Source organism: Heteronotia binoei, chromosome 11 (assembly GCF_032191835.1).
Source record: "Heteronotia binoei isolate CCM8104 ecotype False Entrance Well chromosome 11, APGP_CSIRO_Hbin_v1, whole genome shotgun sequence".
NCBI classification, from domain to species: domain Eukaryota; kingdom Metazoa; phylum Chordata; class Lepidosauria; order Squamata; family Gekkonidae; genus Heteronotia; species Heteronotia binoei.
In genome coordinates, this window is record NC_083233.1 from 38,897,275 (window position 1) to 38,969,363 (window position 72,089).

Sequence of the window (72,089 nt, forward strand, 5' to 3'; positions counted from 1 at the left end):
CAAATGAGATTGAATACCCAACACTGAGTCCTTTGGAATTCTAAAATTACAAGATGTCCCCCATGTGTCTTTTAATTTCTCAAGTCAGAGTGCAAACATACTTTGCACCTGTGTAGTTGAAAACATCGTGATGTGATGTCACCCCAGAGTTGGAAACGACTGGTGCTTGCACAGGGGACTACCTTTACCTTTTAGTTGGACACCTCCTTTATATAGAACAGGAAATGGCTTCTTACTCATTCTGTCCTATTGGGGCATAGAAGGGGGGGGGGAGGTCACCCACTATAGTGCTATAGCACATTCTGGGTCTACCACTACTCCAACAGGATTTTATTTCAGAAGCTTCAGTTGTTTAGGGAGTAATTGTTTGCTTCATTTATGGTTAGTGTGTTTTTATGGTTGCTTTTAGTTTGTCATTGTAGATGTTACTTTCTAACTGTTTGGGAAACTTTTAGTCAGAAGGCAGCAAATAAATAAATAAATGGCAGATGTCCCTGAATGCTCTCTTGGGATGTTGTTAATAGTTTCTTCTGATCACATGGTGCTCATTGATCTCTTTTGAGCCATGCATAAAAGAAGACAATTTAATAAATCAAGAGATTAAAAAAGAAGAAAGGAAAGACCAGCTTGGCTTTAGATGGAGCTTGGTTGCAGGGTTCAAGGAGGGATAGAGGGTGAGGCGTTGGAAGGAATAAAAATATGCACAATCGGTTTTTGGTAAAAACATGGCTACAGCTTATTTTATTGAATACAGACAAAGGAGCAATGGCACAGCATAGGGATGGATCCAAGCACTGGGTGATCCACCTGCTACCTGATGAACCCCTACCCAGCCTGTCTGCTGGGGGATAATACATGAAATGACAAGATACTGGGACAAATATGGGCACTGGCCTCTATGTGGTCCCCTTGCCACCTGATCATGGAAGCCAGCCAGGAGCCCCCACCTGGGCATGCGACTGAGTGGCTCCACACCCCAAGGCCCCTTATGGGAGCCCCCAGAATGGGGAAGCAGGCATTAAGGCATGGCCTCCCCCCAAAGAATCTGTTCCAATGCCCAAACTCCTAAGCTGTGACAGAAAAGAGCAGAATAAGTCAAATGTACATCGTAACAAAACCAAAGTATGTGGGAGGGAGGGTTGGTAAGCCAGTAAGCCAAAAAGCATGCTGCTAAGGAATGTCTTTAACTGCCCTACATATGTTTTTTGATAATTATATTTTTGTGCATTTTCCCTCTCTCATTTTTTGTCCTATTCTGTAGCCCCTATAAAACTCAAAAATCTGTTAGACAAAAAGCTAGAATTGCCAAGTTCCTCGCAGCCATCGGCAGGGGACTTTCTTCATGTGCATGGCATGAGGATGTCACTTGGAAGTGATGTCATCATGCCAGTAGTGATGGTACTATAGAGTTTTCCCCTCCCAAATGGCTAGAGTGTCCAGGAAAACCATAGAGTTTTCCTGGAAACGCCTAGAGTGGCCGCCACACAACATCGCCAGTGCAATGATGTCACTTCTGGATGACATCATCACGCCGGCAACATTGGGGGAGGTTCCCCCAGGCTAGAGTGTCCAGGAAAACCATAGAGTTTTCCCGGAAACGCCTAGAGTGGCCACCACACAACATTGCCAGTGCAATGATGTCACTTCTGGATGACATCATCACACCAGCAACATTGGGCCGGCAGGTTGGGAACCTCCTGGGTGGGAGAATCCCCACCTGAACTGGAGGCTTGGCAGTCCTACAAAAAGCAGAGGTCAAAAGCTTGTGGGGGCTTGCTTAAATAGCCCATTGGACTGTGCAGCCTGACATGGCAGGCGGTGGGTGAACTGGCAAGCCCCCACTTCACCTTGTCAGAGGGCACCATGCAGCCAGAACATGCCTCCTTCCAGCCTTTCCTACCTCCTGAACAACAAACAAGTGGGAGGTGAGTCTTGGCCATGCTTCCTCTCCCCAACTGGCATGAACATGTCTAGAGCTGTCAGTTGCCCTGTGACTGCAGAGAGGAGGGAGATGCTGGAGGACTGAGGACCCCTGGGAAACTGTGCCCCTTCCAACCCTACAAGAACAGCTGTGAGGCAAGCTCCAGCTGGCTGCAACTGGTTTTTAGATGTTCACTTTGTTCTGACATTGTCAGACTGATCTTCTTCTGTCTTTTCCATCAGTTTTGCCCTTCTCTTGTGTGTCTTGTCTTTTCTGTTTGTAAGCCTAAGGGCTGGGGTCTGAGTCTTATTTTTATTTGCTTATGAAGCCTGGTTCATTTAGAGCACTGGAAATGATAGTTATAATAATGGGACATGAAAGACAGAAATTAAAAGGAAAGTATATATAGGAATGGGGGAAAGCGAAGATCAACATTTTACTAACCCATTTTTAAAAACTGTATCTCAGAGATCAACATTTTCTAAAGTTTTGACGCTTGCGGGCATAGGGTGTTTTTTTTTTTCTGGATTAAAGTATTTCACTGTCAATATGTATCATTTTGTTTTACGTCTTTGTCCGTTTGTATCCCACTGTTTGTCCAAGGATCTCAAGGGAGGATTTTACCCCTACAGCTACCCTATGAGGTAGATCAAGTTTAGGTGAGTGGCCCAGATCTTCACAGCAAAGTGGGGGGGTTATGTCTGGGTCTCCGAGGTTGTAGTCCAGCATTCTGCTCAGCACACCACACTGGCTCAAGAATGGTGCTCTAGTAACTACCAGAATAATGAGCAGACATTCTTTTTGCAACTGAACAATAGCTCTGTTAATATTATTACCCCTTCAGATGGTGAAATCTCTGGGATAGGATCATGCTTTCTGGGCAACAGTGATGCTTCTTCGACTTCCATGTGTCTGTTTGGTATAGTGAAGACTGCCTTAAGAAAAACTCTCTCTCTCTGTAAAGTCCCAATTTATGGCAACGCCATAGGGCTTTCAAAGCAAAAGACATTCAGCAGTGGTTTGCCATTGCCTTCATTTGCATAGTGGCTCTAGAACTCCTTGGTGGTCTCTCATCCAAATACTCACCGGGGCCAGCCCTGATCAGCTTCTGAGATATGATATGATTGGCTAGCCTGGGCCATCCAGGTCAGATCAAGAAGCAGTATAGCCTTATAGAGGACTCCTTTGTGCTGATGTCATTGTCAATATCTTGGTGAAGAGAAGGGGTGGGGGAATCAGTGCTCACAGGGTCTCCTTAAGAGGTGAAGACTGATGGATGCTGATAGCTACTGAGAATATTAAAATGAACAGGGTCAGGTCTTTGGTTGATCTACTTGACATGCACCAGATGATCACTTGAACTTCATCCCCTCCACGACAGTTGGATGCGTCCTTTACATGATTGGATTTAAATTGGATACATTGCTCATGATTTGCACTCAGGTAGTTGGTCATGAGAGACATGGCCTTGTCCAGGGCTTTTTTGTAGAAAAAGCCCAGCAGGAACTCATTTGCTTATTCGGCCATGCCCCCTGACACCAAATCAGCCGAAACTGCATTCCTGTGCGTTCCTGCTCAAAAAAAGCCCTGGCCTTGTCTATCATGTTATCTAAACACTATAATTCCCCTCCTCCAGTCATTTGGATTTTGCCAAATGCATGTCTTCTATATCATGCTGTTATAACTACCAGCTGACCATATAACTTTGTTACGTGAATGCCTCAGAATGGTTGGCTGATGTTTGTTTAAAACATTTATATACTGCCTTTTCGGAAACCTGCTTGAGCTAACTGACAAAAGTAAATACCATAAAAGACATGTCAAACAGTGTTCCCTCTAAGCTGAGTTAGCATGAGTTAGCTCACAAATTTCTGGCCACCAGTTCACACATTTTTGTCTTAGCTCAGGCAGGATGACCCCAGAGCACACTAATTTATGCAGTATTTCACAACTTTAATGCTAGTTGCTCACAGCTTTAATACCAGTAGCTCACAAAGTAGAATTTTTGCTCACAAGACTCTGCAGCTTAGAGGGAACATTGATGCAAAAGAAGAATGTGCGAAGAAGCCCCTTTTATTTCTCTTGGTTTTCATGTCATTTCATTGTGATGTTATTTCTTTCAGCCCATCTTTGTTACTAGAGTTCCTGATTGGTTTGTTCTTTCACCCCATGTATGTTATATGTCATTTTGAATACAGTTTATATGTCATTGAGGCAAAACTAAGAGTTTGAGAGGTTCAATATTCAACTGAATCAGTTTAACAGGGATGAATTTGATGTCAGGAAACAGAAAATGGTGCAAAAAAATAAGGACTCAGGGGTTCCATTCATACAAGAGAGAAATAAAAACAAACCATGATCTTTTGTTTTGTTTAGTCAGAACAGCAGAACTTTGAAATTGTGGCATTCCTTTTTATGTCTCCGATGTTATCTCTTTCAAAAGGAGCCTGCCCAGTTAATGATGCCCCAGAATCTCTATGCCTGTCAAAGAAATGAGAGTGTGTTGTTGATATTGGCCTGTATCCAGGCATGTGCATACAGAAAACTGATTTTCTCATTTTCCTCTTTATTCTGGCAGCTCCTTTCACCCCCAGGAAAGATCAATACTGAGGTCAAGAGAACTACTCAGAAGAATATGTATTTATTTGAATATTTATAGCCCGCTTTCCTCTTCAACGGACATGCAGAACAGCTGACATTATGCTCCTTCCATTTTATTGTCACAACAACAACTCTGAGAGTGGCTGGCCCAAGGTCACCCATCAATAGCTTTGCAGGTCAGGAGGTTGCAATGAGGAGAGGGAAAGGGAATGAACAGGAGCAGTCTTAGCCAATGGGCAACAGGGGCAGCTGCCCTAGGCACTATGCTGGGAGGGGCCCCAACCACCTATGGTTTTGCCCCCAAAAGGGGAGTGGAGATGAAGAAGAAGGCTCCTGCTAACTCTCACGACCACCCATTCTGAGGCTTGGGCATCAGGCTTGGCTCTCAACCAACTCATATGTGATGAGGAAACCCCTTGCTTGGCCCCTGGCAGAGGGGCAGTGGTGGGGTGGTAATGATTTTAGAGGCTCATCCTGGGCTCATCTTCTTCCCAGGGCCCCAAAATCACTAAGACTGCTCTTAGGAATGAAACCGGTCCTGCTATGTGTTCCGCAAGCATAGCTCTGCTAATAGAAGAGACTGGATTTCCCATTCTTCACCTTCCTCACTACAGTTCTTGTGGCTCCAGGAATGTTCTTTCTAGAGGTCTGAACAGGCTGCCAGAATAAAGAGAATGGGAAAACTAGGCATACTTTCTGGGCATATCTAGTTGTATATAGACCATTATTTTAAATGTGTTTGGAATTGCCTTTGGAACTGAACAGCTGAGCATCCAGGAGAACACTGACAGGCACAAAGAGAGGAAAGATGGGGCTGTTGGTGGAGATAACAATGAAGTGAATATGTCTCCCACAGTCAAGGAGGTGCGACTTCTGATCTCTGCTACACAGGGCTTTTTTTTAGCAGGAACGCAGTTCCAGCTTGCTTGGCATTAGGGGGTGTGGTCTAATAGGTAAATAGGCTTCTGCTGGGCTTTTTCTCCAAAAATGCCCTTTGCTAAACAATGGTGATGTCAGGGGGTGTAGCCTAATATGAAAATGAGTTCCTGCTGGGCTTTTTCCTACAAAAAAGCCCCTGCTGCTACGTATTGGGTTCCAAATGGTTCTAGTATCAACCACTGACCATCCTTAGCACTAGGGCTGCTAACCTACAGGTGGTACCTAGAAATATACCAGAATTACAGTTGATCGCCAATCTACAGAGACCAGTTTCCTCGCAGTAAAAGGCTGCTCAAAGCTGAGGTCCCTCCCTTCAGAAACCCAGGCTCCATTCTTCAAATCTCCAGAAATTTCCCAACATGGAGATGGCAACCCTACTTAGAAAGCTTTAGAATGTTCTTCTTCCATGAATGTGATTTGTGATATTAATTCCAAATGCGAACCACTCTAGCCCTTGCATCCCTGTGATGCGTAAATTAGAGTCTGCCATTCCTGTTCTCTTTTTCTTTCTTTTACTGGAGTTCAGCTATCTGCCAATGAATCACACAAGAGGGAGCTGACACCAATGACCTTACTTGCAGAACGCAGGACAAAAAGGAAAATGTGGAGGGAGAAGGAATTTAAAGAGATACGGTGGGAAAAGGGGGGAGGGAGACAAGCTGACTACTGGAGATCAGACATAAAGGTGACCTGTTAGCTGCTCTAAATATTGTTGAACTAATTAAACACAGCATCTCCCAAAATGAAGAGCTGCCGAGACACTAAGCAGTCAGTTGCTATCACTGCAGATGTCACTTCAGATTAGGACTGTGCTCTCTGCTAAAAGGCAATAGAGGAAGAAAATGTTTTTGCGAGATATAAAGGGTGTGTGTGTGAGTTGAGAGGGGGGAGCAAGCCGTCTACTGGGCTGCATGGCCAAAGGCAGAGGTGTGTGATTTTTGTAAAGAGTTGTGAAATATATATATACAGGACTTTTTTTGTAGCACAAACTCCTTTGCATATTAGGCTACGCCCCCCTGATGTAGCCAATCCTCCAACAGCTTACAGTAAGCCCTGTAAGAAGAGCCCTGTAAACTCTTGAAGGATTTGCTACATGTGTGTGTGTATGTATGTATGTATGTGTGTGTGTGTATGTATGTGTGTATATATGTATATGTATGTGTGTGTATATATGTGTGTGTGTCTATCTCTGTTTCCTCTCTGTATGTATAATTCTATCTCTGTTTCCTCTCTTTTGATCACCCCCTCTGTGTCTTCTAGCCCATTACCTCCGCTGTGTCTTCTAACCAGTTACCTCCATGATCCCCACTGTTTGTTGTTTCCTTTCTCCTATCACTCTTCCTACTCTTCTTTCCCTTTCTTCCTCTGACAAGAGATCCTGTATTTCTGAATGGGCTTCAACTGGCAGGACAGGTGAAAGTAATTAAGGATTTATAGCATGCATGTCAAAGTGGGTCTGTTGCCTTGAACCATTTTGAGCGAGTCGCCTTTTGCAACGTGCATATGGAGATCTCTGATTCCAGTTAAACTTGGAATAAATACGCAGCTTAGTTGCTTTATGCGAATATATTGTGTAAATTGCTATCATTTTTTATGGATGGTCTTTTCGGGTGAATTATTTTTAGTAATCCCTTGCCTAATGAAAGAACATTGAAACAAGATCCAAGTCAACGTTCTTATTGTAACTATTATGGGATTATAAAATATTTGGAATGACAATTATGAAATTGAACTGTCCAAGAACATTTTATTCATCAGAGAACTGATCATTTTGGAAGAAACAAAGATTTTGTACCTGTCTCTTGGGTTTTCTTGTGTGATTGTAATTGAATGTGAAAACCTTGAAAATGTTGAATATTTTGATGTACTTTGCTAGTTGTAAACTCTTGTTGTAGAGAGTAATAGTATTCAGTTTCTTAGTAAATATTGTCACAGTGTTATTTCCTTTCTACAAGCTTGGTTGTGATGACTCTCCCAGTGTGTATGCTATGGTACAGTACCTGGCAGTTCACCACCTGATATTGTGAATGCTCTTTTTATACTGTTGTTTTTTAGCAAAACCATTTAGAAAATCACTTTCAAAGAACCAGAAACAATTGATTACTGAGCTGGCAAAGTTATTTGAATCTTGATGAACACAGAGGAGATGGGCTTCTTGACAACCTTTGGGATTCCCCCTATTGAGGAGAGAAAGGGAATACAGGGACTCTTCTTAGAAGGGACCCTTGAAAGTCCCAAGGAGCATTGGGCTAGTAAGGAGAATGTGGAGGAGGATCCAGGTCTAAACTATTGTGTTTTAGGGTAAAAAGAGTATCTTTGCATGCCCTGACTTGGATAGCCCAGGCAAGCCTGATCTCATCAGATCTCAGAAGCTAAGCAGGGTCAACTCTGGCAAGTACTTGCATAGGAGACTTCCATAGAATACCAGAAGTCAGGAGGTAGGGGCAGGCTTTATTCAGCGACCTTTGAATATCCTCAATGCCTCTAGTAGGGGTCAGTCACTAGAGGTTGCCATGACTTCCAAGCTCTCTCTCTCTCTCTCCCTCCCTTCCTCCCTCTCTCTCTCTCACTCTCTCACACACAAACAAATAAAAAAATACCAACACACAAAAACCAGGAGGTTCTGGTGAGCACCTGTGTGATGGACTGAAGGAATAAAAGCTCTCAGGACATGGCAACATAGAGGCCACAAAAAGTGTCTTCTGCAGTATTCTGAAGAGATGTCCACTTTCCAACCACGTTATTGCTGTGTGTAAGTCATGTACCCTAATTTTCCCTCTCCCCATCCCAGAATGGAAGACTCAAATTTCCAGGGATACTTCATCAAAAGTATTGGAAACAACATCACAGTTCAATTTTTCTATGATTTATTATTTCACAATCTGTCCATACTGGGCTTCCAGGGGATGAGGGCAATCAGTGGGCAGATACTCTTTTTACCCTAAAACACAATAGTTTAGATCTGGATCCTCCTCTACATTCTCCTTACTAGCTGTAGGGCATTTTGTGTTCTTCAGGACTGGAAGCCATGCCCTATTCATTTTTAAACTTTCTTTCTTGCTGTTGAAATTGTGTTTATGTTTATGGATTTCAATGGCTTCTCTGTATAATCCAACATGGTAATTAGATGTGTTGTCCAGCATCGCAGTGTTTTGGAATAAGATACTGTGTCCCATTTGAGTTAGGCTATGTTCAGCTACTGCTGATTTTTCAGGTTGGCCAAGTCTTCAGTGCCTTTCATGTTCTTTTATTCTTGTCTGGATGCTACATAGTGTGGTCCCAATATAAACTTGTCCACAACTGCAGGGTATGTGCTATATATTCCTGCAGAAGTGAGTTGTCTTTTGTTGATCGTAGCATCTGTTGTATTTTTCTGGTGGATCTGAACACTGTTTATAGATTATATTTCTTCATAAATTTTCCCACTTCAGCAGTGGCTGAACATAGCCTAATTCAAACAGGACACAGTATCTTATTCCAAGACACTTGACCTCTGTGACTGTTGTTGGACCTTCAGAGGAGCTGGTTGGCCGCTGTGTGAGACAGAATTCTGGAATAGACAGACCACTGGTCTGATCAGCAGGGCTCTTCTTTTGTTTGTATGTTCTTATTGGAAAGACATTTCCATGCCTGGGACACTGGAGCACTGCCACTATATATGCCTCACTCACTGCCACTATAGTCAGAATAGTAGGACTGCTGAGCTAGATGGTCTAGGGATCTGAGTTCAGTATGAGACAGATTCATGCGAACAGGCAATCACACTGCACTGTTTAACTAACAGAAACTGACTTTCCTCCCTGGCTCTTTGTGCTGAAAGGTGAAAGAATGCACAATCTCATTGTCTGCCATTTTATCTTCCAAGTTACCTAAAGGACCACCCCACCTACTTCCATCCAAACCTGCCTTATTCAGATGCCCTGAGGCCCTCCTCTGCATTTCTCTGACCTTGGGGGCAAGTGGCGTCTCCACTGAGGACACAACCTTCTCTGTTGTGCCATCTTGCTTATGGAATATTTTTTTTTCCATTGCCACCCTTCTGGAGCTGAATTTCATGAGATTTTGGCACTAGGTTAAAACATTCCTCTTTTTTAATAAGCTTTTTGTCAATTTTCCACTCTTCTGTTTATGCTGTATATTTTTGCTATCTTTGTGCTGTTTTAATTTTTGCATTATTGGTTTTGAACATTTTACAGTATAGTTAATCTCTGTTCTGGTTTCAGATTACATGCTTTTAAAAATGCTGCTGTTTTATTGTTCAGATGCATTGCTTTCAGCGTTTTAATCTTCTTAGAAATCTGTTGAAATAAAAAAGAATAAAATTTAATAAATTAAGAATAAAAATTAATGCTAATCGCTTATGGGCCAGTTTTAACTGGCAAAATTAGATGGAGAAGAAAGGTAAGTCTTCCATCTCTTTGCACCAGGCACTCCATTTAAAAATGCTTAGGAGATCTGTTCACAGGTCTGTTGACATCAGATCTAACTTGGCCTTCTATATGGTCAGCCAGATGCCTCTGCGACTTGACAAGCCAGGCATGCAGGTGACGGCCTTTCCCCTGCTGTTTGTTCCTTGCATCTGGCAGTCAGAACAAGCTTGCCTCTGTACATGGACTCTGTACATTTAGGGGCCTCTGGAGTTTTGTTTTGCAGTCTTAGCTCTGCCACCATGAAGCCATTACATGAATTATAGAAATTGGGTGGATTTGCCAATGCTTAATTAGAAGACTTTAGCAGTTTGCAGAGTTGCATAATTTGTTTTAGGGTTGTTTTCTTTTTCAGAATCTGGAACTTTGCATTTAGTTGCTTGGGAGGGGATGAAAAGACAAGTGAAAGCTGAAGTGTTGGAACAGAAACAGAGCCCTGCTGAATCAGGCCACAGGCTTATCTAGACCAGAATCCTGTTTCTTAGAGCAACCAATTCAGATTACCCTATAAGGCCTATAAGTACAGCATGGAGGCCCAAATTACCCAATATTATCCATCAGCACTGGGAAAACCTGGATGTGATGTCACTCCTCTTTAGGATTCCTAGAGAAGACTGATGTCACTTCCAGGTTTTCCTGAGTGGCAGCAGAAAACAGGAGCTGGGAGCAGGAGCAGTGGACAAATGGCAGGCCTACAGTTAGTTGTGTCTAGGAAGCATTGATTGACCTCTCCTTCATGCATATGTCTCATTTATTTTTTAAAGCCAATTAATTTAAGGCTACCATGGTGGTATGAATTCCACAAATTAAGCTCTCTTTGCAAGATAAAGTACTTTATTTTGTCTTTCCTGAATCTACTGTGCATTGGGTTCATTAGGTGTCTCTTGAGTTCTAGTATTATGGAAGAAGGAGAACAGTTATCTCTAAATTTTTATTCTTTTTACAGATGGGTTGCTAGCCCCCAGGTGGGAGTGGTGGCTCCCCTGATTTTGTGGGCTCTTGCCCGCCATGACCCGGTGCAACATCCCCAACATGATGATGTCATGTGGCAATGCTCTGGTATTATGGACAAAACTCTATGGTAATCAACCATAGAGTTTTGCCAAAAATACCAGAACATCACTGCACAATGACCCCAACATGATGATGTCACTTCCGCATGATGTCATCATGTTGGGGATGTTGTGCACAGCGACACCGTCCTGCCCCCCCCACTCCTGGAAAGCTCCCTCCCACCCCTCACCGGTGAAAGTCTAGGACCTGGCAACCCCAATGGATAGAGATGTGGATGTGGAATGGACTCGTGACATCTCCATATTCTCTGTCCTTATCAGGCTTTCTCGTAAAATTCTTTACCAAATGCAATATAGCCATTCACTGAAACAACCCATCAAAGAGACCTGACTGTTTCCTTCTGCTTCTCAGTTACCTTGAAAACCCCTTGCTGGGGTTGACATAATATGGCTGTGACTTGACAGGACTTCACACACATACACATCCTTGCTTCCCTCCCTCTCCCCTTGCTTTTTTTCCGCCTGTGAAATCACTATTTAATATTTCTTTGCATAATGGGCTTCGACTCTCATCAGATGTGATGCTGGAACCCTCTGTGATTGCACTGCCTGGGGAACTGCAGCTGATCTTCAGAGACCTGTGTTTTGTGTTTCCCATTCTCTCCTACACCAAACAAGCCACAAAATGCACACACAACCTTGGGGAACAGCGTATGACTTTACTGTTCATTCAGCCAAACACAGAGGAATTGTCATAACTAATAATAATGTAAAAAATGTATTCACATGCTATGCAGGATGTGAGGGGAGGGGAGGCCATGTGTGAGAAGTCAGAAGAGTAGAAGGCTATCAGGACAAAATGCTTGCATGAAAATAATTAGGAAAAAACATACATACTAGAATGAAGACAGGAGAGTATGTATATCTCTATTATTTAGGGTTTCCAGGTCCTAAGCTTTCGTCTGGGGGCTTTCCTTGAGTGAGCTTTGCGTGTGTGATGTCTCCCAAGAGTGTTGTAATTGTGTCAGGCACCATTGGAGCTCTTCAGAAGCAGGGCTCCCTCACCAGCCAATCCTGTGCCAGAGGTTTGGAGGCCCCAAGATTGGAGGAAACCCCACCCCCAGTGGGAGGTTGGGAACTCTACTACTATTCCATAAAGATCACAACCCCTTTGACACTTAAACACCCCACTGTTTCCTACAAGCATGAACCCAGAGAGAGATTGTATTTTACCAGTGAAAATTTCCATTCCCAGAGAGACACAAGATCCTAAGCTTTCGGCATCCCAGCTGGAGTGGACAGTCTGTGAACATCATTGTACCCTTCTCGTCTAGGGCATAGCTTGCTTTCTGCCCCCCCAATCCTCTAAACAAATCAATTATTACTATGGAATACTTCCATGAATTTCTTCTAGTGACTAGTGTTTTTTCCTCCTTTGGTTTGTTGTACTTGAAACTCATCTGTAGGCCTTGACAGCCAGTTCTCTTGAACAAGCACCACTGGAGGGGGTGGGAATTGGAAAGAACTCCACTGCAAAGGAGTTTGCAGGCAAAATTGCTAAAGTAAATTGGACCACTTGATTAAAGAAAAACACACCTAACAACAGCAAAGAACCCCAAACAGAATGATGCTTAATGTCTTTAAGTACTACCTTTTCTCTCTTCAGCTTTCTGAGGGAGAAGACAGTTCTATATATAAAAAAATCAATGGAAGTCCCTTTCAAAAGAGAAAAGGGACAATTTGTTACCATAGTGATGGCTTTTCAATGCAACTCTTTTGCTTAATAGCAATGCAAAGTCTTAAATGTCAAGTGTTCCTTATTTAGAAATGGATTGTGATGTGGCATGATGCATCAGTCCACGCATAGCATAACTCATGGCACTGTGGGCCTGTTGTGGAGTGGAATTTCACATACAGATTGTATAAAAACATGTATTTCAAGGCAAAATATTCCAGTTTTTGATCTGGTATAGCATAGTGGCTAAGAGGGAGGCAAGGGAATTCCCTGGGAATATGGGAAATTTAGCCACAACAAGGAACATACTGGATAGCCTTAGGAAAGCCATTGTCCTCTCAACCCCAAAACCTAAACATTTCAAAGAATTTATACAAACTGCCTTACCATAAGCAGATTTGCAGAATACAGAGAATGCTTAAAATGATGCACATAATCACAAGTGTATAATTCTTCCATGACCAATTCAATTCATACCCTAGCATAGCATAGCTTAAACTAGAACTTTCTGCTGAACTATTGGCGCTAATCAATTCATTTGTAATACCCACCACCACTGCTCCCTGGGGGTAAAAAGTTACAAAGAATACACAGCTTTTGTTGTTCAGTCGCACAGTTGAGACATGCAGCTAAGAAAGTGTTAATGTTTAGAGGAAAGACCCTTCTGCCTCTTGGTGGTTTCCGGGAAGAAGAAGCTGTTGTAGTTGTTAGAATGGCTGCTGGCATTACTGTAATGAGGGCAGCATTCCCAGCCCACTGATGGGACAGGGGATCCCCACTCTTCAGCTGGGGTTTCCCAGTGGTGAGCAATCTTTCAGCCATTTTAACAACAGCAGCTTTGGCCAAGAGCTACTTCCATGTCTCTGCCCCCTGCTCTGTTACTGTGAGGGCCTCTAGGCCCAGCTTAAATAATTTGCATTACCAGACCTCTTGCTATAGTGGAAGACCTCTCGCTGCTTACCACTGTCCCCCACCAATGCTTCCCAGGCCAGCAGAAGAAAAATGGGGAGAAATGGGGTAGTGTGCCAGCATGCAATATCACTTCTGGCAAAATACAGTGAGTGGTGGAAGTAAGGCTCTCTAGGATCCTAAACAAATCCTAAAGTATTGCCCCCTAATCTAATGATGTCACTTCTAGTTTTTTTGCAAGAAATGACGTTGTGTGCTGGCATGACACCAGCTCACCTCTAACTATGCTTACCAGATCCAACTCAGGACAAATCTGGGGATTTTGGGGGCGAAGCCAGGAGCAAGGTTGTGACAAGCATGATTGAACTTTGAAGGGAGTTCTGGCAATTATATTTAAAGGGACTGCACACCTTTTTAAATGTCTTCCCTCCATTTGAAAATAATGAAGGATGGGGCACCTTCTTTTGGTGCTCATAGAATTGGGTCAGCTGATCCAATCTTTTTGAAACTTGTGGGTATTTTTTAGGAAAGGTACCAGATGCTATACTGAAAATATCGTGCCTCTACCTCAAAAAACAGCCCCCCCAAGCCCCAGATACCATGGATTGATTCTCCATTATACCCATGGGAACTGGTCTCCATAGGATATAATGGAGTGCCCAGCAGACATTCAAACCCCCCCCCCCCCACATTTTCTCATAACCCTGAAGTAAGGGAGGGCCTCCAAACCAGGGGATTCCCTGCCCCAAACTGGGGATTGGCAGCCTTACCTGTTTCTCCCACCCCCTATTCCTCCCAGGGGATTGCTAGCCCTTGCTGGAAATCCTACGTAAGCTTATGCAATAAAACCTGATGAATTTCTTTGCAAGCAACTGGGATCAGTTATTTGGGAATCTGGAGAATCTTCTTATGTTCCCTTTATAAAGCTCCCCCCAAAAGAAACATTAGAAAGCATTGTGAAAACCTTCTCTAAGCTATTTACATTATTTCTTAAAGAGTTAGTTGCTGTCCCCTCCCCCCCAGAAGAGATCCCCTCCATAAAGGCTTTGTCTAGATTCCTCCACCTTCCACTAACAACGCCATAGACTTCATTAACACAATGAGGTTAGGGCATCATATTTGAAAAGCCTTCTCCTTAATTGTCATTAATTGCAGAATTTTATATGCAAATGCTTTGTGCAGAAGTGTTTGCAATCATTGGTGTCCTATTTAGGAAGTAGGTCAGACTCTTATGCCACCAAGTTGATTTATTTCCTAGATATTTTCTTTGTGAAAAGTGCTTTGGAGGAAAGAACCCTTGTTTACTGCAGTGTTTACTGCAGTTTACTTATCCTACATCAGGTCAATACTGTCGACTATCTTTCTTCTCCTTCGAAGAACATTACATTTACGTTCTCACAATTAATGCATTTGTCAGCTGAGAATTTAGAATCCCTGCAGGTTTCATTAATAAGTTGCCTGCCCTGATATCATTGTGCATTCCAGCAGACACAGAAGCTGCCACCAGAAAATAAACCCATATTTTTCACCAGAGAAACCTGTAGAAGAACATTTCACTCTCCCAGAGCACTCAATGGGGGACCTCAAAGTAGCTGTTTTATTGCAAAGAAGTTTCAGAATCAAGCTGGAGGGGGAAATTGCTGAATTACAAGTTATAACAACACTCAGGTCAATGGAACCCGCAGGGCTTAACAGAGATATTGGCTTCTTATCTCACTGCACATGCTAAGTCACTCAGTTCTTTCTTATACCCAGAAATTTAACTTTCTTGGTCTTAAAGGTGCCACTGGACTCAAACTTACTTCTCACATCTGTTGTTAACTCTTTTATTATCTGTATGCCAATTGGTTGCTAGTCACACATTTTACCGAATGCGTTATTCCAATGTTAGCTGTATTTATTGTTCTGTTTCTTATGCATCTTGGCCCTAATTGCCCCTTATTGATTGAATTGAACTTTGTCTTGGAAATGCTACTGCAACCAAACTTTGTCTGCACATTTGTTAACTCTTGTATTTGTATGCTAATTTACTAATATTCACAGATTTTACCAAAATCTAATCTCAGCTATAATTGCCCAGTTACTTATGCATCATGGCTCTAACTAGCCCTCTCTGGCAACTAACCCACCTTCCTATATGTGATGGTTGAGGAAATTCTGTCTCACTGTATCTGAAGAAGTGTGCTTGCACACGAAAGCTTATACCTTGAATAAAATTTTGTTGGTCTTAAAAGTGCCACTGGACTCAAACTTAGTTTAGCTGAAAATAAGCTCCCCATTAAAACAACATGGGAAAGTGTAAGGAACAGAATAAAGAAAAAAAGAACTCATGTAACAAATATTACAAAGGAAAACACAAAAAGAATTAGAACCAACCTAATATTTTGTGCACACCCCTCAAATGGAGACCTTAAAATAGGAAGGTCATTGTGCCAACAAGTGCAGCAGCATAACCTCACTGGCGTCACAGTTGCAGTATCTGTTGTGGATGACGAATCTCTGAAAGATGAATGAGAAGGAAGAACTGAGGTTGCAACTGGGGATTTGCAAGCTTAAGATGTGAGAAGATGTGTCCCTCCACTCGCCTGTGGGAAATGGAGAATGAGAAAGATGCACGAATGACTGGAAGCAAAGTCTAAATGACAAAGAAGTTGAGCACAGATGGCAAGGCCTTTGCCCAGATGCCAAGCAGCATCACACCAGTGGTAGAAATAGTGTGGCAGGCTGACAGAAGCAGTTCAGATGATGACAGGTCCTTCCAGGGAAGCCCGGAGGGTACTTGACTTCATCAGCTGCGTCCATGAGTTCCTGTAATAGAACAGACCAGCTGGAACTAAGGCTGCCCAGATGATGAATGGTGCATTGTAAATGGGGCATTGATAAGGGCGCCACAATGCACACAGCCCAGAGCAGTGGATGGCAAGAAGGGAAAGAGAATCTCCACAACAGCCTTTTCTGGATACATATCTTCATTCTTTAGAGGTCTTAGCAGCATTGATATAATTGTTTTGTGAAATTAAAAGTCCTGGGGTGCAAACATGTCTAACGTGCTGAATTCTGAGTTCTCATCTTTTGTCTTATGTGCTCATAAATCTGGCTGTTTCATCAGGCCACTGCAAAAAACACTTGGGGTTTGTTTGTGATAGGCTGATAATTCACACAATGAGTGTCCACCTTGTGGAAGACAAGAAAGACCTGATACGGACATTTCCCTTCTTCTGGTTCCCTGTTTCGATTCGGAACAGTCTCCGTTTCACCTTTGATTTCTATAATGCTTAATTGCTTTTGCTGTCAATTATGACTCCTTTACATCATTTATGTGCACACAGTTTTTGCACTATTTCCCCCCCATCTGTACATAGTTGATGTACATAGAATGGTCCTGCCAAAGGAACTGGTATAATCAGAAGAACAAAGCAGGAGTCAAGGTGCACCTTTAAAACCAACCAATTTTTATTCAGAACGTAAGCTTTCGTGTGCTCTCTTAAGCACACCATCAGTCGAGGGGATCAGGTATTGTGAGCTGAAATACAAGCAGTTTGTTGATAAAGAGGGCAAACTGATTGATCACATGGTCACATAAAACAGTGTGGCTTGACCACTTGGTCTGGATAGCCATAAAAGGTAATAAAATTCCCTGCCAAATGGTGTTTCTGCAAATCTAGGTGAATCACAAAAGGACATGTATATCACAGTTGTAGTCCACCCAATATAATCAGAGTAATGTTGCCAGCTCTGGCATGAGAAATTCCTGGGGATTCCTGGGGAGGGCATAGCTTGGGGAGGAGAGAGAGCTCAGCAGGGATATGATGCCATAGACTCCACTTCCAAAATGGCCATTATCTCAAGGGGAATGGATCTCTGTCTTCTGGAGATCAGTTGTAATATTTGGGAGAACTTCAGGCCCCACTTGAGGTTGGTAACCCTCTGTCTTGGTTCCTGCTGACTCTGACACTGGGTACTTTCCCTTCTAGAAACAGGAGAGCACTGAATGAAAGTGGTACCTGGAGGGAATACAGCTCCAAAACTTTTGTGCTCCTTTTAGACTCAGCAGCATTGGTGGGAGTCAAAAGCAAAGCAAAAAAGTTGTGCTTCACTCCTTCCAAAACAGGTACAAGTGCGTGTGTCTGGGGAAGAAGGAAGTTGTTACCTGAAAAACCTATGAAGCATCTCTGGAAAAGACTGCTAGCCACCTTTCCTGGTAGGACATCCATGCTTTATGGTCTCCACTTGGTCCAGCAGTTGTGCCTGTAGTTGGGCAAAGGGCTATCATACACAAAGCAGCTGTAAACTTATGGCAGTGCAATGTACAGAAATATTTGAACTTTTCCCCTGCAGTTCCCATGTAGATTTACACAGTGAGGCCTGGTTTGCAATGCTGCATGAATAAAATATTTAGATATAAGCTTGAACTTGTGCAAGAAGTTGTAGGCTTTTTGGAATATGTGCAGGAGAGAGGTGCCATGACCAAGCAAGCAAGTGATCAAGCTTGATAAATACAAAAAGTTGTAAACAGCCATATCAGTCCACGCAAAATCCCCAAACAAGAACAGATTCTATGTAATACCTTTCTATTAAGACCAAACAAATTTTTGTGTCAGATTGGTTGGTCATGATAAATACCAGCCATAGGGGACAGCTATCGTGTTGATAGCAGGAGGATTATGACAAGGCAGATGAACATCCTGCATGGCGAAAGATTAATATACACTCCCTCTCCTTACGGGCATATTGATCTTGCTCTCGTACATCATTCATTGTAATCATCTTGCTGTAAGTGGGCAATAAAATTAGACAACTGGGTAGGGGGGATTGCATGTAAGAAGATGAGAGAAGAGCAAGTGAAAAATGTCTGACTGCTGGTACTTGGGGACTTGGATGGCAAGGTCAACTTTTGTCCTCAGCAGCACACAGCTATAAAAGTCAAATTGCTCACTGATTGAATGCACCCACCCTGGAAAACATTTTGGTCTGCAATTCTATAACCCTCCTTTTTCATTAACAGAAAGGTGGATCCTTCGTTCCTAATCAGTCAGTGATGTGGGATGAAGGGCAATTTGCTAAGCATGGAGCATGGAAGGATGACATAGTGTGCCCATTGAAATGTAAGCCAATATGACCCAGCAGATGGAAGGGGATAAGCTGGCAGATGATACCACATTATCAAGATGGTGGTAACAAAAGTGGAACTCCACAAGAGTCTCTCCAGACTGGGGGAGCAAGCAGCTGCATGGCAAATGAGATTCAATGAAAGTTGGCGGGCTTGATCAACTCCTGTTTCAGCTCACATCATAAATTTGCATGGTGATCATGAGTCATCTGCAAGTGGCTTGAGCCTGTGCAATGGACTGCTTTGTGCATGCGCAGTCAGTAGCAGCTATTTGTGAAATGGACCTACCCCTTCCTGCCACCACCAATTATACAATTGCATACAACAGTATAGACAAAGAGACAACTGCATTCTGAGGAGAAAAACAGTGCTGTACTGTATGATGTTCCTCTGAGTATCTCTGACAAGCATGTTAATGGCAGCTGCTGTCTAGATGTAGGGCAGTTAGTGCATACACCTTCTTGCATAGTATAAGGGGCATCATGGTTTATTCCCCTGTTTGTGTGTAAATGTCGTTAAGTCACTTCTGACTTATGACCACCCTATGGATTAATGGAGTAGAGTCCAGTAGCACCTTTAAGACTAATAAATTTTATTTTAGCATAAGCTTTTGAGAAACACAGCTCTCTTTGTCAGATGCATGGAGGGTATGTAGAAACTGGCCAGAGATATATAGATGGTAAGGGGAGTGAGGAGTGGATGCAGGAAGTGAGTGCCTTGTAAGTGCAAAGGAGGTGCAAAAATCATGAAAAAGGTACAATGAGCAATCCAGGCTTCTTTCTGTTGATGAATCTGAATGGACTACCTGAAAGGGAAATGCAGTTACTTTCCCTTTCCCATCCAAAGTCTGTATTCAATCCAAGTCTGTCTGAGTCAAATTTACATATAAATTATTTAATTGAGTCCATCCATCTCATGTTGGGTCTTCTTCTTTTTCTCCTGCCTTCAACTTTCCTTAGCATTATTGTCTATTCCAGTGAGTCCTGTCTTCTCACCAGGTGGCCAAAGTACAATAGCCTCAGTTTGGTCATTTTAGCTTCTAAGGAGTGTTCAGTGTTGATTTGCTCTAGAACCCACTTACTTGTCTTTTTGGCAGTCCATGGTACTCCATGGTATTTGTAAAACTCTCCTCCAATACCACATTTCAAAGCCATCAATTTTCTTCCTGTATACTTTCTTCATTCCCCTACCTTTTAGAAAGGGGTTGGTTTTTTTCCTTCAAAGTCTTTGCCAGCCACCTCATTAGTGGTTGCCGTGGATAAAAGACACTGTTTCAAGCAGATTGGTTTGTTTTCTTTTGAATTGATTGGTTTGTTATTGTTCAGGTAGCCTCCTTATACAAAGGCTCATGACCTGATAATGGTCCTAGCTGACAGGTATTGTGATATGTCCTGGTAATAACACAGCTAGCAAGCATTTCATTTAAATGACAATTCCTACTGTGCAGGTCCAAAGAGAGGGCAAACTAAGTGATCTGCCTGCTAGAATTTCCTGACCTAACTATAACCCTGGAAGGAAACTGATTTCCCCTAATGTGGCGTTGTAAAATAACAATAAAGAAACAAAGGCCATGAACCACAGCTAATGTGCAACCAGCCAAACAGTCCAGCTTGGTGCCCAAATTGAGTGAAGAACACTGCGGAGTGATCTGAAGTTTGACTAGCATGTAAGACTTCACTGTTAAAGAAGCAGTGTTCACCTAGCAAACATGTTTGACACAAAATTCTCAGTATGCCTAATTGTAAGTAAGTGTAAAGTGATGCACCGTGGGGCAGAAAATCCTAATTTACACATACATTGGCAGGATCTTGACTGATGGTGACTGATTAGGAATGAAAACTTTGAGTCATGGCAGATAGCTCAGCTGAAATGTTGACTCAGTGTTCAGCAACAGTGAAAAGGCAAATTCTGTGTTAGGGGTGATGAGAATAGGGATTGAAAATAAAGCTGCACTTATTGTAATGCCCCTATATACATCTGTGGTGTAGCTGAACGTAGAACACTGTGTAGAATTCTGGTCAGACCATCTCTAAAAGATATTATGCAGCCGGAAGAGGTTTGGAATAGAGCAACCAAAATAATTGGGTTTGGAACAGTTCTTTAGGAGGAACGGCTGAAGACTCTGAAGCTTTTCATTTTTAAAACAGATGACGCCTAATGAAGGGCAAAACAGAGGATTATAAAATTCTGCATGGTGTGGAGAAAGTGGATAGAGAGAACTTTCCCTCTCTCAAAATAATAGATCTGAGGGGCATCCAATGAAATTGATGCACAAAAGAAAATGTGTAATTATCTTCTGGTCTTGCTGCCATGAGATGATGTGATTGGCTGCTAATTTGGATGGCGATTATACAAATTCATGATGGCTAATGATGGCTGAATGAGGTTTCCGTGTCTGCAGGCAGTGATGATGAGCTGTGCTTCTGAATGATGAATTGCAGCATCATGCTTTAACCTCTCTGCCCCTGTTGTCTATCTTCTGTGGCATCAGGTTGGCCACTGTAAGAAACAGGATGCTGAACTTGATGCTCTATTAGTCTGAATCAGCAGGGCTTCTCTTTTGACTATTGTGTCTGGGCCAGGGCCACCTAGATTGCTCTCAGCCACGCTGGCAAAGAACAATGCCATTTAACCAGCGTACCTTTTAGCTCAATTTCAAGGTTAGAAATATCTACCAATAGTTTTTGGTGTGTGTCTTTGTGTAAAGTGCTGGCAAGTCACAACCAACATATGATGACCTCACACTGGGTCATCAAGGCAGGAGATGTTAAGAGGTGGTTTGCCATTGCTTGACTCTTCAAAATGACCCTGGTATTCCTTGTTGGTCTCCCATCCAAATACTAACCAGGGCCAACCCTGCTTAGCTTCTGAGATCTGACAGCATCAGGTTAGCTTGGGTCATCCAGGTCAAGTTAGCTCATTGTACAAGGTATGTAATTGCCCTCCTTGTGGGTATATATATACTATTCATCTTGTTTTGCCAATTCATTCCAGTTGGGAATGGTTCATATGCACTCTGACAGTAATGAGAGACTTTTCCCAGTCTTCTAACTTTCCTCAGAATCCCCACATATGTTTTTGCAAAGGAAGACCATTCTCTTCAGATTTCTCCAGACACACAATTGGTTGGCATCTTAGTTATGTCAAACCTTCTGAGCTATCTCAAAGGGAAACCACATGCTTCTTAGTTTCCTCAGAAATCCCTGTGGATGAGCTGCCCCATATTCACCTGAAATTTTGAGCAAATCTTTTCTGTAGAAAAAACTGGTCATATGAATTTCATTTTGGTAACCTTAGAGCTACTTTAGAAGTTACTCTCATTTAGGCTGCAGCAAGAGCCATTGTTGATATTCTTTGCACACCGGATGCGTTCATTCACTTCTGCATGAATGCCCAAAAATTGGAAGCTGGTGTCCTGGAACTTTTCAGACTTCAGACTTTTTGCACTCCATGGACTCTTTGCAAATCTATTGCCTTATGAATAATACACTTAGCCTGAAAAAGAATAGTTTCAAAACATGATTGATTTAGCAATGGATTTCTGAGCAGGTGAAAGATTTCACTGAAAAATGATGGAGCCAAAGCTCGCCCCCTCCACGAAACGTTATTTTATATGCCATCCATAATTTAATTAAAAGTTGGATTTTACAACACTTTTGCATGCTTTTTTGTACTGGGATTTAAATAGTGATCAGTCACCTGCCCACTTTTAAAGCAGACAAAAGAACTGCTTTGTTAGATTCCACTGACTTATAGGAATGTGTTGGATCTGCTGAACGTGAGACTTCATGCACCCTTCTTCCTACACCACTTGCTTAATCTTCCTTTCATTTTAAAGCAGAGGTACAAGAGGAGATGGATAAAGCTGTCAATGAAGAGAAGGGAACGTGTCAGTAATATTCATATGCTTTTCAACTTGCAAGATAAAGCTTCTTAAAGAGCATCTCAAAAGCCCTGCTGGTACCACAGACACCAAGAATAATTTACAACGGTGTCAGGGCCAGATCAGGGCTGTGGAATGGGAGGAAAGCTCAAGGCTGGGGCAGGTCCATGGGTGCTGCCTCCTACGTGAATTACAGTGCAATCTGAAGAACATTTTCCTGAGAGACAGGAACATTCTCAGAAAGCACACAGTGACTCACCACCACTCTCAGCTTCTCGGGTCTGCATGGACCCAGGAAGCCAAGAGTGGCGGGGGGAGGGAGCACCTAGTGGTGCCCCTGTGGGCCACATGGCACCCTAGGCAGCTGCCTACCTGGCCTACTCCTATGCACCAGCCCTGCTCCATTAGTGTCCTCTATAAACCCAAAACAACTGTGCCAAAAATACCAAACACTTGATTCAAAATTAGAAAATTGTCATATCACTTCAAAGTGGGCAGGGTCGGTAGCTCAGTGGTAGAGCATCTGCTTGGTAAGTAGAAGGTCCCAGGCTCAATCCTTGGCATCTCCAAAAAAAGGGTCCAGGCAAATTGGTGTGAAAAATCTCAGCTTGAGATCCTGGAGAGCCGCTGCCAGTCTGAGTAGACAATACTGACTTTGATGGACCAAGGGTCTGATTCAGTATAAGGCAGCTTCATATGTTCATGTTCAAAGTGCACGCATCCAAAATTTCTTACAAAATTACAAAAATGATTAAAAATAGACAGTCCCATGTAGAAAGTCCCATACAGAATATATCAATTTCAGTGGGTGACTCTGAAGAACTTTAGGATGTATCTTACTTGCATTGTGATTGTACGTTTTCACAAAAATGTATTATTTTTTCAATAAAGATCTTGAAATGTGTTGGACACCAATCCATGCAGCTGTTTATCTTGTGTGTGGGTGGGTCTGTGTTGCATACCTCATTCCTTACTGTGTCTAGTAATCTCTGAGGGCTGCGTGAACTCTTTCAACTTAATCTGTTTCACAGGACTGAGCTCCTGGGAGGAGGGAGAAGATTAAAATATACTTGATAGACTCCTGGTTTACAGCCCTTCCTGCATCCCTAGAACAGGAATCCCTAGTCTAATTGAGTCTGTGGGCAATTCTGAGATTTTGAGAACAGGGAGTGGACACCACCATAAAATTGCTGGCATGAAATGCTGTGGTCAATCACAAGATTTTGGGAGTTAGCAACCCAAGTATCCTCATCAAGGGAGATTGTCTGAATGGATGTTCTCTGAACTCTTAAAGATGATGCATTGTGGGTTCTTCTGAAATACCTTCTATTCTGCTGAGGTGGACCAATGCCAGGACTTCTGTTTGCTTTTGGAAGGAGATGGTTTGGGGAAGAAATATGCAGATACAAGAAACCCATCAGTGGGTGTCACATTAGAGATTACTACCTGAGAAATTCTCCTTGATTCCAGGTACAAAGAAAAATCCTTGAACACTGGGGATAAAGTTTCAACAGTTGTGCTGGGTGGGAGTTTAGAACAATTCCTTAATGCCTGTTTCCACTTTTTAAAAAGGCACGCAAGTTAATTTTCTCTTCTATGCCCAACTAACAGCTACTTTCACTATACGCCAAATGAAGATGAAGACTTTTCAGGGGAATAGAAAAGAAGAGCTTCAAGCCCATAAGCTTAATTGACATGTGATGTAGCTTTAATCAGATTGAATGCTGGGAGCATGTAACTAAATTTGGAACATACTTGGGCAGATAATCAACATCAGAAAGGTTACAGAGTCATGCTCCGGGTAAAGTTCAGTGCTACAAGGCCTATTGTTAGTCATGTGCTTGTCTAGTGGAGGCGTGTTGCTGAAAGAACTTTCGCTTGTCATATGTATGTAAATAAGGCATATATAATAATAGTATGCAGTGAACAATCACACTCAAAGCACAAGAGTGTGTGTGTGTGTGTGCACATGTAAATACATCCTTGTGTTTTGAGCATGATTGTTTCATGGCATACCTTAAGTCGCTGTCTGATTTGTAGTCCACAAAGTCTAGAACTGGAAGATTTCCATCATTACCTAAATTTCATAAAAAACATAATGAATATGATCCCTTTTGTCCATTTTCTTACTTTTGCCATTTACATATGCACACATGCAACTGATTCTTGTGTTACCCTTATGGTAAGGAAACTGCTTAATCATGCATCCTAGGGCTGGAAGCGTCCTTTTAGGCCATTCCAACCCACTATCCAATGTAAGAAATCCAAAATTGGAATATTTCCAGCCAATAGCTGTCCAGTAGGGAAGCCAGGCCCTCTGTTCCTTACTGCTGCTTAACAAGCTGGTGGTGGTGGTGGAGAGAGTGTGTCAGGGGCTCTTTGATGTCATGCTGACACAACAACAACAACAAACAACAATCTTTATTGGCATAACAATAACAGTGTCACTTTTGGTGCAGAACCAGAAATGAAATCATCACATAAGCATGACATTCTAGGATTCACTCAAAGCTCTATGGTTTAGGGTGAAAATTAGAGCATCACCCAGCTACAATGATGTCACTTCCGATTTTGAGTTGGAGTTGATGTTAGACTTTGGTGTGACTCCAACAAAATTTACCCATCACCAAATGTTCACATTATACATATTGAAATGTTAGCTTCCATTTCTATGAATCTGAAGAAGTGTGCATGCACACAAAAACTCATACCTTGAATAAACTTTTGTTGGACTCAAAAATCTGCCCTATCTCTTTTTTTGTTCTGTTTTGTTTTGTTTTTGCCCCCCACACACACACACATTTTGCACAGTGTCAACAGCTTTCATGGTTCCAGGCAGAGAAGGTCTTCCCAACAGCTGCTGCCTGAGATCACTTTAACTAGACATGCCAGGGACTGAACCTGCAAAGCTGGTGCTCCACCACTTAGTTTATAGCCCGCTGCCCTCATTCACCATATCTGTTCTAGTTCAATGAATCTGTAACTGGGACATTTCTGGTACAGAGAAAGTATGAAAAACTGAGACCAGCAAGAGGCACAAGGTCTCTCCGTGTTCTCATCCAATCTAGCATATCTGGCTTTGTTCTGACCCTCCCTGAGCAATCCAAGAACAACTCTAACCAATTGCTCTTCCCTGGTCCCAAATATTCTGTTTTCAAAAGCTGCACATTATTTGGACAAGAAGTCTTTTGTCTAATTGCGAGCCCAGTTTCTGTTCTCTACATGCTCTCTTCACACTGCACTAACGATAGCATTTAATAAAATATTTACAAGGTATGGTAAATACACAATATATAATTTATTTTGCATTACAAAAAATCCCTAAGTCATCTATAAAAAAGCATGAATTGTATAGTGGCATAAATATTCTAAATGACAAATGTATAAATATTTCAAGGGCCAATATAAATGTTTAAAGGGCCCAATGCAGTGTCCTCATTTCTACCCATGGAGTAATAGGAGTGCATGGCTGATATAAAATCCCTGTTTGGCCTCGTATAATTATTTTTTAATTTTTTAATGGGGTTGAACCTGATTCGAAAGCAAGTAGAGTATATGGGATGGCATCCAATACTTATAGTTCTCTTGAGCAAGCACCACTGGAGGGGGTGGGAATTGGAAAGGGCTCCACTGCAAAGGAGTTTGCAGGCAAAATTGCTAAAGTAAATTGGACCACTTGAGTAAAGAAAAACACACCTAACAACAGCAAAGAACCCCAAACAGAATGATGCTTAATGGTTTTAAGTACTACCTTTTCTCTCTTCAGCTTTCTGAGGGAGAAGACAGTTCTATATATATAAAAAATCAATGAGTTCTCCCTCAGACACCAAAAACAGGCCAAGAAAAGGCCTCTTCACCCTGACTGTTACTGACAAAACCAAGTTTGGTTGGTTTTACTGACAAAAGCATGCTTTCCTAATGGCCCAGCAAGTAGGAGAGAGGAGCAGACTCAATGTGAGACAAGTACAGTTAAGTGGCAGCTGAGCTGCCAGTGGCTGATGTGGTACGCATAGGGTTGCCAAGTCTAATTCCAGAAATATCTGGGGACTTTGGGGGTGGAGCCAGGAGACTTTGGGGGTGGAGCCAGGAGACACTGGGGTGGAGCTAAGAGCAAGGGTGTGACAAGCACAATTGAACTCCAAAGGGAGTTCTGTCCATCACAATTAAAGGGACCTCACAACTTTTTAAATGCCTTCCTTCCCTCCACCCTCCCCTTCTCTGATTTCACCAAAGAGGCGGAGCGGGCGACACCACTGCACTGCTGCCACCTCTTCTCCGTTTCACCGTAGCTGCTCCTCCGAGATGGGCTCAGGCTGAGCCCATCTCGGAGGAGCAGCTACGGTGAAGTGGAGAAAAGGCGACAGCGCAGTGGCGCTAGAAGGCTAGAAGGACCCAGATTCACGGCTCGCCATGCTCCTGGCCTGCCTCCACCCTCCCCTTCTCTGATTTTACCTCAGAGGCGGAGCGTGCAATGCTGCTGCACTGCTGCTGCCTCTTCTCCGCTTCATCTTAGCTGCTCCTCCGAGATGGGCTCAGCCTGAGCCCATCTTGGAGGAGCAGCTACGGTGAAGTGGAGAAGAGGCGGCAGCAGCGCAGCGGCGTCACCCGCTCCGAGATGGGGCGGCTCGCCACACTCCTTGGCGCCGTTTTCCCCTCCTCCCCCCGCTTCTGTTTTTTGGGGGAGCGGGGAAAGAGGCTGGAAATCCTGGGGTCCCCCGCCAGGGCGGGAGGGTTGGGAAGCCTAGGTACGCACCACAGCCAATGGGAGAGCTGAAAAATGCCAGCAATCAAGGGTTTTATATATATAGGATGATATTATTAATGATGATGTTAATTATGAAAAACCTGCATTCTTAGTGTACTGTTAGGCCTCAACAGGTAGTACAATACTGAATGTATTTGCATTGTGTAGAAAATGGACAGCTTTAGTGATTCTGGGGCACTAGCCAAATCCCTGTGGCTCCCCAGCCCACCCCACCTTGAAAAGGATGGGCTATTTGTTGTCATTTTATTGTTTCAGAATCTTGCAATGTGCCTGTTTTGGTCTATCATGCTTTCATTTTGAGTCTATAAATGAGGAGAGGAAAGCAAAATATTAGTTAACATGGCTGGTCGGGGTGATAGAAAATGCTATGTAAAATAAAGTTGAAACTCATAATGAAATACATTTTTCAAGGGACACGCATTGTGAAAACTGGGCACTTTTTTCTTGTTCAGAGGAGGTTCAGTGGGAACAATGGAAGCACGGGGGGGGGGGGGGGGCACATTCTTGACTTTTACCCTGGGCCCAAGAATCACTAAGAATATCCTTTAGATTGACAAATGTTGATTACGATTTTATTCATGGCTCTTCTTGCTTTTTGCTTATGATGGTTGTCTTTTACCCGAAAACTGCCTTGCTTCTTGCAACAACAACAAACCTTTGAGAAAGCAACATAGACTTGACTACAGGAGACAGGTGATGTATTATTGCCAAGAGCAGACAGCTTTCTGAAACTCTTAATGGAATTACTGTACTGCAAAAATGAAACCCTTCTCTAACTGAAAAGGCTGGCTTAATGACCTGGAGGTGATCCCTAGCCTTCTCTTCTATTAATCAATTATTCCTTTTTTTCTCTCAGAGAGCTATCAATAATGATCTTGGAAGTGGGACTAGAGGGGAACAGAGGGGTGGGTGGGGGGAGCACAGTCAGATCTCCCAGCCTGTATCATTTTGCAAAGGAAAGAGGTGCCCTTTCCAGTGATTTTCATTGCCCTTGCACTGTTAGTACATCTGCAGATATTTCACACTTGCAAAAGCAGATCCTCCAAACAAGTGAATTTACCCTACAGAGCGTAAAGGCTTAGCCAGTGTACATTGTGAAGTAGTAAACCCCAGGCCTTTAAAAGAACACAAATGTATAGTGCTAAATTTATGGTAGCATGGAGCTGCCTCAGAAGATTTTCTGTGCAATATATTATTACTGATTTGTTGTATTTGTGTGCAACTCAACCTCTAAAGAACACAGGCAGTTACACTGGAAAGTTATGCTCTTTGAATAGCAGTGATTTGGCTTTTGCAAACAAGGTGTCTGAAAATCTCATTTACCTTGCTTCTTTGGAGTTGAGCACCTCAGGTGATTGCAGGGATAATTTCATAATTTTAACATGAGTGGTAGTGTGTGTCCTTCCTTCCTTGGCTTCCAATGTTCAATAAGAAGAACATTTTTTTTTTTTTTGCATTTGAGAGTGAGGCCTATAATTGGCAATCATATGGTGATCTGAGTGCAGGAATGTTCACTAATGACTGCTTCCATTCTCATAACAACCCCATGAGGTATGCCCAGCTGTGAGATATGACAAGCCCCAAATTATCATAACAGTTTTGTGACTGAGTGGGAATTTGAACCTAGGTGTCCACAATCCATGCTCAAAATGATTCTGGGGAGGTGATGTGGCTGAGTGGTATATCATCTGCAGAAAGTCCCAGGTTCAATCCCTCTCATTTCCAGTTTAAAAAATTTGGTAGTATTTGATATGGAAGATCTGTACCTGAGATAGGGTTGCCAATCCCAAGTTGGGGATAGGGGATCCCTTGGTTTGGAAGCCCTCTGCCCCTTCAGGGTTACAAGAAAGCAGGGAGGGAGAGGGAAATGTCCACTGGGCACTCCATTATTCCCTATAGAGACTGATCTCCATAGAGGTATAATGGAGAATTAATCATATATATGAAGCTGCCTTATACTGAATCAGACCTTTGGTCCATCAAAGTCAGTATTGTCTTCTCAGACTGGCAGCAGCTCTCCAGGGTCTCAAGCTAAGCTATTTGCCTGGACCCTTTTTTGGAGATGCCAGGGATTGAACCTGGGACCTTCTGCTTCCCAAGCAGATGGTCTACCACTGAGCCACCATCCCATGGGTATCTGGGACTCTGGAGGGGCTGTTGTTTGAGATAGAGGCACCAAATATTCAGCATAGCACCCAGTTCCTCTTCTACCCCCCCAAAAAAATTTCAACAAGATTGGATCAGGGGGTCTAATTCTACGAGCCCCTAAAGAACATGACCCTATGCTCCATTATTTCCAATGGATGGAAGACATTTAAAAGGAGTGCGGTCCCCTAAAAATATGATGGTCAGCACTCCCTTCAGAGTTCAATGGTGCTTGTCACAACCTTGCTTCTGGCTCCACCCCAAAGTCTTCTGGCTCCACCCCAAAGTCCCCAGATATTTCCTGAGCTGGACCTGGCAACCCTAACCTGAGACCCTGGAGAGCTGCTGCCATCCAAAGTAGACAGTACCAACCTTTGTGGACCAACAAGTGTAAAGCAGCATCATGTGTTCAACTTTGTATGGTACTTGGCTGAAATTTTCAGAATTTGGTATTAAGTGCAAAAACAAAATTCTACCCCCTAAAACATTTTATCTTGAAAATGTATAATCCCCCTCTCCCATTAAAGGGAAGCTCCACTTCCCACACACAAACCTCATCTGTTTCTGTTCTGAGGCATATTTGAGGAAATGAAGTCTCACCACGCCTCATATATAGACCTGTATTTGGATGTATATTGGCAATGATTTATACAGCTTTGCACCTATACCTTGCCATCTCATCAGGAAAAAAAGGAGGGGAGGGGTGGAGAAGCAATATATTTTAGGTGAACAATCTACACAGCTTGAGCAGTCAATAGTTGGATAGAGTTATAATGAACCATGGGTTGAGTAATGTTCACAGTGGATATTTGGAATAGTTTTGAATAATGATCAAATGTGGAAAAATGCGAGTCTGATTAATGCCTGTGGCCAGATATAATTTGTTTAGCTTTGGTCTATAAATTCTTTATCTGTTACAGATGAGGAAAAGGTGTTTTTGACACAATGGTCTCCAGGGAAACAAGGAAGAGGTTTGGAATGAGCAGGCTGTAACTATAGAAATGCTGCATGCTACTCTTTCCCCATGAACCTGCATAACACGGGTTTCTAGACCTCAAGGATCAACCTGGAACTGACCCCTCCCATTTTTGGAGCCGACCTCCAGCATAATTTAATACAGATTACTTGTCCCCTCCACACCACTGAGCAACATTTAGAAGAAGAGGAGGAGTTGGTTTAATACCCCACCCTTCACTACTCGGAGGAGTCTTGGAGCAGTTTACGATAATCTTCCTTTCCTCTCCTCACAACAGGCACCCTGTGGGGTAGGTGGGGCTGAGAAAGCTCTGGGAGTGCTGTGACTGATCCAAGGTCACCCAGCAGGCTTCATGTGGAGAAGGAGTGATGAATTAGACCCAGTTCTCCAGATTAGAGTCCTGTTGCTCTTAACCACTACAGCAAACGTGCTCTTTAATACCTTCAAGGAAGCTTTGACAAGATTTTTGTTTCTCTGGCTTTTCAGTGCATGCTTAAGGGTAGAGAGGATTTTATTTTATGCTAATGTGTGAGATCCTATGAATCCATTCCTCTGGCAGGAAGAAGCCATCTTCTGATGCCTCAGGCCTGCTTTGGTGGCATAAGGCATAGGAGATGCCTCTTATCACCCTCTCTCTCCCTGCAGCAGCTACCCATGTTGCATGTGGATTCCCCCAAACAGGGGAATTGCCTTTTCAGTGCTCTCAGAGGGCTGTTGAAGGAAAATAAACCCAGGCAACTACCTCCACATGGATTTTCTATTGGCTGTGTATAGGACTTAAGTTGAAAAAAGACCAAAGACTTCAAAGTTTGCTGAGAGGAGTAGTAAGGTAGATGCCAATTTGTCCAGAATCCCTTGTCTCAGACCCTGTTGTCCCAGGACCTGGGAAGAAAAAGAAGTGAACTTCTTTTACTGATTCCATTCCTTCTTTTCTTCTGATAGGGATAGGTTGCAGTGTATGCACTAACAAAAGTGAGTGCTGGCACACAAAAGCTTATGTTGGAATAAATTTTTGTTAGTCTGGAAGGTGCCAAGAGACATCTGATTTGGTACACATATGGCAAAGGTAATATTTGAACCAGGAACCTCCAGATGCATAGCTGATGTGCTGTTTCTCATGTCCCCTGACCGCTGCCTCTGAACATAGATGTTTCAGTTGATGGAACTGTCCTCAAGTTAGGATACTTCAAATATTTTTTGGTGTCAATTTTGGATTTCAGGGAGACCATGCTTTTCATTATCTTGACGTTTCTAAACCTTTGTTACCATTTAGAGATTTGAGGTGTACTTTTTCAGCTTCCTAAAAATTGAGACCATTTTTCCAGTTTCGCCCTTCCTGCTCCTGCTGGCCTGGGAAGGGAAGGGAAGTGAAAGGAAGTGAAGGGAAGGAGGAAACTGGAAAAGTCTGCTGTATTTCAGCCAATTTATAGAGAGAGAGGTCTAGGGGGTGGAGTTTTCCTCTGTCCAATACTCAGTTCTACTTAACTCATTACTATTCCTTTTACTACGCAAACAGCTTCTGAAAGGAATGCAAAACGAACAGAGGAATTGGGCTCTCTGGCTTTCTCTCTCTCATGCACACTGTTCACCTCCCCTTCAGCTTCAGTCTTGCTGAAATTTAAAGGCACACATACACCTTCCAAAACAGAAGCAGTTGCAAGCTTCTGAACCTACCTGAGATCTAAAGACACATTGTGGCTGTTGGGTTCCACCTGGCTGGCAGCAGGGAGAAGCCTGCAAAACTGGGGGATCCCCACCCAGACCTGGGGACCGGCAAGCCTAATGGCTATAGAGAGGCCAGGTCAACCTGTGGGAATGATGTTTGGCTGAGCTGGTTGTCTAAGCTGGTGAGTGGACTCTTGCAAGGCTTCACTGCCCCCCTGGATTGGTGGGTGGTCCCCTGCACTTCTAGAAGGCTTAATTGAAAAGGCAGGCATCTCAAAAGTATTGGAGCTTGCCCAATGATCTGGTAGGACAGTGAAGTTTCATGAGAGTGCAGGAGCCTGCCTATCAGCCTAGTCAACCACTTGCCTGTTTGATGCTGGCCAGGTAAAGTCCTTCCCTTAGCTACCAGCTGTTAATGGACTAAGTGCTGATAGTCAAGTGGACGGAAGCCAGGTCTACCTGGCATTGGAAATAGCATGAACTGGGCCGCTCTAATACTGATGGGAAAGAATACCCCCAATATTTCCAGTGGCCTCCCATCTACCTGTCAGCTGTTAGGTGGCATCAGGTTGTAGACAGGGCTTCCAGTCCCTTTATAATTTAAAAGCACAGAGGTTGCAACTAAAAGCCATTTGGTAAGCCAATGTTCTCTTTCTCCCTCTCCACTCCTACTCCTCCCTGAAACTGAATAATAACCAAAACCACTATAATGACAAGATATCCAAATATATCTCAATAATCTTAATATAATAGTCTTATAATCACATAAGAAATGCTGTGTCAGCCAATCCAAAATAACATTAATGTAACATCAATATCACATCACACAAAATTGTTCCAAAATAGAATCACTCACAAAGCATCACTTGACAGTCTTCAGACAGTAGCTAAAGAGTCATAAAGTTCAAATTTCTAGTCCGTTGCTAGCAGAGGAGACTTGTGGTTGTATCAACATCAGCTGAATCTTTTTCTGAAACTGATAAAGAAGTGGAGTAATATTCTCTTGACTTGCAAATCAGATTTTTTACAAGATGAGTCCTTTTAGAATGGAACACCTAAGCCTCTTAAGTCTCTTATGCATTTTTTTTATTAACTTCAGCTGGATGTGGCATTCCTCCCTGAAACTGAAACACTCCCAAAATTCTGGGAGATACATTTTCATTAAGACTTTCAGAAGTATTTTGGGTAATTTCAGATATCCCTGGACTGACAAAGAACATCTAATTTTTGTTGGAATTTGCAAGTTCAGTTACTTCAGTCATGAAAGAGTTAGCCTGTTTGTTTGTTTATACTAATTCTTAGTTAGTTAGCTTAGAACCAGTGATCTGTCATGCACATATTTTCCACCAGAGAAAGGGAGGTCATATTCCATAATGAAGTAACCTTTTGCCTGGCTATTGGTTGATCATTAGTTTAGTGATGTTACCTGAGATCTTGCACATATGCATTTGGGGGGCTTCTTCTTCCCTTTATTCTGAGTTCTATGTTCTGAGAATTCATCATGAAGTAGATAAGATGTAGCTAGTCAGTTTGACTATTGTTTTTATCCTCTCATGTAATCCTTCCTAATTTCTTAGTAAACATTCCTCAAACTAATTTTACATGTGTGCTGTGTGGATGCTTTTATTCTGCTAAAATACAACAATTTTGAATTCTGTTTGGACCGAAGGATAGCTGAATAAACACCACTATTCAAAGCATTTGTCTTATCCCCTTTAAAAGCCATCTAAGCTAAAAGGAAACCACTGCATCATGTGGCAATGGGTTCTGCAATATACTATACATTGTGTGAAGCAGTACTTTCCTTTGCCTGCCCTGAAACTCCTGCCCATCACCATCTTTGAATTCTAGAGCTGAGGGTGTGTGTGTCTCTCTCTATGTCCACTATATTGAAAGACAAATTACCCACCACTGCCACTCTTCCAGGCTCCAGCAGGAACACTGGGCACCATCTTCATTCATAAGGATCAATGGGGGAGGCCCAAGGGGCCCAGCCAATAGCCTACGGCAAATGTGAACTCTAGATTCCATGACAGGCTTGCAGATGGCCCACAGCAGTGAAGCCATTACAGAAAGAGTTCCTTTTAATGGACAAAGTTTAAAAACCACTGACATCTAGGGTTGCCAATTCTGACTTGAGAAATTCCTGGAGATTCAGGGTCAGAGCTTGTGGAGGGTGAATTTTGGTGGAGAGGAGGGAAATCAGCTAGAATGTGATTCCATGAGTCTATCCTCCAATCTACCATTTCTTCCAGGACAACTGACCTCTATAGTCCAGTTGTAATTCTGGGAGAACTTCACCCACACTCTGAAGATGGAAACCCAACTGGGAGCCCTTCCCTAACCTCCTCCTTTGTAGAATTCAAAAGCAGAGACTGGAATGTGGATGATTTCATTAAAACAGGAAAAAGAGAAACAGGACATGAATTTGCTCAGGAGCCAGAATATGAGCACTTGGAAGAAACAGTTTTCTTGAGTGCTGTTAAATCTTTGCCATAATTTTGGGCCTGGTGTGAATTATTATTATTACTATTATTTACACAGGTGTGTTGAAGCACTTTAATGAGTTCCAGCGGCACTCTGCACTCGCTAGCATTTTATCACTTAAACCCTGAATGGTACACTAAAAAAATGTGCCTTTCCCCATCAAAAGCACTTAGCACTGCACTGCTATTAGAGCTGAAGTCCCAAGTGATTAATTGTCATGCAGTATGACGTCTGATCCCTGAAACTGGGCTAGACGTTCAGTGCAGGGAGCACCCGCTGAGAGGCAGATCATTTCCCAGTTCCCTAGCCACTGCCTTTTTGTTCAAAGTTGCCTGTGACCTTGACTGAGCCCATATTATTGCAAAACAAACAAGCAAATGGATGCTTTTCTGTCTGAATTTTAGTCATGAATGAATTTTTGCAAAAGGCATCAAAAGGAATACCAAAAGAAAAAACAGCAACAACCCTCTTCATGCCCCAAGTTTCATGACATACCAGACACTATATTTAAGAAGTAGATTGAGTGGCTCTTGCTGATCATAAAATCAAGAGTACCAGGCAACTCACAGAGAAATGATAGATTTCTACAAATGTGAGAATGGTGGTGGGGAGCTCTCAAGAGATGAAGAAGAACATGCCATCATAAATTAGCCAAAAAAGAAGCCATTCCCAAACAGTTTAATGAGAACTGAGAATGTTCAAGGAGGCATGAAATGATGAGAGCAATTGGAAATCAGTTAAAATGGAGGGCAGAGTGGGAAATTGCCTGCTGCAGGTCCCCAAGGGCTTACAGAATCTGGGAGGAGGAAGTGTGGTGTCACCGCAAAAAAGAGCATTTCTTGTACTCTGTTCTACTGTGTTCTGTTCTTCTATTCCTCCCTGTAAGTCCATCACTTTTCTCTTCTTTTCTCTAAGTTCTGTCTTCTGATCAGTCCAGCATGCCTCCTCAGATAGACATCCCTTCTCCTAAGCCCAGGAGTCTCCTAAAGAGAGCTTCCCAGCTAGTGCCTTCAGGGCTGCACCAACTGTCTCAGTCAACATCAAGCTCCCTACCAAGGCCCTGCTGGATGTTGGCATGGATCTTTTATGGATCTCCAAAGTGGTTGGGAGGTGGCTGCTCTACCTGCATCATCATCATGCCCAGGGCTTTTTTTGTAGCGGGAACTCCTTTGCATGTTAGGCCACCCCCCCCCTTGATTTAGCCAATCCTCCAAGAGCTTACAGGGCTCTTAGTACAGCACCTATGTAAGCTCCAGGAGGATTGGCTACATCAAGGGTGTGTGGTCTAATATGCAAAGGAGCTTCTGCTACAAAAAAAGGCCTGATCATGTCACTTCCATCTAGACCAGTCATGCTGAGAAGCTATTGTCTGCTCCTGGCAGCCCATCTTCCCCATACCATCAGTCAAAGAATAAAAAGTACCATCAGTCAACAAGGAAGAAAGTCAACCAAAAATTAAGGAGGGGTGAAACAATGTTTTCCCTTCACTCTTGTACACCTGGCATATCAATTGATTTCTCTTGCCCTTGATTAACATACAGGTGATGACTAGCAAATGAATGAGTGAACTGACTCCATTGAAAAAGCACTGCTTCAGAGGCTAAAATAAGGTTGTCCTTGTGGTGATATATCTGTGATCATTCATCCGTGCCCACAGCTGTTGCTTAATGTTGCAGTGATGTAGTGACTCAAGGCCAATCCACATTGCAGTGTGGTTCTCCAGATGTGTATTTTAGTTGCAACAAGTAGTTATGAGAAAGAGGAACATGGTTTGGGGTTGTAGTCCTAAAAAAGGAGGGATTACCTATCTTATCAGTATGGTGTAGTGGTTACAGTATTGCGTGTCAAGACCTGGGTTCAAAGCTTTACTAATCATGGTACTCATGGGCCTTGGGCCAGTCCCTATATCTCTCCAGCAGATCTACTTTACAGAGTTGTCATGGTGAGAAGAGCTGTACACATACCTCTGAACCCTGGAGGAATGATGAGGTTAAAATGAATAGAAGTGCTAGGGTTGCCAGATCCAACTCAGAAAATATCTGGGGACTTTGGGGGGCAGAACCAGGAGACTTTCCCATTCCCCAAACTAAATAAATAAAAATGTAGCAGTACAGTTCCCCTGAGTACAGTCTTAATTCCCTCATCAGCCAGCAGCTGGCTACACTTCTACTAAATGAACGTGAACACACACACATACACACTCACAAAGCAGCCAAAATAAACACAGTCTGCAAGAAGTGATCTCACTGGAGCAATTTACTCACAAGTTGCTGAATGTAACCATCTGCTGTATTTCTACCAACTTCTGCAGACTAACACAGGAAAATGAAAGGTTCTAGTTTATTCTTCACCGCGCAAATGACTTCTGAAAAGAATGTAAAACAAATGGATGGACTGGGCCAGCTTTCATTCCTTTCTCACAGCTTCACAGACTCTGAGAACAGTCACATGACTCTGCCAGTTCACCCCATCCCCATTCAGTCTTGCTTCTACAGAGATTTAAAGGCACACACTTACATTCCAAGTTTCTAAGCTTTTTCTAAGCCTTCCCAGGTGGAAAGACACATCTTGGCTGTTGGAATGGGGATTCCCCCTGCTGGTCAGCTGCAAAACTGGGGGATCCCTTGTTAGGACCTGGGGACTGGTAAGCCTAAGAAATGCTCTCTCTCCACTTGATTTAAGCCCCTCTCAAGGCTTAAAGCAGCCTAGAGAGACATACCTGACATTGCAGGTATAATCTATATTAACTTCTCTCTCTCTCTCTCTCTCACACACACACACACACACTGCATTATGTGATTCCAGATCCCCAACATTATCAGAGATCTGGACCTAACATGTATGTGTCCATTAACCTGTTGGATGTGTGAATTTAATCCCTTAAAAGCCATACTTATGCAGTGATGCTAAAATTGTTTCTGTCGTGGCAAAACCTGTGACTTCTCATTTGCACATGCAAATCATCATTGTAGTCATCAAAAGATTAATGCACATTCAAAACTAAGTACCCCATTTGTCCTTTGCACAAGACACAAATTTGATTGTGGGTGGCCAACAGGAAAAACCCATTTGATAGCTAAATGCACCTTGGAAAGGAATTTTTTTCCTAAACTTCTGCCCTTTAGGGTCATTGGAACTGCTACAGTTGTTGTTTCTCTTGGTGTCTTAAAAATAACAGAGCTTATGCACATTCAGTTTCAAGCTGAACTGAAATCAGAGTCAGGCACCGTGACTGTGGGAAGATGAGAAATATATATTACCTTGGCCCTTTCATGAGATTACGTGCAGGAAAAAAGGAGAGAGAAGATTGCTAGGTACAGAGCACTTAGCTTAATAGAGCATTCTTTGGTGAATGTGAACTGCCTTTATATCTGATGGCAGGGATGGGAATTATTTCAATTTTGTCTGCACCAAAACCCCCTCCCCCCAAAAAAACCACCAATCTTTCTTTGGTTGCACTTATGTTAGGGGTGGGCAGGTGTGCTCAGATAGGGGTCTGACTAGCATTGAAGAAAAGGCAATTCATCTGGTGGCTGGTATACTAGCAACGTCACTGCCAATAAATGCCTCAACAGTACATGATATTTTGTTAACAAAGCAAAGGAAACCTGGTTGTGAAATGTGCTTGACTGAGTCAGACCACTGATCTATCAAGGTTAGTCTTGGCTACTCCAACTGGCAGCAGCTCTCCAGGGTCTCAGGCAGAAGTATTTCATATTTCCCACTATTTTTTCCTTTTAACTGGAGATGCCAGAGACTGAACCTAAGACCATCTGCACAAAAAGGAGACGCTCTGCCTATGAGATGTCCATCCTTAGGAACCACATGGCAATGCTGCAATGAACCTACACATGAAGCTGCCTTATGCTGACAGACCACTGGCCCATCAAGGTCAGTATTATCTGATCTGAAGATCTGATCACATATAGAGACCTTTGATATCATATAATTTAATCGTTTAGTTGGAAATGCAAGGGATTCTACCTAGGACCCTCAACATGCAACTCATGTGCTCTATCACTGTGCAGAGGCACTGCACATAAGGTTTTATGAGCAATTCAAAGGAAGAGTGGGTGATCACTATATTAAGTGTTAATGGGGATAGTACTAAATCTTGCAGCACCACCACTTCAACCTGAAAAACGCCATTTTGATTTTGTGCCTCTTGTTTACATGTATCAAATGCAAAAGTGTTGGTTTTCATACAAGTTTCTTCATGCTAATTTTCCTGCAGCTGTTAATATTGTTGTCACTGAGTTGTTACCGACCCGTGGGGTGACATCACATCATGACGTTTTCTTGACAGACTTTTTGCAGGGTGGTTTGCCATTGCCTTTCCCAGTCATCTACACTTTACACCCAGCAAGCTGGGCACTAATTTTAGCAACCTCAGAAGGATGGAAGGCTGAGTCAACATTGAGCTGGCCAGCTAAACCCAGCTTCTCCCAGAATCAAACTTAGGTCATGAGCAGAGCTTGGACTGCAGTACTGTTGTTTACTGCTCTGTGCCATGGGACTCCTAATTGTCACTTTAGTTGCATACAAACAATGTCTCAAGAACAAACTGGGAACACTTACTCAAAACAGGGGGAAATGCTCTCCATTGGAAGTTTTGCAGTACGTTCAAAGGCTCATTGACCCATGGTGGATGGCCTTGTGGTGGAGTGGGGAAAGATACTAATCCCATCATGACATCTGGACCCAGGGACATCCTGAGTCCAAATGGACTCAGATCTGGACTCAGGGACATTTGGAGTAGACAAATCCACTGGATATAAATCTTGGCCTTAAATTCAGCTTATTATGGCAAATGCAAAATCTCCTGCAACATTTATCTTTCTTGCCATGACACCAAGGCAACATGAGATACCCTAGCCTAACTAGAAGTTGCTCACATGGTGTCCACTACTCACATGGTGTCCACTATGTCAATATCAGCCTTTGAGAAACTGGGGTAAAGTTGGCATGAGTAGGAGCTACTGCACATGTTGCTCCCACCAGTTCCCATAATGTTCATATTGGCCAGCAACACAACTGTGCCCTTCCCCACCAAACTAACAGAGCTTTGCTTGGAAATGCTCTGCTGAGAGCTGAATGTGGGGCTGTTCGCATTTCAATGCTTTTTTTATTTTTTCAGGGGAGCATATTCTAAAATGGCACCTATGGACTGATTGTCACAAATAACCTTGCCAGTTTCCCTCTGCATTATTCATCAGCAGTTGTTGTGTTCAGCAGATGACGTGACTCTAGATGCAAAATGAGGTATCGTCATCATCACGTTCCCCTTGAATTCACATGCCACATCCTTTGCACAGTCACAAGTGGTATCTCGTGACTATCACTGACTTGCTGCCATTTTGATCACCCATCCTCTTACTAATGTGATTGCCCTGTGATGACAATGGAAAACATCAGGTGGCATCTTGGGGTTTTTGATCAGGTTTCATTTGGCTGTCTTTATGATACAGTAATACCCAGTTCACACAGGAGCCCTAAGCAGAGATTTCATATGGTGAGAAGCCTGCTGGTGACTATTTTAGCTTTCAGTTCAGACACTTGTTACAGCTGCTTGTGTTCCGTCTTTTGCATACCTGCTGGAACATGCACACACAAATTGTGCATGTGTGGCAACTCCAGTGTTCACCTCTATTGATGTAATAAGGACCCAAGCATTATTGGAGGACAAATAAGCAATTAGGCAGATGGATGGTTGTGCTGAAAGAGGGCAAGAAGTGGGCTTTATGTAAGCAACAATAGCTTTTACTAGTATTCATATGTGCTATAGTCACTTAGAGGCTTCTGCTTAGGGTTACTGTTTGAACTGAAATTGTTGGACTGGCTGGACAATCTGGAGAAGGGATAATTATCTGTCCCCTCCCCTAGTCCTTTGATAGCACAACAGAAAGGAAAAGGAATAGTTCAGGTTCAACACAGTTTCTGATTTTCAATTCGTTTTACATGTAACTCTTTGCTTTAAATTGTTTTAAGCCCTGGATGCTAGTACTGGTGGGAACCTAGAAAGTGCTTTCAATAGGTAACAGCAGGGCTTTTTTTTGTAGCAGGAACTCCTTTGCATTTTAGGCCACACACCCCTGATATAGTCAATCCTCCTGGAGTTTACAGTAGGCTTTGTAAGAAGAGCCCTGTAAGCTCTTGGAGGATTGGCTACATCAGGGATGTGTGGCCTAATATGCAAAGGAGTTCCTGCTACAAAAACAGCCCTGGGTAACAGTATAAGTATACTCAATATCAGTTATGTCTATACATTCCATCAAGTTACAACCAATTTATGGTGATCCCAGCAATGGGCTTTCAGGGCAAGTGAGAAGCAGAGGTGGTTTGCCATGGCCTTCCTCTGCAAAGTCTTCCTTTGCAAGTACTCCCCCTGCTTTGCTTTTGAAGTCTGATGAGATCGGTCAGCACCATATCATTCCACATTCCTTGATATCAGTTACATATCTACTTTTTGAGCTGGATCCTAGACCTGCCTAATCCATCATCATTAGTGATGTACTCCTATGATACTGTCAGCAACATAGAGTGGCAGTTTCCAAATATTTCCTCTGAATAGAGGATTTTCAGAAACTGCTGCTGTATGTTGCTGATAAGATCATAGGAGCACATCACTGCACATGACAGATTAGGCTAGTCTAGAATCCAGCTCAAAAAGTAGATACTTAACTTGTATATTTAAAAGTTTAGTACCCCCTAACCTGTCCGGAGTCCAGTTACCCCAGGAAGAGGCAGTAGAGCAGAAGGTCTGTTCAATGGTTCATGTGATTAGACTGCATTTCTTAAAATTATATTGATATTTTTATGGAAAACAAATGAAACCAATCCAGAGATTTAAAAAATGGTTTTCCCTTCCATGTTTTCCATGACAGCTCTGGAAGTAAGACTTGAATGCTTTCCAGCCCCAGCAGGACTAGATGGGTTAACAAGACTAGCATTCTTTTTCTTTGGTTTTTGATATTTGGATTTCAAAGAAATAGATGCTTGAACTTTTCAGTGTACTTTCTTCTGAACATTTTGGGACTTACTTCAAGCTTGTTATTTCAGACAATGACCTTGGAAATCCAGAGTATACAGAAGATAACCCCAGCACAGTAGGACTCTCTTTAGTTTTGTATCATGGGTTGTGGTTGCAGTTTCAGAAAAAAGAAACACCTTGCTGGCTCAAAAGGAGGAACTTGCCATTTCTCTTTCTTCCTTATGCTGGCTTTTCATATTTTTCAGTTCATTAACTGAATATAAAGTGCCAAGAAGTTCTTCTTTGCCCCTCTTTCAGGTATCTTAACTCCAGTAGTGATGAGATCCATTTTGGGCCAGGAACCTCCTTCAATATTGACTTGGCCATCAATTAAGATCTTCATTCCAGGTTCTGTTCTTAGTCTTTGAACTTAGAGGTGGTGGGGGTTAATAGGGCTTTTTCAGTGGTGGCATCCCTTGGGTTGCCAGCCAAGTACCGGCAACTGGTTGGAGGCTTAAGAGATGGGGAAATGTGAATACTGTGGCCAGTGGCAGATTGGGTCTAAAAATATTGGTTGCCAGGAGACAAAGGGGGCCCACCCACAACTATGAGGTTATCATTTAATTTTTATAAGAAATAAATAAAATTTTCAGAAAATACATAAGTGGAAAAAAGGTACAATTAAAACTTTTGTGAAATAAATGTGTGTGTATATATATATATCTAGTAATTACAGTGTACATATATTGTACATTATACTGGCAGTATGCAGTAGATATTAAATGTAAATATTTAATATCTACTGTAAATTTTAGTTGCATTACAGTTATAATATCGGAACTTCTATTATATTTACTATCTACTAAAAAGACATTAACATTTTTAACATATTGTCTAATGTTTAAGGGGGCCCACTTCATCAGGGGCCCATTTGCCATCAGGCAAGTTGACACCCGGCCCAGTCTGCCACTGACTGAGGCTCCAATGGCTCAGTGTCACTTCTAGCATGAAACCCAGAGAGACCTCATTGCATCAGGGTGATTATTCTAAGATTCCACTATTGCTTAAGATTCTCATGAATGGAAGTCCTAACTTATCCTTGACCTAAATACTATTTATTTTCAGATGCTATTAGTACCCTTCCTCTCTTGGTGATGGCTTGCCCTTTGGGAGGGAATAGTCAAGCAGTACAAGCCTTTAAAATCCATTGCAGTCAATGTGCTTAGAAGTGTGCAACTCTACTTAGATTGTACTGAATATGGCTCAATTTCGTCTCCTTCTGCTAATGTCTAGGATGAGAGACTTTTGATCTGGCACATACAAGACAGAAGCCATATAGTGTTTGTGTATATATATCAGTCACATCATACTAATTTCTGGTGCACAGATAACATTGAAGAATGGAAACATCTATGGGAAAAATTCATGCAGACAAATGCAAAATGATATGAAAATATAGAACTGTAGGTTCAATTTGCACAAGGAGAAGCAAACCTGGAACAGAAATTGTAGGGTCAAAATAGCAGTGACAAGAAATTTGATGTCACTCTTGAAGTTGAAAAACAACACAGAATTCAATTCCTCAAGTCTAAGGTCGCTGATGGAACATGAAGTGGTACAGCTTAGAGATAAAAAGTGTTATGTTTCTATACCTTCTAGGGCCAATTGTAAATGCAAATATGTAGGAGGAGTGAACATAATGGGTTGGATCCTACCAGCTTTTCCACTGGTGCAAGGAAGAAAGGGGATGATCTTCCCCTCCTCCTGGTCAACTTTTTGTCCACATGGATCCTTCTGTCCCCAGCATAGCCTATTCAGGGCCAAAAGGGGCCCATCTCTATTGAACCCATGGAAAAACTGTTAGGGTCCAAGCCAAAGATTTCCTTTCCTGTAGAAGCAGAATGCTTTTTATCCTCACTTTCCCGCAAACTGGGTGACAGCAAACTAGCTATTGCCTTAAATAGGCCAGTGTCCTCTCTAAAATGCCCTCCCTTAAATTAATTGTAGTCTCAGTTTTCTTTGTATTCTCAGCATTTAAAAAATGGAAGTGATATTTCAGGCTTTGTGGACATATGCATATAGCAAACACTAATCAAGATAGAACCTTGGAAGAAAAGTTAATTTGTTGAATAAATTATATAAAAGAAATGAGTCTGTTAGAAATGAGAAAAAAAGAAGGATGGCATTTGTTCAGCGATTTTCTTGTTGCAAATAACTAATTTGGCTCTACTCCTACTGAATGTGGGGTGGACTTCACATAATGCCTTTGAAAAAGATAAGCTAAGAAAGGTTGGGAGTTTTAAGATATGGCTTTGATACTGCTAATACCATTGAAACCACTACCAGCTTTGACCCCTCCAACATATTTGACTTCATACAGCACAACTGGAGACTTGTTTACATTTAAGCATGTGCTTGCAATGCTTCTCTGTGCCCATTCCCCTTTATTCTCTTTTGCACTACATCCATTCACAATACTCACATGCAATAATTGTGTTACTGACATTAATCAAGTATGACACACTTATACAAATGCACATATATACAATGATCATGCAAATACTCTCAGCATTTGACCAGTGCTTCAGTATGATAGACTATTCCCTTCTGCAATGAACCCTTTCCTACACATGAACATATGAGAAGCTGCCTTATACTGAATCAGACCATTAACCCACCAAGGTCAGTATTACCTACTCAGACTGGCAGCAGCTCTCTGGGGTCTCAATTTTTAGAAGGGTTGCCAGCCTCCAGGTGAGCCTTGGCGATCTCCCACTTTTACAACTGATCTCCAGCAGGCAGAGATCAGCTTCCCTGTAGAAAATGGCTGCTTTGAGAAGGGTGGACTCTATGGCATTGTACCATTCTGAGGCCCTCCCCTCCCCAAACCCTGCTGTCTTCTGGATCTACCCTCAAAGTCTCCAGGTATTCTCCAACATGGTTTCCTGAGGTCTCTCACATCATCTACTGCCTGGTCCTTTCTAACTGGAGATGCCAAGGATTGAAGCTTGGACCTTCTAGATGCAAAGCTGTGTCGCAGCACCTCCCCACTGACAGTCTATCATGCAGACCATTATTTTTAATCTTCTGAGTAACTAGATTGTCCATAAATATTCTATAACATCACATCTGCTGAATGCCTGGCTAGGAAGGGTTCATTTTACTATTCTGGAACCTGAGCTTTTAACAGCCAATAGCTGTAGAAGTTTCAAAGACTGCAGCCTACATTAGAATGTTGTTTGTTTTACTGGTTTCATTTGATCTAGGAGAAACCCCCCATCTGTTCTACACATTTCTGTGTTCTGTGTTTTAAGGCGATGCTTCTTTTTCTCTCTCTATGATCTTTGTAAGTGCCCTTAACTATTAACTGGTTTTGTGAATAGACATACAGATGTCTGAGAACAGAAGGCAAAAAGCAAAACATTGACAAATGTAAAATCCTAAAATGAAAGGAAGTTCAGATATGAAAGTGATGTAAACGCCCCTCAGATATCTTAAGACAGCAGGAAGGGGTGGGGGAAAAGCTGGATGGCAAAATACCAGATCCTCTTTTATAAAACAAAGTGATAATAATTTATGGATTTCATGGAAGAAGAAGAAGCACCTAAGGGGCTGTTATGAATAACTGCAAGTGATTTTTTGTTTCTAAAAAAGCCAGCACAGACACTGTGCTCTTAGCTTTCCAACTGAGATGAGAGTTTAGTGGAGCCCCCTGATGACTTCCTCAGTCTTTCTGTGCAGAAGAGACCAATCCAATACCACTGATATTTACTGAACTTGCTACATCAGCTGTTGGAGGACTCAAATACATTTTGCCATTTGTGCATTTGCTGTTGACACTACCAGCTGATGCATTTATCTGTCCCCATCCCCGTTCCCCCCCCGGTCAGTCAGTTTACCAGGATTTTTTTTCTGGGGGAACACAGTAGAATGGAGTTCCAGGACCTCTTTGTGGAAACAAAATTCTCAAAAAGTATTTAAAAGATCATGAGGAGCACCCATGTGTTTCTCCATTTCCCTCTTGAGAGATCTGGCTCCTCTTTTTTCCAGAAAAAAGCCCTGAGTAACACCTTCTTTCCCAGTAAAAATGAGGAGATTAATGTTGGACATCATCATCATCATCTGCAATGCACCCGCCATCCATTGATCTTAGGAGGCCATCAATGAGTGGGATTCTCCCACTTGTTTCCCTTCATCTATTCTGAGAGAATGACTGGTCTCCCTGTAAGCTCTTTGTGACTGGAGAAGGATTCAGTCCCAGGACTCTCACTTCATGTCCAATTATCTAACCAATGCACAATGTTCAGTATTTGTCCACTAGATCTCATTCATTGGCTGCAGGACCAAGAGCTTGCCTTGCCAGGAAGAATTCTAGGTTGGATCCTACCAGCTTTTCTGTTGTACAACAAGGTGGAAAATGATAATGCTGGATTTAACCTTCTCACTGCAGCACCATTGAGTTTGGCTTTTTATCTGCATAGCTCCTAAGATATCAGATATAACCTGTTTTGGTGGGGGGACCAAAGGAGCTCCAACTCCCATTTACCTCATTAGAAAAGCTGGTAGGATTGAACCCCTGAAAGACAATGCAACAGTGAGGGGAAAGAAAATCTGCCCAATTCATTGGACAGGGGACCATCCCCATCCTACCAATGAGTTTTATTTATTTATGTAAAGCAGGGCTTTCTTTGAGCAGGAATGCACAGGAACACAGTTCCAACTGGCTTGGCATCAGGGGGTGTAGCCTTATATGCAAATAGGTTCCTGCTGGGCTTTTTCTACAAAAAAGTCCTGTGTGAAACAATGGTGATGTCAGGGGGTGTGACCTAATATGCAAATAAGTTCCTGCTGAGCTTCTACAAAAAAAAGTCCTAACAACCAGATCCTCTTTTATCTAACCCTTCCAGAAAGAGAACACAAGTTAATACCATCCATAAAAGCTACTAACAACAAGCTGCAATTTCCCCCATGGCTTTTCAACTGGGGATTCAGGGTCCCACCTGAGGTCCACAAGGAATCATTTCAGATTTCTCAGCCTTGCTGTTTTGATCTACAAATATCTCGCTGTGTGAACTGAACTCATTGTGCTTTACTTTTTTTGCCACCAGTTTCCATTTCCTGATGTGGAGCTTTCCCTGTACAAAGTAGTCATTTCCCAGTGTCATTTGTGCTTCAATAAATCAGCTAGATATGTTAGGCACACAAATGATGTATATTGTACATCTAAATACCATATAAATTGTGCATGCATACTAAATGCACACACCTCTATAAAACTGGCAGCAAAAAGCAGAGAACCAAATTGCTACAGAACTATGACCGAATGTAAGCAAGTAATAAAATGGGAACATGCCCTCTTCCCCTGTCTCCACCAAATGAATTTCTAGCTTAAGTAGAACTTTTAATTTATGTTACCATTCAAATGATCTCCCATGAGAAGCAAGAAAGCAATCTCCTTCTTCGCCAGGTCAAAACTGTCAAGAAGGTGATCTGAATGAAAAGTGTAATAAAAGAAAATCGTTGGCTACAAATCTTAGTGCAACCAACAACGTGGGAAAATAAACACGTCTGTTAAAAAATTACCCAGATTTCCTCTGTTGGCTTAAACGGTTATCAAGAGGCATCTGAAACAAGGTGAAATTTGTCATTTCTCTGGACTATGACCAAGAAGAACTAATTAGTAAGAGAAGTTTTCCCCCACAGGCTTCAGAATTAGTCTTTAGGTCAGAATAGATGCTAATGGGAGAATATGGTTATTAAGTTTAAATCTTCCTTTCCAGATAAGTGTTGTTTTTTTAAGGGTCACTGAATAGAACATTATTATGCAGCCACTTCCAAGCTTTTTTCTGATTGAGATTCACTTAACAGAATATGCTGAATATTTAACAAATTTGCATTGCACATTCTTTCTGGGTCTCTCCTGATTCATTAAAGGAGAAGGTGGGAACCCATGAGGAAAACTTGCATGAGGGCAGAATTGCAGATCAGTGCTAGCAGCTTCCCTGAGCCTTAACTGAAGGTTACTATCCTAATAATGATGCTGTAAGGGTAATTTATTTTATTATTAAGAAATAAGGATATAAGAAGAACCCTGCAGGATCAGTCCATCTAGTCCAGCATCTTGTCTCACACCATGGCCAACCAATTCCTCTGAATGGCCAATAACACAGCATAAAGGCTGAGACCTTTCCCTGATATGGCCTCCTGGCTCTGGGATTCAAAGGATTAGTGCCTCTGAATGTCGAGGTTCCTGTCAGCCACCATGGCTAGTAGCCATTGATAGACTTATCCTCCTGGTTTGTCCTGTGGCCATCACTATATAATTGACGGTGAATTCTACATTTTAATCACTCTTTGTGTCAAGTAATATTTCTGAACCTTCTGCCCATCAGTTTCATTGGATGGTGCTTTACCAAACACTCCTGAGTAAACTTAGCAGCCATGAGATAAGGAAGATGGGTAGTGGTTAAGTGTGTGGACTCTTATTTGGGAGAAATGGGCTTGACTCCCCACTAGAGTTGCCAATCCCCAGGTGGGGGCAGGGGATCCCCCAGTTTGGAGGCCCTCCCCTCGCTTCAGGGTCATCAGAAAGCGGGGGGGGGGGAGGAATGCCTACTGCAAACTCCATTATTCCTTATGGAAACTGATTCCCATAGGGTTTAATGGAGAATTGATCTGCAGGTATTTGGGGCTCTGGGGATGGCTGTCTTTTGAGGTAGAGAGACACCATATTTTCAGCATAGCATTCAGTGCCTCTCCTCAAAACGCTTGAAAAGATTCAAAAAGATTGAACCAGAGGGTCCAATTCTATGAGGCCCCAAAGAAAGTGTCCCTATCCTTCATTATTTCCAATGGAGGGAAGGCACTTAAAAGGTGTGCGGTCCCTTTAGATGTGATGCCTAGGACTCCCTTTGGAGCTCAATTATGCTTGTCACAACCTTGCTCCTGGATCTACCCCCAAAGTCTCCAGGTATTTCTTGAACTGGACTTGGCAACCCTATTCCCCACTCCTCCACTTGTGGCTGCTGGAATAGCCTTGGGTCAGCCATAGCTCCCACAGAGGTTGTCCTTGAAAGGGCAGCTTCTGTAAGAGTTCTCTCAGCCCCACCCACCTCGCAGGGTGTCTGCTATGGGGGAAGAAGATAAAAGAGATTGTAAGACACTCTGAGACTCTGATTCAGAGAGAAGGATATGGTATAAATCTACGGTCTTCTTCTTCTTCATCATCATCTTCTTCTCTTGTATTAAAAACTGGTTAGATGATAGGAAGCAAAGAGTAGGAATCAATGGACAGTTATCACAACGGAGGAAAGTGAGCAGTGAGGCACTATCTCCCACATATGCCCAGCTTTGTATCTTCATATCCAGTTCTCTTGGCAATGTGGTAAAGGTCCTGAATTTCTGCCTGCCTGCTATAGTTAAATGGCTGAGTGAACAAATTGTAACTGAATCCTACCAAGACAGAGATAATGCTGGTTGAGAAGGCAGTCATACGGTTCTTCACAGAGGAGGGCAACAAAGATGGTGATGGATCTGGAGACCAAGTCCTATGAGGAAAGGCTGAAGGAACTGAGTGTGTTTAGCCTGGAGAGGAGACAACTGAGAGGTGATATGATCGCCATCTTCAAGTACTTAAAGGGCTGTCATATAGGAGATGGTGCGGAGTTGTTTTTTGTGGCCGCAGAAGATTGGACCAGAACCAATGCATTGAAATTAAATCAGAAGAGTTTTCAACTAAACATTAAGAACTTCCTTATAGTTAGAGTGGTTACTCAGTGGAACAGGCTTCCTCAGGAGGTGGTGGGCTCTCTTTCTTTGGAGGTTTTTAAACACAGGCTAAATGGCCATCTGACAGCAATGCTGATTCTGTGAACTTAAGCAGATCTTGAGAAGGACGGCAGGAAGGGTTACATCAGTGCTTAGTTCTTGTGGCTTTTTTTTACATGCCCATGGAAATGCTGATCACCACTTTGGGGGCAGGCAGCAATTTTCCCCCAGTCCAGTTTGCCAAGGATCCTGGAGGGGTTTTGCAGGGGCATTTTCTGGGCATGGAGCAGGTATCATTGAGGGTGTGGGTGAATTTCCTGCATTGTGCAGGGAGTTGGACTAGATGATCCTGGAAGTTCCTTCCAGCTGTATGATTCCCAACTTTGATGGGGTTAAGCTTAACCTTGCTGACTCAGTTAAGATCCTCGAGATCATACTGGATTCATTATTACTGTTTAAGAAGCAAGCAAGCAAACAACCCACCACAACGTTCTTCCAAATTAATCTAGCCTGGAACATAGCCACTGCCTTGACTTGGCTGATCTGGCCACCTAACTAGACTATTCTAAATCACTCTACATAGGTCTCCTCTTGAAATCAACTTGGCAACGCCAGTTGGTGCAGAATGCCATGACTCACCTATTGTCAAAAGCAGAAGTGGAGCATGCATATTACTCCCATTCTCTAGTCACTCCATTGGTTAGCCATCAGTTACCAGGTTCAGTTCAAGATAAAGACCCTCATATCTGTGCGACTGCCTCTCCCCTACCCTCCATCATGACAATTTCGCTCATCTAAGCAGGGCCTTCTGCAGGTGTCACCCTGCAAAAGGGCAAAATCAACAATTGCCTGTATACATGCATTCTAAATTGTGGACCCACTTTAAGAAATAACCTGTGTGATGAAGTCAGGAAGGCTCCCACTTTTCTGGTGTTCCACAAACTGAATCATTCAAGAGAGCATTTGCATATGTAATAGGCCTATACTATAGCAGAATGGTTAAAGAAGGGAAAGGAACAGTGGACTATACAGCTGTAGGGCTTTTTTTGTAGCAGGAACTCTTTCACATATTAGACCACACACTCCTGAGGTAACCAATCCTCCAAGAGCTTAAAGTAGGCCCTGTAAAAGGAGCCCTGTAAGATCTTGGAGGATTGGCTACATCAGGGGTGTGTGGCCTAATATGCAAAAGAGTTCCTGCTACAAAAAAAAAAGCCCTGCAGCTGAGTATAGTAAGTACTATCTGTTGGTTGGTCTCAGATTGTTGCTTGGTTTCAGATTTCTGCAATCCTAACCCTATTGCATTGCTTGTTGCATGACCCATCCTGTTGATTGTATTGATTTACACTGTGTAATCGGCTTAGAGTCTCAGTGAGAAAGACAACTATAAAGAATGTAAAATAAATAAATAATTTTCAATAGGAAATATATTATCCCCTTTGTTTGAATTTCTTGTCTTTTGAGCAGTTGACTCCCAGGCCAGCAGGATTATATTGGTTAGTTGTCAGACTGGGATATAAGAGACCCATGTTTGAAACTCCACTCTGCCATAGGGTTGTTGCTTTGATAAAATGGAGGTGAGGAGAATGCTGTAAGCACTTTGGGTCCCTACTGGGGAGAAAGGCAGGGTTAAAATAAACTCACCAGTAAATAAATAACTAAATTTGGCGTACTGCAAGTTGTGCCTGAAACTGCGGAGTCCAGTTGGCCATTTTGAGAAATGGGTTGTTAGACTGGATGGATTTTTGGTCTGATCCAGCAATATTTAACTCCTCACATTTCCTAGAGCAGTTTATGTAATAATGATTGAATGTGGTAGTACTGGAGAAACATTAGGCTAAAGCCCCCCTGAGCTCCTGGAACTACATATGTGGATGTTTACATCTTGGCTAGAAACACTATGCTGACCACCTGCTTTGTGCAAAAACAGATCACTGTACCATATGGCTCAGGGCAAGTGTTCATGGAGCCCAGTATTGACTACCTCTCTGGCAAAAAAAGAGGTATTTTTCAAGCCCTGCTGTGTAAATTCCTTGAACTGGAAGTGACAGGAAGTGAGTGTGGGATTCTGTGCATTATGCAAGCTGCGTGGTCCATCCTCTGTACATTAACTTCATGCATGGATGTATTGATGAAGCACAGCAACAAAGCAATCTTTATACGATTATTCATATAAGAGCATTAATGTTCTTTCTGTGTGGTGCTTTAAGCGATGCGTCTTTGCACATGTGTGTGTTGAGAAAACTCTGGGCAAAAACTTGTGATTATATATGTGTGCTACCAAAGTGCAAAAAAAGAGATACTCATGTCAATCAAGACCCCTTAGCAGAGGGAAAAAAGCGAAAATATGCAGAAAATCTGAAGGATCTGAAAGCAATGCCCAAAGGTGCATGCTCCAATTCTGGAGTTAATTTTTAAAAGCCTCTTAATTAAAATGGAACTCATGGAGAATATAGGACATAGCAAACCCACAGAACAGTGATCAACAAAATGGGGAAGGGGGTCGTCTGTGCCAGTTTTTCTTAGCTAATTGTGGTGCATGACCCATTCTGTTGATAGTTTTTAAAAAGGTAAAGGTAGTCCCCTGTGCAAGCACCAGTCATTTCGACTCTGGAGTGATGTTGCTTTCACAATGTTTTCACGGCAGACCTTTTTATGGGGTGGTTTGCCATTGCCTTCCCCAGTCATCTATACTTTCCCCCCAGCAAGTTGGGTACTCATTTTACCGACCTCAGAAGGATGGAAGGCTGAGTCAACCTGGAGCTGGCTCCCTGAACCCAGCTTCTGCTGGGATTGAACTCAGGTTGTGAGCAGAGCTTTGGACTTTATAGTTTTTACCAGGGTTTTTTTTTTTTTGAGCAGGAACGCACAGGAACGCAGTTCCGGCTAGCTTGACATCAGGGGGTGTGGCCTAATACACAAATGAATTTCTGCTGGGCCTTTTCTACAAAAAAGCCCTATGATAACAGTGTGGCCTAAGATGCAAATGAGTTCCTGCTGGGCTTTTTCTACCAAAAAAGCCCTGGTTTTTACTGCATGACTTTAGGAGGGGTCTTTGCTGATCCCTGAAGCATTATAATTTTAACATGTTTTCCTCTCTGAAGTTTATGACAAAGAATCTAACATTGCTTCATTTTCCTCTCTCAGTGAGAAACGTTTTTAAAATAAGCACACCAGCACTTTAAACACCCTTCCCCCAATACATGAACCCGACTTCCCAATTATGCCTTCTTTCCTGTGTGTGAAACTCCCTAGTGGGAGTATTGTTGGTGCGCTTTCTAAATGATAGTACAGACCCTTGTCTTATAAGGCATTTCATCTCTAATTATGTTTGCTGAATTTTACTTCTCCCTCCCCGCCCCCCCCCCCCCCCCATGTGGATTATTTACAGCTGTGTGGTTTTAAACTGGGACCTGGAGCTTGGAACTGGAACTCTGCTGCATTTTAATATATGACTGCATTGCTGAAATGCTTTTTTCAGACTCACATACAGCCCATACATACTAAATTTTGCCTCTAGGCTCATGCAGAATGAGGCTTTGTCTTTCATAGGTGTAACTGTTTCTCAAAGATGGCTGATTAAAATGTAAAGCAAATAAATAAATAAGAGGCAGGAGATGTGGACTGTGATCCTCTTTTCCAAGTAAAAGCACACCAAAAAGTGGTAATTTATTTAGCATCATTAACCTGATGTTCAACTATCTATGTAATACATTCACAATACCTTCAGTTTTCAGAATAGACTCATTTTTCTAAAATACAACCAAACTCAAGGTGGCTTACAGGTCCCTTGGTTTTCAGTAAGGACGCAGTATTTAGTAGATTAATAGGTTAGAATTCATGGTTGTAAAAAGTCCTTTAATTGGTTACAAATATTCTTCTGCATAATTGGGCAGTGTTTTTCTACATATTGAATGATTTCCTATAAGAACATGTGCAGCAAACTTGAGCAGTAAATGGTTTCTTAGAAGAGGTGTCCTCCTTACTCTCTTCAACAGAAAGGAATATCTCTTCTAAAACACTGCCAGCTATAATACATGAGCAAATATCATTCAAACCCCAATAAAACATTGCTCTTTTTTCAGGACTCTTATTTCAGTCATATCTATATAGAATCATAGAGTTGGAAGGGACCTCCAGGGTCATCTAGTCCAACCCCCTGCACAATGCAGGAAACTCACAAATACCTCCCCCTAAATTCACAGGATCTTCATTGTTGTCAGATGGCCATCCAGCTTCTGTTTAAAAACCTCCAAGGAAGGAGAGCTCACCACCTCCTGAGGGAGTCTGTTCCACTGAGGAACCGCTCTAACGGTCAGGAAGTTATTCCTAATGTTGAGACGGAAACTCTTTTGATTTAATTTCAACCCATTAGTTCTGGTCCTACTTTCTTGGGCCACAGAAAACAATTCCACACCATCCTCTATATGACAGCCCTTCAAGCACTTGAAGATGTTGATCATATTCACCTCTCAGCTGCCTCCTCTCCAGGCTAAACATGACCAGCTCCTTCAACCTTTCTTCATAGGACTTGGTCTCCAGGCCCCTCACCAACTTCATTGCCCTCCTCTGGACCCGTTCCAGCTTGTCTATATTTTTCTTAAAATGTGGTGCCCAAAACTGAACACAATACTCCAGGTGAGGTCTTACCAGAGCAGAATAAAGCGATACCATTACTTCACGTGATCTGGACACTATAATTCTGTTGATACAGCCCAAAATTGCATTTGCCTTATAGCTACCACATCACACCACACCACATCACATCATAATATATGTCAATTTAATCATTTCATCAAAGTCATATGAGTAACCATCAACTATTTCTGAGCCAGTGGAGCGTAGAGCAGAAGTGGCCAAACTTGCTTGACTTAAGAACCACATAGAATACATGGCATGTGTTTGAGAGCCACAAGACATGAACGCAAAGGGGAGAAAGTGACAGGGAGAGGAAGGAAGGAAGGAGATGGGGGAGAGAGGAGGGAGGGAGAGATGGGAAAAAGCAACTTTAAATGCATTCTCCAAGCCCTTGGAGGAGGGATTTAAAGAGACAAATGCCTTTTCCAAGCTGGCCAACAGGGTGGTGAGAGCTTCAAGAGCCACATAATAAGTATGAAAGAGCTACATGTGGCTCCTGAGCCGCAGTTCAGTCACCCCTGGTTTAGAGTATTGGAATACAATCAGGGTGTATATGGCTGACAACAAATGGCCGGTGTGAGGCAGCTTGAAGCTGCCCTGAAAAGAACCGGCCAGAAATAGAGTGCCACAGAGCTTCCTGAAGGTGCTTGGGAAAGGGGTGGGCCGTGGGCACCCAGGGAGCATCTAGAATGCTCATGCGTCCCATCCGTGGCTCCCCAGGCGCTCTCCTGGTGCTTCCCAGATGGCCGGGGAGGCATCTTGGAGGTGCCCCAGTGAAAAGGCACCACTTTCAATGTGGTGTCTTTTCAAGCCAGGGGTGACTCAGGTAGGACAGGGATGGGAGGCAGATGTGCGCTTTTGTGGTCTTCCTGCCTTCTGTCCCCGGGGCGGCTTTAAATGTCCATCTGTTCTCACCCTATGTGTCTTTGTGTGTATGTGAAGTTCCCAGTCTGCCATGAAGCTTGCTCAGTAACCTTGAGCCCTTTTCATCCTCACAACCATTCTTTGAGGTAGGTTAGTGTAGAGGGTCAAGGATACCCACATTAGGGTCGGGGATACCGGTCATTGAGGGGCAAGGAAGGTATGGCAGTGGGCAAGAGTGCGAAGACAAAGAAGGGGCCTGAGATATGGAAATGCTTGGGCCCTTTCCCACCTATGTCCCATCCCGAGGCATGTTGGTTGTGGGGTTAGGAAGATCCCATCTCCGACACTGGTGTTGATTAATGCCAGGTCCATCAATAATAAGATTGCTACTCCGCGAGATTTTCTCATGGAGCAGCAGGTGAACCTGGCATGTATGATGGAGACCTGGGTGTGGGAAGGCAACACTGTTGTCTTGAACCAGCTTACTCCGCCCGGGTTCTCTGTCCTCCACCAGTCTCGGACAAATGGGCGGGGAGGGGGAGTTGCTGTGTTTGTCCGGGATTCTTTTTCTTTCAGGGCACTTCCTGCCGCAAACATTGCCGGCATTGAGTGTGTCGGCCTAGTATGGGAAGCGGAGGAGAGTTTGGCAATCTGGGTGGTATACCGACCGCCTACTGCACCACCAGAAAGCCTGCTTGCCCTGCTGGATGCTGTGTCCACCTGGGCATTGGACTTCCCTAGGCTATTAGTTCTGGGGGATTTCAACATCCATGTTGATGATGCAGCATCTCAGCAGGCACAGGACCTGGTGTCGTCCATGGAGACACTAGGACTCAGCCAATTTGTATTGGCCCCCACGCATCAGGCTGGTCACACGCTGGATTTGATCTTTGGGGCAGGTATATTACCGGATCTGGTGGTGGCAGAGCCAGTTCCATGGTCAGATTATTATGCCCTGAAAGCCCGGTTAGACCTGAAACTTCCCTCCTGTTTAGGTGGTGAGCGAATTTATGCTCGTCTGCGGAGCCAAATGGACACAGAGCGGTTTCAGGAGGCCCTGCGGAATCTGATGCCCCCTGATGGGTCATTGAATGGGTTAGTGGAGGACTGGGACTCCCGGTTCTCCACCACCATCAATGACATTGCTCCCTGGCACCCTCTTTGTTGTCGCACCAAAGCTGCCCCGTGGCATACCATGGAGCTGCTGAGGATGAAACGGCAACGTAAACGGCTAGAACGAGTGTGGCGACGTGCTCATGATGAAGAGTCAAGAACCTCTTAAAGAACGTTTATGAAGGGGCTATGAAGTCCGCTAAGAAAGAGTTCTATGCGGCTTCCATAGAGTCTGTGAAGTCACGCCCAGCCCAACTTTTTAGAGTAATTCAGTCATTAACAGTCTTGCCATCAGGCAATCAAAATGGTAGAGAATTGGATATTGGTTCTGAGGCTTTTGCGACATATTTTGCAGATAAAATCCTGACTCTCCGCCAGGACCTACCTGCCACAATTGATAAAGTACTTGAGCTGGAAGCCCCTTGGCCGTCTTCTGGTCCTATATTGGACTGCTGCAGCAGGCTCTTACCGGAGGATGTGGACAGGATCCTGGCTGCAGTGAAGCCTACCACTTGCCCCCTGGATCCCCGTCCATCCTGGCTGGTGAAAGCCAGTCGGGATGGTATCAGGGATTCTCTGGGTGATATTGTCAACTTGTCCTTTTCAACAGGGACCTTCCCAGAGAAATTGAAGGAGGCAGTGGTTTGTCCACTTTTGAAAAAACCATCGTTAGACCCTGGGATCTTGGCCAACTACCGCCCAGTTTCGAATTTACCAGTTTCAAATTTACCGTTTCTGGGTAAGGTAGTTGAGAAAGCAGTGGTGGAGCAGTTACAGGCTTTCCTGGATGAGACACCCGCCTTGGACCCATTCCAGTCTGGCTTTCGCCCGGGCCATGGGATGGAGACTGTCCTAGTTGCTCTCACAGATAACTTAAGACGGCAACTGGATCAAGGCAGGTCAGCGCTGCTGATACTTCTTGATCTGTCAGCAGCATTTGACACGGTCGATTATGACCTTATAACTCACTGCCTTGCCGTCGCCGGAGTTTGGGGGGTGGCCTTACAATGGTTTTCCTCCTTTCTCCGGGGGCGGGGACAAAGGATGGTGCTTGGTGAGCAGACTTCCTTGCAGCATCCACTTGTATGTGGAGTGCCACAGGGAGCCATTCTCTCGCCAATATTATTTAACATCTATATGCGCCCCCTTGCCCAGATTGCCCGAAGTTTTGGGCTGGGTTGCCACCAGTATGCTGATGACACCCAGTTCTATCTGTTGATGGGTGGCCGGCCAGTCACCACCCCTGACCAGTTGTCCGAGGCATTGGGAGACGTGGCTAGGTGATTACAACAGAGCTGGCTGAAGTTGAATCCAGCTAAGATGGAGGTCCTGTACCTGATTCGGGGTGGGGTGGGTATGGGCATCGAGCTCCCAGCTTTGGACGGTACCACACTGATGCCAGCCCAAAAGGTGAGGAGCTTGTGAGTGACCTTGGATGCCTCCCTTTCCATGGAGGCCCAGATCATGATGGTTGCCAGGTCTGCCTTTTGTTATCTTCAACAGATCAGGCAGCTAGCACCATATCTATCCTCGTAGGATCTGGCTACAGTGATCCATGCAATGGTCACTTCCAGACTAGACTACTGTAACATGCTGTATGCTGGCTTACCCTTGAGTCTGATCCAGAAACTGCAGCGGGTGCAGAATGTGGCAGCTCGCCTGCTGACTGCACCACCTTTGCGGGTGGGCATTCGGCTGGTGCTCCGCAGTCTGCACTGGCTGCCCATCGAGTACCGGATCCGCTTCAAGGTGCTAGTGCTAACATTTAAAGCCTTATCTGGCCTGGGACCAACAAACCTGTGGGACCGTCTCTTTCCACATATGCCCAGGAGGTTGTTACGTTCAGCCTCCCAACATCCCTGGCCCAAGAGATGCCCGCCTCGCCTCAACTAGGGCCAGGGCTTATTAGCCTTCTGTAGGGCCTGCAAAACAGAGCTGTTCCGCCAGGCTTCTAGCTGAGGCTGCAGCCGTATGTTCTTGATCTGGTTGGCGTCCCCAGCCAGCACTGTCATCTGTGCTAGGAATTGGAATAAAAACTGCCATCCCTATGAGATATCATGATGTGAGATAGCTAGGCTGGGCAATATGTGATGTCATGGTAATCTGAGTGCTGTTGAGTTGTCTGTTTTAAAATGTTTTCATTGTATTTTATTGTTTTATTATGTGTTGTACTCCGCCCTGAGCCCTAGGGGGAATGGGCAGAATAGAAATTTACTAAAATAAATAAAGAAATAAAATAAAAATAGAGACTGCCTGGAAATAAGCCTAACTTGCATTGCAGGAAGAATCCTGAAGATGCAAGCCAATGCTTTTACAACTTTCAACGTAGGGTTGCCAGCCCTGACTCAGGAAATATTTGGGGACTTTGGGGGTGAAATCGGGAGACTTTGGGGTGGACCCATGATCAGGGTTGTGACAAACATGACTGAAGTCCAAAGGGAGTTCTGGCCATCATATTTAAAGGGACTGCACTCCTTTTAAATGCCTTCCCTTCATTGGAAATACTGGAGGCCCACCTTCTTTTGGGGCCTCTTGAACCTCCTGGTCTAATCTTTTTGAAACTTGGTGGAGGTTTTTGAGAAGAGGCACTAGATGCTATGCTGAAAATCTGGTGCCTCTACATAAAAAATGCCCCCTCTAAACGCCAGATACCCACGGATTGATTCTCTGTGTGGACTGGTCTCCATAAGGTATAATAGATTGCCCAGTGGACATCTAACCCCCCCACTTTCTGCTAACCCTGAAGTGTGAGGAGGGCTTCCAAACCAGGGAATCCCCTGCCCTTCCCCCCCACCCCCCGCAAACTGGGGATTGACAATCTTATTTCAACCCCTTCTCAGTATTTTATGGCATATATTCGTTTTTAAATTTAAAGACGTTAAAATTAATACTTCTAGAAAGAATTTAATGACTTTCCAGATTGTTACCAAATACACCAGTCCCACGTATGCACAGTTGTTGCATTCTAGTTAACTGCAACAGGTGTTTTTTTAAAAAGTTGTTAACTGTATTTCCGCCATTAGTAGAAGAGCTTCAGGCTATATTGCTTAGGGCTAAGAAAGGAGCTGAACAAGAGACAGGGAAAAAACAAGACAAGCATTCTAAAAGCTCTTGAACAGCAGCAAGCATATGTTACAGCCCCCCCTAGAGGTTAAATTAATTAAACATACCATCTGAAACTAAATACACCTGTATCAATATTTACATTGATCAGACGGCTCATGTCCTGTCACTTCTCCCTGCAGAGATAACTAATGACACATTGCAGTGCTCCAAAACTAGGATTGGGAATCACTGTTCTGTCCACTGTATTGCAGAAGTATGAGAATGAGTGCAAAGATTTTCTAAACCAGAGTGTGTCTCTTAAAGGGGGTGGGGGAGTGAATAAAAAGCTGACTTGTGCTAACAGCAGATGAGAACCCCATACATGGCTCAGTTTCCCCTCAAGTTATTTCTTAGATGTTAGCCCCTAATATCATAGAGGAGATGCATTACAACTAAATGCAATCATGCTGTTCCTATCTGATTGGATTGGCAGAATCTTGTTTCAGAAGCAGATTCCCAGGCAGGCAATAGAACTGGCATAATAGTTGCTGTTTGATATATTTCCCCCTCCTGGGATCCTGTACTGATATACATCTCTCCCTATAAGGCTAAGCTACGTACAGAATTTTAAAGATAAGATTTCCATCAGCTTTCAAGGAAAACCACCATAATGAACCTCCAGTCAATCTTTGTTTTACAGCAAAGGATTTTGCCTTGCGTTGGCGAAACATAAAGCAAATGACTAGGGTCTTGTTTCAACCAGCAACGAGACACATATGATCAATGCAATCATTGTAGATAAGGCTGTTATTGATGAATGATAGCATTCTAAAATGATATGGAAGCATTATGCATAGAGTTATTCTATCTGGGCTGGGGCTTTTTCAGCTGTTGCGATGGTTACAAAAATTCTGTTACACAGACATTGAATAATCACTGGGTCCCCCTTGCATTTCATAGCTTTTGGCCCCCACCATTTTATAGCTGTCTTCTTTATTCTCATATATATGGATCTGCCAGCTGGGGGTGAGCAAGTGTTCCTTATTTAATTTCTTTTTATGCTAGTTTATAATTCTATCAGTGGTTTTAGCTGTTTGCTTTTTTTTGTGTGTGGGGGGGGTAGATTTCTTACTATTGCATGAACATCTTTTATGGTTTTTATATGCAGTAGATAATGTCTGATAGAGAACAGGCAGTGACTCCATAGGGGGCAGGTGTTTGTGACTCACTTTCCTCAGCCTAGCCCAAAGTGAGCACAACCAGGCCAAAAGTGACATGGTGCTAATGGATGGGTTCTTACCTGGGAGACTTCTGGAGCTCAAAAGCCATGGGAAAGCTGTGGGACAAGGAGAGCAGAGGAACAGATTATGAGAGCAGGCCCAACTGAAGCCTGTTCCTCTTCCATTGTTCCTCCATTGCCAGAGAGGATGGCAGTATGACTGCTTCTTGAGTGGGTTGAGTGACAGAAACACACTATGTTGAGCCTGCTTTGATTATAAGTAAAAGACAAAGAATGTAAGGAACAGAGCAAGCAAAGGCATCAAGACAAGTCTACACCTAATGTTTACATGAGTTAATTCCTGCTGTCTCCACCTTGAAGATGTGACACCAATGTATATAATTGGAACAGAAAGGTGGTGCAAGGAAAGAAGGGCATGAAAGAAATCAAGTTTCAGGGGTTTGGTTCACAAAAGGGGAAAACAAAATCACAATGGGGATTGTGGTGTCAAAACAGCAGGGATGAGAAATTCAGAATAATCCTTGCTGACACTTAAGGGCAGATTTCATGCATCTGAGGAAATGTGCTCTGGTTCATGTAAACATATTCTTGTCCTCAACTATCCTTCCCAAAGCATCACACTAATATGTTCATTCCACACTCCTCCCACCCTCAGGAGACTATTGTTTTGACCCAGCACATTTTTGGTCTGGCCACTGGTTTTTTTGTTGTTGTCAGGCCTCAGATTCAGTGGGAGCACACAGGAGCGCAGCTCCTGAAACTTTCTGAGAGTTCCACCTCCTTGTCCATTGGATAGTATGTGCAGCTGCATAACAATCCCTGGATGAGCTCCACCACCTATTTTTCTACAAAACGACCCCCGATTGTTGTTATCTCTAGAGATCTAGTTAGTGATGCTGTTTGTTCAGCTTTGTCTCATCTCTGAGTTACATGGTCCACCCATCTCCATTTTGATCATCCATCACCTGGTATTACATCGGTTACTCCCATATGTTTTTGAATTTTTTTTATTTCATACATGAATGTGAAGCAAAACTTTGCACATGCAGAGCCCTCTCTGAATGACTTCAAGTTCTTCCTCCTTCACTTTTGTGATCAATCAGCTTGCAGTTCCATGTATCACTACTGTCAGGACAATGGACTTGAATGGTTCCTTTCTCATCTTCATGAACAGAAATGAATGTATGCCACTACATGGATTTATTTTTATATGCCACTAGTGGATTTATATGCCATTATATGTCTTTAGAATGCCACAAGACCTGCATTAATGATGTGATAGCATTGTACACAAGTGGAACTGCATAAGGAGAACAGTTACCTTGTATTCCCTGCCTGATTGCCCTTTTCTGCAACCTTTGCTGCAGCAAGGAATGTTCTTTTGTGGAGACAGCTCTTAAACTCCATAGGGAAGTCTTCTCAGATCTACCAAACACCACCATGTATAAAACAGCAACATATGCAGGCATAGGGTTACCAGGTCCTTCCGAGTCCTCAGGGAGGACTTTGGGGGGTGTTAAAGGAGGGGGTGGGGAGACCCCAAGATGATGACATTACACAGAAGTGACATTATTGTGTTGGGGACCAGCACTCAAGCTGTGGATTGGATTGCAGGCATGTGCCCCCCTCCCCACTTCTTCCCCAGTGCATCTAATGGATCCCTTTAAATGCTTTGGGGAAGAAGCAGGGGGCTGTGCACATGTGCACATGGCTTGGAGTGCATGCACAGTCCCCCACTTCTTCTCAATACAATGTAAAGGGATCATTTGAGATGATGGGGGGGGGGGGTAGCACTTGCCCATCTTCCTCCCTCCTACAAGATTTAAAGGGCCCTCCAGCAGATCGGCAGGCCATATCCACCTTGTGGATCAGCTGAAGGGTCCTTTAAATCTTCCAGGAGGGGAAGGAGAGGGGTGGCCACCAGTGGTTGGGCTTGGGGGTGGGGCTTCTCCCCACCAGCCAGCAGTCAGGGGGCAGATTGGAGCCCCCAAAAGCAGGGGAAGAAGACTGCAGTTTTTTACCCCACCCTTCTCTCTGAATCAGAGACTTAGAACGGCTTACAATCTCCTATATCTTCTTCCCCCACAACAGACACCCTGTGAGGTAGGTGAGGCTGAGAGGGCTCTCACAGCAGCTGCCCTTTCAAGGACAACCTCTGCCAGAGCTATGGCTAACCCGAGGCCATTCCAGCAGCTGTAAGAGGAGAAGTGGGGAATCAAACCTGGTTCTCTCAGTTAAGAGTCCACACACTTAACCACCACACCAAACTGGCTGGAACCCCTGCTGGGATCTGTGAGATGGCAACTGTACACAGGCATGGTTTCAATTACTGAAAAATAGGTTAGATGCAACCAGGGCTTTTTTTTGTAGAAAAAGCGCAGTGGGAACTCATAAGGCCACACCGCCTGGTGCCAAGCCAATTGGAACTGCATTCCTGCTCAAAAAAAGTTCAGGATGTATTAGTTTACTGTTGTGTGGAAAAGTCCAGGAATTTACAAGATATTCAGTAAGGACCATCATGGCCTAAAGCTGGCACCAAAACTTGCAAGCTACTTAAGGCCTAGAATATTCTTCAGACATAAGTAAACAGAGCTGTGGAGGTAGTATGAAGCTTCTGATTGGCCTGACTAGATATAATTACTAAGAGCCTGACCTACAGTTGCCTGATCAATGGGGCAGTATCTTCCAGCTTCTGCATTTTAGCTCTGGCCATAGCCTTGGGATGGTTGTAGATTTCTATATAGCTGTACCTGGCCTCAGGAGTCATTTTGTATAAAAATAGGTGGTGGAGCTCATCCAGGGATTGTTATGCAGCTGCGCATACTATTCAATGGACAAGGAGGTGGAACTCTCAGAAGGAAGAGGTGGAACTCAGAAAGGTTCAGGAGCAGTGCTCTTGTGAGCTCTCCCTGAATCTGAGGCCTACCTGGCCTAGTTATATAGTTATATTGTTACTGTATTGTGAGGGGCTTATACATCAATGGATCATAATTTCTTCATTCAGAGACTCCAATGTAGGGTTGCCAAGTCCAATTCAAGAAGTATCTGGGAACTTTGGGGGTGGAGCCAGGAAACTTTGGAGGTGAAGCCAGGAGCAAGGTTGTGACAAGCATAATTGAACTCCAAAGGGAGTTCTGGCCATCACATTTAAAGGGTCCACACACCTTTTAAATGTCTTCCCTCCACAGGAAATAATGGATAGGGGCACCTTCTTTTGGTCCAATCTTTTTGAAACTTGGAGGGTATTTTGAGGAGAGACATCAGATGCTATACTGCAAATTTGGTGCCTCTACATTTAAAAAACCAGCCCCTACAGAGCCCCAGATACCTATGGATCAATTCTCTATTATAGGGAATAATGGAGTGCCCAGCAGACATTTCCCTCTCCCTCCCCCCGGCTTTCTGATGACCCTGAAGTGGGGGGAGGGCCTCCAAACTGGGGGATCCCCTGCCTCCACCTGGGGATTGGCAACTGTACTCAAATGCTATGTCCACTGCACCACACTTGAAAGGCTTAAAAATAGCCTTCGGAGGGGGGTGTATTATATAAAATTAATAAAAATTAAAACCTTTATATTCCTTACTTATAGAAAAGCCCCATCCATCATCCTGAATGACCCATCAGTGATTCCTCTTATCTTCCTCTATACCTAAAAGTGATCATGATGCCAAAGTACTTCTGCCATTGTGAGTGGTTAATGATGCAGCTATAATGCCACCCACTGTGTAATAATATGTGCCTCTGAATGCTGTATGTTAATCTTATTCTATGAAAACTTTTTTCTCCTCCCCTGCCTCTACCAAAACCTCCTGTTTTCCTAAGGATGTCTTTTAAAGATTCTTCTCCATCCTCAGGGCAGGCATGTTTGCAACTTTCTAAAAAGCTGGGAAAGAGAAGGACAAACATATATTATAGTGTGGTAGAGACTAAAAGTTTAATCCTGGGCAGAGTTAAGAACATAAGAGAAGCTGTTGTGTCTGGCGTTCGTCCCGGAAAGTACAGCACAGCGCACTTGTGGGCGGTGCCTTGAAGGGTTGAACACAGCCTGCCTATGACGATCAGTGGCAGGAAGTTTAACTGGCCAGGATTGGACCTGACCAGGAAGAAGGTTGTTCCGGGAAATGTATATAACTGGGAACCTGGCCCTGCCATGCAGTTTTTGTGATGTACTCACTAATAAAGCATGTTGCCATCTGAATGTCACCATCATAGGTACATTACACTTGCGACGGTGGGATACCAGTGAGCAGAGAGCAGCCTCCAGCTGCCTGCAAGCCCTGTGGTCCGAGCTCTAGTACTCCCATGGCTGAGGTCATGGCTACTGCTCCCGGACAAACCCTACCGGCATTCTACGTCACCCAGCCCGACTTATGGGAATCATGGGTGGACCAGATCAACTACTACATCTCTGACGCTCCGACAAGGAAGGGGCACATCAGCTTCGCCGCCAGCCATACAGCGGGCTGAAAACACCAAGCCGACCATGGGCAGCGGAGAAGCTGAGCACCAAGTGCACTAGCTGTGGGGACCCACACGAGTGCCAAGACTGCCCTTACCGTAACTCAGACTGAAGAAGCTGTGGAAAAGTGGGCCACATCGCCTGAGCTTGCAGGACCAGTCCCAACAGGAGGCCCCAGTCCGCACACCACAACTCGACAGACACACACACGATGGCCGCAAACAGCATCCAGGTAATGAACTTGCCCCATGACACCCCCGACAATGTCAAAGTGCAGGTCTTGATCGAGAGGGATCCCTGCCTGATGGAATTGGACACGGGATCCTGCATCTCCATTATTTCGGAGGAGACCCTCAGTAAACTCTGCCTCCACAACCGGCCAGCCCTGCGGCCCGCAGAGTTCATATTGTGGGACTTTCAAAAGAATCCAGTGCAGATCATGGGGTGGGCCAGAGTTCGGGTGGAGTTCAAAAATTTTAAAGGGGCCCTGAACATTCGTGTGGTGAAGCGTCAGCTCACCACCCTATTGGGATTGGCTTGGTTTAAGCCCCTGGGCATCAAAATTGTAGCGGCGGACCACATACAAGCCCACAATTTCGACCAAGTGTGCCGGGAGTTCCCAGAAGTATTTGATGGGGTTCTGGGAACATACAAGGGGCCACCTATCACATTGCAGCTGCACCCCACGGTTAGGCCCTTAAGACTGAAGGCTCAGTGGGTTCCATTTGCACTTAAGTCAAAAATTTGAAGCCGAACTGGACTGCCTCGTGGCCCAGGGGGTGCTAGAGCCTGGCTTCCATGCCACTTGGGAAACCCCCATAGTCACCCCAGTCAAGCCAAACAGGGATGTGTGCATCTATGCAGACTACAAATGCACAATTAATAAAGCACTACAGGACCACCCATACCCCGTCCCGGTGGTCAGCCATGTCCTTGCTTCCCTGGCCAGTTCCAAGATTTTCGAGAAGTTGGATTTGGCCCAAGCATACCAACAACTTCTGGTGGATGAGCAAATGTCTGAGGCTCAGACCATCATTACGCACTGGGGGGCTTTCAAGGTGCGGAGGCTACAATTTGGGGTCAGCATGGCTCCGGGACTTTTCCAAAGCTTAATGGACTCTCTCCTTAAAGGGATTCCTGGAGTACAACCCTTTTTCGATGACATTTTGATAGCAGCACCAGACGCCGACGAGTTCTGTCACCCTACAAGATGACATAATTTTCAGGTCATGCTGGGGGAGTTGTCATGACTCCAGGGATGCAAATTGTGCACCCTCTTTTGGTCAGGCATTTCCTCCTGCTGCTCAGTTTAGCAGCTGTGGGCAATGAAAACTGGGGTCAGGACATCCCCTGCCATCATGGTGGAAGCTGGCAATCCTAAAGCCATACTCCACAGCTGCCATTTTCTCCAAGGGAAGTGATCTCTGTATTACAGAGACCAGTCGCAATTATGGGAGAACTCCTGGCTTCACTTGAGGTTGGTAACCCTATGCACACACTATTGACTACTTTGCATTTATGGGCTTGCCAGCTGCCTCCAGCAAATTCTGAACTCACTTGGGTTCTCCAGTTTTGTTTTCTTTTGACTTTTCTTTTGAAATTGATTTTGGGTAGGGGGGTGGGTAAGGATGTTTAGTGAATTCTGATCACTGGTTGTCATGTGGATCCATATTGAGAACTGACAGTATAATATATTCCTGCACTCAGCGTCATTGTTATTCTAGCTTGCCCCTTCCATCATTGAAAAACCTCAATAATGCAGTCAGAAAAGGAATGACAGCGCATAGGATTATATGTTAATGACAAATGCTTTATGGTTGTTCTTGGAAAACATGCAAATAATGCTCAAGTAATTATGTTTCATGGGAATGATGCTCAAGTGAATACTGAATTTGGTAAACAAAACAGAGGGAAAAAGCCCTTCTCCATTTTCTTAACTTGAAAAACATCTCAAAAGATATCTAGCTTTGACAATGTTTTTCTTAAAGTGAAAGAAGCTTTGCCTCTCAAATGCAGTATGTGGCTGTACATTGCCCACCAAAGAGGTTGGACCAGACTAAAATTAAGGCAGATAAAAGATATTTTTAAAATGTCCAGCCACTTAGAGGGCACAGCCCTGCCCCTAGCCTTTTGCCTAGCTCCCAAGTCCTGTGCCAACCAATCAGTATGACCACAAGTCATACTGATGACTAATAGTGCAAATCTAAGCAGAGTTATACCCTCCTAAAACCAAAAGAGTGCTGGACTAGAATTTGGGAGACCCAAATTCAAATCCCTAGGCTTCTATGGATGTTGCTAGGTGACCTTGGAATATTTGCTCTCTTTCAGCTAGCTAGGTAGCTCAGCCCAATCTACCTCACTGGGTTGTGAGGATAGAAATGGAGGAGGGGAGAATGATAACCATGCCTGATGGGGAGAAACGTAGGATATAAATATCGAAAATAAATAAGTGCATATACAGATTGTGACAGATAGATAAAGCAGGATTCCAGTGGATGGATGGATGGAGACTGACAGATCAAAGATGCAGAGACAGAATTTTCCAAAATCACGGTATGGTACTTAAATTCATACCAATTCTCCATGTTTTATCAATTTTGTGTAGAGCGAAGAGCATCCTCAGTTGTTGTTCTTAAGATAACTATATCGCTAAAAGATTATTCCATTGAAAACTCCCATTTTTAAAAGGCCATACATATTAATAGGCACTTTAGACTGGGGGCTACAGGCTCTGTTGTACTTATTGACCTACATATGATCCTGGCCTTTATACTGAATGCCATCCTCTGGCATAAAAGGTTACAAATAGCTGATGGCAGATTTTTCCACTGCATTTCTCCAAGATGAGCTAGTTTCCAACTCACCATTGGCTGGGGAGAACTGAACATAAATTGGAAATTTAACAGCATATGGAAATCAACCATGGAATGGTTGCAGGAGGATGAATGCTCAAAGAGACAGAGGTTATACTATAAGCAGGTATAGTCAGTTAAAAGATTTCAGGCATCAGTTGCTGGGAAGAAAACCCTTCTCTGTTAGAGAGCCTAGAGAGCCTTAGCCAGTGTAAGTAGATATTGCAAAACTGGATGGAATAAAGCAGCATCATACACTCATATTCTGGACTGCAAACTGCAACAATGGATTTGAATATTACTCTTGGTGCTTTCCTCAGTTTGTTTATTATAGTGGGTTTTTTTTTTCATCTATGTGCTGCATTTCCAGAGAACCTTTTCGAGTGGACAGCCCATCAATCAATCAATCACTAGCTCAGTATTGTCTACTTGGACTCCATCTACACATTACAGAGTCCTTTATGTTTTTATTTATTTTGAAACTCTTTTATGCTGCCTCTCCATGAACCAGCCTGAGGTGACTTACAAATTATAAAAATAATGAAAACAAAATATTAAAAGATATTAATTAAAATCCAGCATCAGAAATATGCTGGGAAACACCATGAGGACTTTGCATCAAAGGTGCAATGTGAGTTTTGTGCCTCTCTGATGCACACCATCTCTTTTCTGTTTATCGCTAAAGCAGACAGGGAAGCAGCTTTAACTTCTCCCACTGCTGATTTTGTGTCTGAAAACTGCCCTGTTGGGTCACTAGTGGATCCAATGTAAAATGTATATGTAGCCATGTATGTAATATGACGTTTACAACAAAGTCACTAGTAGCTTCTAGGGATGGGAGAGGCTAAAGTTTCTTCTCCCTTTCTGCTTTGGTCACAAACAGAAACGAGCTGGTGGGTGCAGATGGGATGCACAAAACTCCCATCATGTGACTTAGGCAAAGTCCTAGTATTGATCCCCAACCAGCACAAATACTTCATAAAGTGCAGCTGGAGCCTTAGTCAAAGGGATCTCTGTGAAAGTGTAACAAGAAGCAGGGAGAAGAATGAGGGAGGATCAGTCATTCCCTCATGTATCCTGGCTTAAAAAAATATTTTATTTTTGCTAGTAAGCCTAACGGGCCCATCTCCTTTTGCTGGTGCGAGCTGCCCCAGGAGATCATTGCTCAAGACATGTGGACAAACTAACTTGACTAGAAGAACCAATGATAGAATCAGGCAATCTTATGTGCTCTTACAAATCTGTAGATTATGTGGGTGGGCGATATTAGGTGAGAAAAACAATTCTCTCCTCCTATTTCAACCAAGTGATAAATGGTTTTGTGCTTGCCTTGAATACATGCAGACTATGCAATGCCTTTAAACGTTAATAAAGAAGGATGGTTCAATAAATATGATGATATATAAGTTCCAATGCAGAGAAAGAAAATAGAATAAAAAATAAACCCATCAAAGGGGATAGACTTTTCTGTTTCTGCAGAATCTACACTTTTGTTTAATGAATAAACTTTTATCTCTTTGAGTCGGGATGATAACCTTCCTCTCATAAATCACTGAGTAACTGTCTGCCTGCCTGCAGACTGGCTGCATCTGCCTTGAATGACTGAAACAAAATGCCCTGTGAGTGATTTTAAAATTTCACCTGAGTTCTGAGACAGCTGAGGAACATATAAATGTTTATCCAAGCTCATGGATTCAAAGCACAAGAGAAACCTATTAGACAGGAATTCAAGGGAAGATCGTCCCAAGGTTCCTCAGGTTCATTGCTACAACTTTTGCAGAACCTCACAAAGCAAACTCATGAAAAGTAGTTCCTCACAAAGCAATGGTGGAGGATATACCCACAATCCCAATCTACAATCTGAGACCACTTCCACCATCTATGCAACAAGGTCGCTCTTTACTACAGATGGATTCTGATGGGCAGCCATGTTGGTCTGAAGCAATAGAACGAAGTAGGAGTCCAGTAGTACCTCAATCCTTGTCTGAAGATGTATGCATGCATATGAAAGCTTACATTCTGAATAAAACTTTGTTGATCTTAAAGGTGCTATTGGAATCCTACTTTGTTCTACAGATGGATTCTGTTAGTGATATCGGAATCTTATTAACCTGCTCAACAGTTAAGATCATAGGAAGCCCTGCTCTGGGTGGAGTATGAAGGGGCTTTAGGATGCTAGAGACTTTGCTTTGTAAGCAGAAAGTCCACGGTTCAATCCCCAGCATCTCCATTTTAAAGGATCAGATACTAGGTAATATGTAAGGCTTTGACCTGAGTTGCTGAAGAGCCTTTGCCAGTCAGAGCTGACAAAACTGACATAGCCCCGTGGTCTGACTCAATATGAAGCAACTTCATATATGTGCCCTCATCTGTGGAAGTAAAGTGGGTGAAAACCAGAAACAGGAACTCTTCTGGTTGTGAAATATCTTTTTCACCAAGGTTTATTTGTTACCAGATCTGCTCACTTTTACACACTCAGCAATCTGTTGATTTTATTCTTGTTTTTAGTTTACCCTCTTATGTTTTATCTGCTGCCAAATTGTTTTATTTGCAACCTTTACCTGCTGCTTTTACACTCTTTTTATGTTTGAACACTGTGAGCAGCCTCCAGCTTTTTTTTAAACACTCCAATAAATATTTTACTAAATAAACAACACACTTGGAGAGAGAAGAAAATGGAAGAGTGAAAGAAAAGGAGAAAATTAAAATCACAATCCAATCTTGCATCTCTTACCAATGTTTCTATTGTTTTGTATACAATTACTGTGCATAGAGGAAGTCATAGGTCTGCTCTTAGCCAATCAAGGAGTGACGGTGAAGATTTCAATGTGACTTACCTCTTTGCGAGTTCTTCCATAGCTGTCATTCCCAAGGATCTTGGCTCAAGTTCTACTGCATATCGATCAACCTAGCTTTTATTAATACTAATGTGCCTCAGTGACCTAAGTGTTAATTTGTAATTATTAAAGCAATGGTTCTGAAAAGGGTAGGGATCTATGCTATGGTACAAATATTGTGCAAACAAACATCCACCCATACTAGATTGATATCTGTTGTCAACTGTAAGAATAAAGGAAAAAGAAGTGATCAGCCATAGTTGGCAGCTATTTATCATAGATGAGTCCTTTGATTGCGAATCATTTAGTATTCTCTTCACAGAATGGCAATTCACCATTTGAAAAACCCCACATGCTTGCCCATGATGTTCAAGCAGAGTTCAGCAAAGGAAGAACAAAGTGTTTGTCCTTGATTACATCTGCCTGGGTTCTCTTCATGGTGGAAGATTGACAGGTGCTCCTCTTTCTTTTTCAGGTATGGTGGGACGGATGGATGGGGAGTATTTCTTTTAAAAGTAGATTCTTCTGTGACTGCTGAAAACATTTCAAGCATCTCTAAGCCTTTGTAAACTGTGGAATCGATTGAAACAAAAGATAGGCTTGCAAAGCTTTCTCAACAAAAGGTCTCTCTGGAAAGCTAGCTGTCAAGCTGTTGAGTGGTAGTGTTTGCTTTCTTAGACTAAATTATTTCTCGGGGCAAAGGATAATTTCTAACGATAATTATATTCCTGCAAAGAAAAGACAGCAGAGTCAGGTATACAAATAGTAGATAGCATTGTTGCAGGCTTGCGGTTTGATTACCACAAATGGCTGAGACACTAGGGTTTTGCCTAATTGGACACACAATGGGTGTTGGGGCCTTTGAGGAAAAGAATGTTCATGCTCTGCAATGGAATGAGCAATTTACTTGCAGGAATGAAGACTGCAATAAGTGCTTGGCACATTTTAGACTGTATTCACACATCACAATGAAGCCTGTTTTGATCCCCCATTAGTTGGCCCCTGTGAATAACAATATCCACATGTAGATGGTCCAAGATATTGGAGCTTGTTAGTTGGCACCAAACTGGGATATCTAAGGAGGGTTTGTAGTTAGTTTGTTAAACACACACACATACAAACAAAAAAAATAAAAAATGCCATTTGTATGAACTGTGGTTCCTTGCTAGTCCTTATTTCAGGGAAGGTGGGGGTTCATCATTGACCAGTCAGAAAGTATACGTGTGGGGGGGAGTTCACACAAATATTCCCCGCTTTTTCACATGAAGAAGAAGACTGCAGATTTATACCCCACCCTTCTCTCTGAATCAGAGACTCAGAGTGGCTCACAATCTCCTTTATCTTCCTCCCCCACAACAGACACCCTATGAGGTGAGTGGGACTGAGAGAGCTCTCACAGCAGCTGCCCTTTCAAGGACAACTCTGCGATAGCTGTGGATGACCCAAGGCTATTCCAGCAGATGCAAGTGGAGGAGTGGGGAATCAAACCTGGTTCTCTCAGATAAGAGTCCGCACACTTAACCACTACACCAAACTGAAGCCATCTGGGTGACCTTGAATCAGTCACTGTTCTCTCATAGCTCTCTCAGCCCCCCTGCCTCACAGGTCATCCATTGTGGGGAGATGAAGGGCAGGCTGCTATATGGTCTGCTCACACACTAAATAGGACTAAAAGGGATTGGTTTTTTTAATTTTTACTTTGACCAACTGTCATATCTTGGGCAGTC